We start from the raw sequence: 72,089 nt of genomic DNA on the forward strand, positions 1-72,089 counted from the left end.
CAGCGGCACGATCCCCTGCGGGAGGGGCACAGTGACCCCACTGAATTGATGCTATCCTTCCTCCACCTCAACTCCAGCTTCAAAAGGGCCAACAAGGAGCTCTCCAGCAGCAACTCGTCCCTGAGCTCCACTTCTGAGACCCCTAATGATTCACCTCTGCTCAGCACACCAGACGTGGCCCCGCGTACGCGCAGGAGGGTGAGGCATTTCTGAAAACACGCTGTCGCAGAGCGACAGGAAATCTGTCTGATTACACTTGCACACGAGATCTCTCTGGGAATTTGTGACATTTTTTTGTGGCTGTTCACTCAGTGGGCGGATGATGCAGCCACATTTTATCACTCACTGTACGGTTGTCACCCATCTGCTTGACAGGGCGGAGTATCTGTGGACTGCATCACTGACCTTGATGATAACCAGTCTCGGCTCTTGGAGGCCCTCCAGCTGTCTCTGCCAGTAGAGGCAGCTGGCAACAGGGAGAAGCGTCATGACAAAAAGCTCAGTCTCAACCCAATTTACAGACAGGTGCCCAGGGTGGTGGGTCTCTGCTGCCAGCACCTTGAAAAACACGGTACACATTATTAAAGTAACACTAAATGAGAATGGTGTAAATCGTTTACATTACATGCCATAGTCCAGCATATCACTGTGGAAGCTTGTGTTTGAGGCTGATAATGAGCCACAATGTCGGCACTAAGAGAGCACCTTCGTCTTTGCTCAGGCCTACAGACGGTTGGAATTTTCCGTGTTGGGAGTTCCAAGAAGAGAGTGCGACAGGTACGATGATTTCAGCTAGGTTAGCTTTCAAGGATAAGTGCATCCAAAAATGAAAATGCAGTCTCTATCTACTCAACCCCATGCTGATGAAGAGTCGGGTAAAGTTTGGTAGTCCACAAAACATTTCTGGAGCTTCACAGCAAGACAGCGTTGCAGCATTCTCTGTGGTTGAGTAAATAATGACTGAAATTTGATTTTTGAGGAGAACTTATCCTTTAACACGCCTCTGCACTTGAATATATTGTATTAACCATGAGAATCATTTTTATTCATGTCATTGTCACGATATTTCATTCAGCTACGCAAGGAGTTCGACCAGGGATGGGAGGTACATTTGGATGAGGAGCACAGTGTCCATGATGTAGCTGCCTTGCTGAAAGAGTTCCTCAGAGACATGCCTGACTCTCTGCTGACAAGAGAGCTCTACACAGCCTTCATCAACACAATATGTGAGTACACATACATACGCAGGAGCCAAAAATAACAAGTCACCATACTTTTGGTTAGTTGTGTGGTGTTTTTTTATTGACGTCATGTCATGGCCTTTTTTTGTCTGCAGTGCTGGATTATTCAGACCAAGAGAGCGCCCTGCAGCTCCTGATATTTTTGCTTCCTCCCTGTAACAGCGACACGCTGCAGCGCCTCCTCTGCTTGCTGTCCACAGTGGCTGCACATGCGGAAGACAGCCTGGACAATGAGGGACAGGAGGTAAAGAAACTGTGCATGCCCTGTTTTCATAGCAGCGTTATCGAGGCCACCTGTTTCATCTCTCCTGTTTTCTGTACACATTTTGACACTTGTTGACTCCACCATCACGTGCAAAGAAATATTAAAGAAACGAGCAACTCTCACAGAATAATCCTGAAAAACGTAAATGAACTGTTTACAAGTTTAATGTGATTGTGATGAATTCCAGCAGCCATCAGAGGGCAGTAAGACAGATGTTTGGTACATCTGCAGCCTCTAATTTGAAGAAAGCGCTTTGCCAAAGCACAGCAAATTATGCATAATGATCCATTGTGGGTATCATGATTAAATGATGCACAGTCAACATGAATCACCCTGCTGCACATAAACTGCACAAACGGTTTGCTTCTACATGCATCATACAGTTTGGTCCTAATTTACTCCCCCAGTTTATGTGTTGCAGAGAATAAGAGGAATAAGGAAGTGTTCAAGGTTAGAAACAGTTTTTCTCAACACCTACATATTTGTGCCGACAGACAACAGTATTTTTTTTCTACTCCATGAAGCCAGTGTCAGTAAACATCATGTCATTCACCATTGTGATTGCAATACCTGGTTAAATGGGCAAAATGGAAGGAGTTTCAGTTGAAAACATGAGAATTTTTTTAAAAACGATCAACAGAATGTGAAGAAATAACAATTTTGACATTATGATGTCTATTGTGTGCAGAGATATCTACTGAAGTTAGCGTGCTAACCAGCTCCTGTGCTAGTTTTTTAAACACCAACACTTCCCTGGTGCTTCCATGAGCCCAGAGTTGGTCTTTGATGATCTTTTTTTTTTTTACATTAATCTTACTTTTTGACTCCTAATTGTTACATTAGAGATTGTTTCCCACGGATATAAAACAAGTTTCTTCTTGGCATTGTTCCTAGCGCATACATACTGTTAAGGTGAAGAGGTCTTCGTGGTCCCTTTGAACAAAGAAGGCAGAGCCGGCCTTATTGATGGTGGCAGGCATGTGTTGGGTGCACATTCCCAACATTTTCTGGGTGCCCACGAGGGTCTGTCCTCAACAAAAGACTCTTACTCTTAATATGATAATTACTCTATGCGTGTAATAGTTTTCATTCCTGTGAGTGAGCGCATGGGGAGATGAAAAGAAAATCAGAGGAATTTGGCTGCGTAGTTAACTTTAATATAAATCATTTCAGTATAGAAAACATTTCTTGTAATTGGTGGGGTCAAATTTGGGTTATCCAAGGTAATAATTTGGGTGTGATGTAAGAGGTTTACAAGGTTGTTTTGACTTGAGGGTTATTGCTCAAAAATAAAATATATGTTAAAGGAGACATGCTGATTTTCAGGCTTATAGTTTTATTTTGGGTTACTACTAGAATAGTTTTAGTTGTTCTAAGGCTAAAAAAAACTCAATTTTTATCGTACTTTTCAGTGCTGCAGCATTGTACTGAAGGGCTTGCATTACTGTGGCTGAAGAAATGATTGATTTCTGTCTTCTGTTTCCTGTAGATCACAGGAAACAAGATGACATCACTCAATTTAGCCACCATCTTTGGACCGAACCTCTTACACAAGCAGAAAAACTCAGACAAAGAGTTTGCTGTCCAGAGTTTCGCCCGTGCAGAGGAGAGCTCAGCCATCATCAGCGTGGTCGAAAGGATGATCAATACTTGTGGTACACTATTTATGGTAAGCCTTCCTCACTGCAAACCAAAGGTCTGCACAGTTGAACAATCTTAAGGTCTTTGTCAGATCTTCCTTTAGCCAAAAAAGTGTTTACTTCTTGAGCTTAATCGAGTGGAGCAGCCTAATAAAATATTAACATTATCTTTATAGCTTTTTAGAAGGACTGAGCTTGTACACACACTGATAAAACAAAGTAGCATCCCAGTAAAACAGTGAAATCCATGCAGTTTGTTTGTCTCTCCTGAACCCTGTGAAATTCAGTTTAGTGAACACTCATTTTAAAATGAGAGGCCTCACTGGAGAGGTTAATAAGTGTCGTTGGCGCCTCTGTTTTGTTTATAGACAATGATTGGGAGTAAGGGCAAGATCCTCATCTCCATTATGTTTCTCCGCTTTCCGCCACAAACTTAAGTGCAGATGCAGTTAATTGGAGTATCTGAAAATGATCTGTTCAAGAAGCCGGAGGGCAGAAAAAAAGCCCAGCAGACATTTGCTCTGCATCATTAGCTCTGCTTTTCTAAACTGCTGTTAATTATTTTCGACTCATAGCATAGAAACAACATGCTACAGTATATTGCATCATAGGCACTGTGAAAATACAGGCAACATGAAACTGTTTGTAGAAAGGAGCAATTGAGTATTAAAGATGCAGAGAAATTAAAGGGCAGCTCCACTAATTTTACACATTAAAGTGTATTCACAGGTCTTGGGGAGCAATTTATCAGATTACATGTAGCTTCGTCTAGAGCCACAAAAGGCTTTCTATTACTTTCTTCACATATGCAGTAGTACTCCCAAACTTTCATGTCTAAAATTGGTGGAGTTGCCCTTTAAGGTAACACAGAGTACAGTTTTTTATTATGTTCTGATTCCATTAGGTTCCTGCTGACCTGCAGAATGAGGTGCTGATGAGTTTGCTGGAAACTGATCCTGATGTCGTAGATTACTTACTGCGGAGGAAGGCTTCTCAGCACTCGTGAGTTTCCACCTCTTGTCTCATTGTGTGTGTGTGTGTGTGTGTGTGTGTGTGTGTGTGTGTGTGTGTGTGTGTGTGTGTGTATGAGAGAGAGAGCTGTCTCTCTGCCTCCAAATGATCAAGAATACATCATGTCTGATTACCCCTTTGGGATATTTATTGTATACATCATAATTAACGTGTCTTCTTTGTGTCTACAGAGACCTAGGCCCTCTCAGAGCGGGGGAGTCCTTCTCTCCTTCTGACAGACGCTTATCCAACGACTCCATCAAAGCATCTAGTGGAGAGGTGTCTCCTTATGACAACAACTCCCCAGTCCTGTCAGATGGACTGCTGTATAAATACCCAGAGGACAGCAGTCCGATGTCAGACAGGATCCCCAGACTTTCTAAGCAGCACAAACTCAGTGGCCATTCTAAAGACAGATCAGGCAGCACCTCTCCTACGCTTTCCACAGACAAAGGTGAACTAAAAAAATTGCAACATAAACTTTAGCATTATAAGTTGAAAATTAAATAAATAGTTTGACACTTTGGGAATCACACTTATTTGCTTTTTAGATGAGGAGTTTGATACCACACTCACATCTGTAGGGTGAGTATGTAAGTGGAACGAGCCGCTAGTTAGCTTAGCTTTGCACAAAGACTGGAAACAAAGGGAAGCCTGGCTCTGTCCAAAGGTACCTTTGGACAAAGGCTAACTGCTTCCTCTTGTTTCCAGTGTTTATGCTAACCATCTGCTGGCTATAGCCTCATATTTACCGTATGGACATGAGTGATATCGATTTTCTCATTTAAGTCTCAGCAAGAACACAAGATTCCTAAAATAATTTCATAATTAAGTAATAATAAAATAATTTAACTATTTCTTGAACCTCTTCTTAATAAGAAGAATAATCATCTTAAAGACAAAACAACATCTTATAATTTATGTATGTTGTTTTAATAGATATGACATTTTGATAGTATTTTTTATTGATATAATGATCAATTAAGTCAAATTAAGTAATCGTCTTGTCGCTTTTGTTCCTGTTAGAGGCCTCAAATGATCATTTCTGGGACACCTGGCAGGAACTGCTCAGCAAGGATTTTACTGGCCATCACATCACCGGTAATAGATTCCTCTGTACATGTTGCTGCAGATGGTCTTGAGATATTTAATGATTGCCGGATGTTAATGAGCATTTTCTCCCAGGCTCCCTCGGAGACGTGTCGGAATGTGAGTCGTACGGATCATCAGAGGGGCTGAGCAGTCACCAAGGTAACAACAAGCTGCCTGTCAGGCCAACACAAACCTCATTGGACGTGCTGGAAGTCAGGCCACACCTCCCGGTGACTCGCAGCAGCAGTGGCCCTCATGACCAGAGAGGACAGACACAACCGCAATCATCATTACATCAGCGACTGAGCGACCAATCAGGAGCTGTCAGCTCGGACAACTTAGCAGGAAGGACAGGACACCCTGTATGTCCATTAATTAAGGTCAGGACGCGTGGTTTGATTCCTCCTTATTACTCCGGACAGCTGAGGGACACCCATATTTCTCACTCCACACCCTCCCTCTTCTCGTATCAGCCTGACCCTCAAACCCCACAGCAGGCCCAGACTGTAGATACAGCAGATGGGCCCGGAGAAGCAAAGGTCCCTGATGCACCAGAGTGGCAGACAGAGAGGTGGCATATATGGCGGATACTGTCAAAAGACAATGGAGACGCACTGCCTGAAACCCTGGTGTGATGCACTATTTACCTATATGAACTATACTGATCACTTAAAGAGAACAGGGTCATTCTCTCATCACGCACTGTTTCTTGAATGTGTTATTATTTTGCTAGCATGTTCAACTGTACATATATGAATTTTGTTGTACATGTTAACATGATATAAACTGATTGTTTTATGTAATTTTGTACTATTTTGTAGTTTATTTTATCATTTAATAAGTTATAGCCTTGAGATAATTTGCAACACAAACATCTAAAACTGTATTTAGACTTGAATGGTATAATTGGACTTGAATGATATATTAATGCTTAATTTGAAGCCATGAATGTTTTTTAATGCTGAATGTAAAACTATAAACATTGTTTATGTTGTGATTTGGCTTAAATTTGCGACACTTTGTTACGTACTGAGGGTGCTTTAATGTTGAGTTTTGTTACAGGCTCATATTACAATCTACTTAGCTATGGAAATATTGCAGATATGTCATTATTACTACCCATGTCTTTATGTTCTCCAGAAAACAAAACTGGAGGATATGTTCTGTATAAGGCTTATTCCTCTATATTAAGTAAAGGTAGATTTTACTGAATTTCTGCACTCATTTTCTGTTTATACACACCCCTACTTTTGGAGAAAGGATTGTTAAGCACCATTATTTACAGACATTTACTATATATTATTTGTAAATTTACATTCTTTGTAATTTACTGTAAAGGAAATGTCAATGCCTTTTCTAGTAGGCACTTACTAAACTGCGATTAGATCGATCCAGAAAAATGATAAAAACAAATCTCATCCTGTCCTGTCTGATACATGTTTGAGATTAGTAAACAAATTGTAAGTGGAGGAGAGTTGCAGTATGAATTTGAATCAGGTTCGTGGTGAGACGTGAGAGAAGCTAATCAAAGCTCAAAATGTAAGAAAAGTAAAATAACATGCAGTTATTGGTATTTATTTGGCTTTGGGATTCCCCGGCTCAAGTAGGTGCTATGGACAAAGATTACCGCATCCATGGGTGCTATGTGATAATGGCAGGATGTGGCACTTGCGAAACTTTACTCAATCTAACAATAATATACAGTAGTATTGCAAAAATATACAGTATAAATGTAACCTAAAACAAAAAATCACTACACAAGTTAATTCTGTATGACTGAGTCCATCTTTGGGGGGGAGGGTGTTGCATAAATAAACATCAAGACTAATTTCTACATGATTTGTTGTTGCAATTACTTGTAGCTTTTTGCACACTTTATACTTCCACTACTACATTTTTAAGTTCATTTATTTAATTGGCAATTGGATAAAAATGATTCGGCTAATATGATACACGCTGAATACAGGATCCAATGATTAACTTGGCTGAAAATTGGTCAACACAGCAGATACACAGATAATGAAAATGTATACTTTACTTTTTTTTGTACTTTTTATACTTAAATACACTTACTGCCAGAAAATTACTTTTGATATTTAAGTGCATTTAATATCAGATATTTTAAGACTATTTGCGTGGGTGACTTTCACTTTCACCAAAGTTATATTTTAACATGATATCTTTACTTTTACTCAATTTTGACTTGTGGCTGTGGCCACATCCTTTAACACACCTCACAGTGAAATATGTTAGCACCGTTGTAGAAAAATGAATATAAAAGTCAGCAGGGTGCATATTAAACTCTTGTAAGGAGCACTGTTTTCTGGTGCCAGGTGGCAATCTAACTTGACACTTTCCCCTCGGAGTTCCATCAGGAATCAGCATGGAGTTAAAAACCAATGGCTACTTTATTTTCTATACTGCAGTTCAGAGGCCAGTGAAACAGTTACCTGATGTGGCCACAAGGGGGAAGTATAAGACCAGGAAATGATTGTTTGTCTCCTCAAGCTCTAAAAACATCTATTGATTAAATGTCATTCCTATTGAACTCATTTTTTTCACTATGTTTAAGATGGTGATTTCATATGTTATGGATGATGGCTCTATTTTATGTTTTTACATTTTAAATTTTACACTGTTTTGCTGGCCTGGAGAGTACATTTTCTTTTATCAACAGTAATCTTGCTATATGTGATGAAAATAAAGAGATCTGAGCTGACATATTTTGCCATAAGATAAACTATTAAGGTACTGGAATTGCAAGAACTTCTCAAAATAAGTGTGCAGTTCTGCAGGAAATGGAAACCACTGAAATCTGGTACAGATTACACATAGTTGATAAAAATCTGGAAACACATATTTGAGGATACAGCTGTATGATTAGTTGCTAAGTGATGGATCTTATTGAGATAACTGAGATTGTGTAATTCAATAGACTGCATTATGAATGTGTGTTTTAAAGTGAGCAATCTGATTATGCTTTGACAATAAATGTCCTCGCCCTGATAATAAACTCCTCCAAGGGGGATTTCCTCAACACAAAGATTTGCGGTTAAGCTTTCTTGGCCATATCCATCTCCACGGCTGTGTGAGCCGAGCTGTATTTGGCCACCGCACAGTCCCACTCTGACTGTGTCCAAAGAGACAGAACAGGATGTCTGGATGTGTTTTACACAGAATCCCTACAATGTGCCTAAGCTTTTGTATCTGCACCACAAATGTAGCAGTCTGCATTAAGACTATCCTGTTTAATGTCCTGGCTTTTGGACAACAAATAGCCTTCTTTTTCCTTCATCTGTGACCTACCTCCTGAAAGCGAACAATCAAGATCCAATATTTAATTTCACATCTTATCTTTGCAGCACTGATGGATGTAAGTTGATCCTCTGGCAGAGAGCTGCAACTGTTCCCAACAGGGGGTCCATCCTGTCTGAGTCCGCTGACTGGCATCAGGAGCAGCTGCAGGGAGGACGGAGGAAGGTCACAACCGAAATGAGGCTGAATGTCCAGAAACAAGAGAGCCCCAGCCCTGGTGCTTCAAGGGCGAGACTGATACACAAATCTCCACAGAAGAGAAATAGAGCTCAGTGGAGCTCATTAAGGTGTCGGTTTTTGCACGAAAACACTTTGAAATCAAAAGCTACAAAGCCTCAGTCCATATTTTGTCATTTTAGATACAAACCCTGGACTGCTTAACATACTGCTGTACACTGACTGCTTGTCAATAACATCTTAAAGGATTACTTACCCTCAGGGTTCACCCTCCGTGCTGATGATTGATTTTTTTATTATTATTATTTTTTTATTTAAAGGGAGAGTTCATCCAAAAATCAAAAAGAAGTATCCCTGCTCCTTGCTGCAGTGCTATTTATCCACCAAGATTGGTTTGGTGTGAATTTCTGAGTTTTGCAGATATCGACCGTAGAGGTGTCTGCCTCGCCTCTCTCGCCTAATGAAACTAGATGGCCTGCGATGCTCACAGCACCCAAAACATAAATTTGAAAAAAGCAACAGCAATGGCTCTGTCCAGAAATCATGACCCAGTAACTCAAGATAACAGCCTTGTTGTGAGCAGTTTTTTGTAGGAGCTAAGGAAACGTCCATCTGCTCATGGACAAGAGGCTAGCTAACGTAGCTAAATAAGCTAGGATGACGCCAGTAATGCTGATCATAGCTTTCGTGAGCATTAACCTCTCATCCATGAGAAGATGCAGTTTCCTTCAGCACAGTGATAGGGAGGAAAGAAAATGGTCAATGGTGTCCTTCTTTAGCACTGGCTAGCTTAGTTAGCTTAGTTAGCGAACCTGCTCATGACAAGGCCTGTTATCTTAAGTAACCAGGTCGTGATTTCTGGAGAGAGACACTGCTGTTGAGTTTTCTTTTCTATACTTTTCTTTTCTTTTCTTTTCTTTTCTTTTCTTTGAGCACCACAAGCTGTGTGTGAGCACAATCTAGTTCCATTATATTCGAGAGAAGTCAGACATCTCTCCAGCCGATATCTCCAAAATTCAACAAGTCACACCAAAAAAATCTAGTGGGATAAATAGCACTACATAGAAGAGGAAAAATGTGTCTTTTTTATTTTGGGATGAACTCTCCCTTTAATTTTGTAGAAAATCAGCGAGTGTACCTTTAGGATAATTCCTGCCATAAATCACTGTTAATGTGCTGCATTAACATTTTCAAAAAGTTGAGACAAGAAGCCATTTTGTGCTGATTTATGCTTCCACTTGTCCCCCATTGTGTCTGAAAATGTATTTTCCGATGCCTTTGGTGAGGAGGGACAGTATACAGCAATGAACACAATGCCTGTCATTTCACTGATGGAAAAATGTGCAATACAATAATCAGCAAACTATTAATGAATGCAAGAGCGACAAAAGTCCATAATAGAGCCTTGTAGGAGTCCCGGTCATGACTGGGTAATGAAGTTTGTTTTGAGAGAAACAAAAGTTAAAGATTAAAGGATTAGTGGTAATTAAGCCACTCAGCTCAGTCCAGTTCAACACTTGATGGACAGAAATGGGAAGTTTTAGATATCAAGTGTCTCACTGGTTAGAAAACTTGAAGTTATTTTAGACCAGATCTGAATTTTGAGCAGCACTCCCCTCTCTTCTTACGAGTGGGTTGTTTGAAGTAGCGCTTTCTAGTTAGATTTCTTTAATTTTGAATTTAATTTCAAGGCTTCCCAAATTGATTTATTTATGTTTGGAGATTATCAGACCAGTGTACTGAGAAGCATCTTCTCCTCTCGCCTGTTTTCTACAATCTCTGTGAAGCAACACCAGAGCTGTGTTTGTACAGCCCACAAAAATATAATTTCATTCGTCCCATCTGCTCTGCTTCATATGCTCCATTTGGGATAAATTTGATAAATATTTCTCATTTTGAAACAAGGCCGTGTTGAATTTGTTCTTTTTGATGTTTGCGTTCGAATGATCGGTGCACACGCAGGCTATAAAATACACTACGTTAGTGGGTGCACATGTGGTGTCCCGAATGCACCATGGCTTTTTTAGCGAGCATATCGCCAAATGTGTTTTCCCCCTTCTCTCCTCGAGTCCTCATGCAGTTCAGTTGGGATGCAGGCTGTGTATCGGGTGGGACGGGAGATCAAGTTGGGTCAACCTCAATATGTCAGTTCTTTGGCAGGCAGGGGAGTGAATGATTCACTGTTTAAATTGTGTTAGCAGCACACTTCGGGACAGCCACCAAAAGGCCGTTTTCAACAGTCAGCCTTCAAACTTGTGCAACAAACAGAGAATTATGTAGCTGACTCCTATGCAACATCAGATTTTAGAGCATCCAGATGTGTGTTTTATGGGACAGCTATGAACACATCCTTATCTGAATTCATATTATTATTATCATCTTTATTTACTCTTTTATTGCTGACTGTCTAGTTGAGCCTGTCAGTAAGTCATTTAGGAGTCACTTAGCATTACTTCTGAGACGTCTGTGAAAGATGTGTCTTATTTCCCTTTGGGATAAGGCTGTCGAGTTTAAATCTGTCTATTTTGCAACTGATAACACACAGCACTATCATGTGAAATGAGACAAAAGGGTGGAGGCTAATATTGTAACATCAACGCCTGTGCAAGTCTCTGCTGATTTATACATTTTGTTGCACAACACAGGCGATCATTACCAGCAAATGTTCGAGTTGTTCGTTTCTTGGAGAGAAGCTGGCAGTTCTCAGCACGCTGTAGGCTACGTTTGTGCACTGATTGCAACAGAAGCTGCTGCTTGGAGACTGAAGTCGACACGTAGCATTAAATCAAGCCTCAAACATATAATCACACTTTTTTCATGCATCAAAGAAAGTGCCAGCGGTTAATAAGTAAGCAGAGGATCGACCTAGGTAATTATCATAGAGTGACTCAAAAAATGGATCAACTCTAAGAGTTGCAATGCAAACACGCAAACACCTCTGTAACACGGCTGTGTTCCGGTGATAGAAGAAAGGCTTTAATCAGCACCTTCAAGATTTCACACCATTGTCCTGAAAAAGACACTGAGCAGCGTTAGATGTTCTCTGAACTCTCTCCCCACTGTGTCCTCCAGTTTCCTGCTGGCAGATTTCTCCTTCTAGCTGTCTTGGTTTATTCTTTATTCCCTTTGCTCCAATAATCAGATATGTTTTCAGAAACATACTGAGTTCCCTAATGTGCTGTCTCATACTTACCCCCCCAGTTTCCACGCTATCAACACATGATACAGATTACAGTTCTCTGATATGCAGGTCATAGTGGAGATGTGTTATTAATTTTTGCTGCTGTAGTCAGCCTGAGCAAAAACCAACAGTGCTGCAGCAACCGCTGGGAAAGCCTTCCAACACTAGAAACCACATGATTTCAACTTTGTAGGCCCAGATATGCAAGTTTAAAGCCTTTTTTTATCTCTGATATTGAAGCACTTCTGGTTTCTCAGATGTTTGTATTCCACTCTGTCCCTCTCTCTAGTTCAAGTATCAGAGAACACACTGAAAATACAAAAAATACAGACATACATACACACATATGGAGGTAAAACTAATCCGAAAACTACAAATAGTTAATTTTTTTTAGTTATCTAGGTCTGTAACAATCAGTCAGACGTAATGTAGGTGCTAACTACAAACGAAACTCATTACGTCATAACAATGTTATGCATTGAAAACTTGTATGTTGAAGTAAACATGTATGTAACGCTGTGATCCTACCCTCTCACTGAAGCTACACAGTGCAGAAACAAGTGATAGGGGGGCGGAGTGGCTGAGACAGAGACACCATTCACACTATTACAAGACACTGTACCATCAACATGATTTTGAGGGTGTTATTGTAAGGTAAAAAGGTACATAATATTGCTTTAAATAAAAATGTTACCTACTTTAGAAACTAGAATGGCACTCAGTAGAGCACATACATCCACCAAGACCCAACAGTCCTGTTTAATTCAATCAAGCCTTATCCATTATCAAACAAAACATGCTAAAAATCTGCTATAGCCAGATTTCTATTTGGATCCACATCAAGCCTTTCCATTTTTTCCTGAGAAATTTTGGAAAATGTTGAAAAACGCCCTATCTTTCAATATGAGAAAAGGTTCCTAGATCTGATCCTAGATCCGGATCTGCAGCAAAAGTTAATGGGGTCTATTCTGAGCAGAGACCCATCCTCCATCCAAAATTGCCCTCTTGGATGCCCCTACGGTAGATAAAATATGAAACATTGCCCTCTGGGGTGCCCCTCCAGTAGACAAAAAGTGCTGAAGTGCCCGTTTTTCACTATAAATATATAAAGAATTTCTGCATGCTGGTGCGCCCGCAAATACCGAAACTAATAACTTCATCAAAACAATTTTTTTACCAATAAAAACTAAACTTTAACGAGCTAACCCACTTAGGAAACTGAAACTAAAGTGAATTGAAAGAACTTATTCTGAAGCTGAAGTACACTGGTTTCTCAGATGTTTGTTTCTCTTTAAAGTGAGACTCGCAATGAAAAAAAACAGTCAAAACACAGTGTTTAAAAAATTCCTCTGTAATAACACTCCAATTTTAAGATCTTTACAAGTTTAGTTTCAGGTTTAAGGTTTTGAAAGCTGTCTTTCTTTGTTCTGAGTGAACATTTAGGCTGCTACTGAGTAGCTGATAAAGAGTATTGACTTTCTGACAGAGAGTTCAGTTATGAAGTTGACCTAATACAAACTGGTTCGGCCTGTTTTACACAAAGACAGAACACAGCCGCAAGTGTTTTGATTTATCAATTTCGTTATTATTTGAATTCAACTGAATATCATTATTTGCATTTCTGGCACCAAACGCATGAAATTAGTTTCCATAAGAAGTGAGCGCACGCTTCAGATTTCTAAGTGACTTTTGAGTGGCTCTGTGGCCTTCTGGGGGTTTTGCTGAAGCTTTCCTTGTGTTCCCATAAGACCAAAGCACCAACAATCTCCTCTGTAGTCCCCGCAGCACATTTGTTGTGATCTTCAAAGCTAATGATCTGAAAATGTTCCACAGTTTCGTCACTCTCAGCAGTGACGGCCTCAATTCTGAGTGAGATCTGGATAAAACAAAATGTCACGCACAAAGTAGTGCTGTTTGTGAAGCTTATATCATTCTGTCAGTCTGTTTTAGCCAAGAAAATCAATATTAATATTCTCCTGAACACATATATGAGACTCTTTGCCCCCTGTGGCACATGATTTGATGCCGCAGTAAATGTGGCTGATCAGATTTCTGCTGAGGTTGATTTTGGTGTTTGGCTTTACTGGAAATTTGCTGAAGTCATCAAACTCCATATACTCAAATGAATCATACTGTAAAGGTGTAATCATCCCACCTAAACAGGTGTGTAAAAAGTCCCTCTAATCCCTGGAGTTTTTCCCCTTCCTGGCAGAGCCCGGCATCTTGAAAGCTGCTGCAAACTCTCTGAACATAAAAGCAGTCAGGCTGCATGTAGGCGCCACCTTTTCCCTTAAATAATTTAGACTGTATGAAGGCTCGAAATACAATCCAAACTACTCCTAAATTAGAATAAATGAACTCAATCCATGCTGATCTGTCCTAATAGGCAAGTTAACAGTTGGCAGTCCCAGTTTTCCAACAGTCTTTCAAGCCAGATCAGATCAATCCAATGGAAAGACTCGGCTCAATTTCCAACATTTCCCTTAAGTTCCAATTACCCCTCAACCTTCAGAGTTTCAGCAAGATGGAGTAAGACTCAAACTCGTTCTACTCTAGCCAAAATGAGTTTTAGTACAAGCCCAGCAACCTCTTATAAAGTCCTTACAGAATGGGTAAGTAAGGGGTAATTCAGGAGATGACAAAGGCAGAATTGAAACAGCTGATATATCTACTTCATTCAGTTCAGCTCGCTTATCAGCTTTGTTAAATCAAGACCTTCATCATTTAGATTAACAGTCATCATTATGACTCTTAATTATGATCCTAATGTGGCAGTTTGGTGCAGAATATCAACACCCAATGACCAAACAAAAAGCTACCTGGGGGATTGCTCCCCAGCAAATACTGTCTCAAGAACCTTAGGTTTTGTTTTGTTTTTTCAATTAGGCACACAGACTCGTTACTGACCCAAGACAGATGAGTCTTCACAAGAATGTGTTTGAAATAATTAAAAGAAATCAAACAGGCAGTGTCTGAAGCTGTGTGGGAGGAAATATTCACAGCCAAATTAATGGATGAATGTACAGTTAGTAGAACCAATAAGGAGAATAAAAACAGTGCGTTATTACAATTAGTGATGCATGATACATTTTGGGAATATCAGATAAAATATGAGTAACATTTTAGCCTGTCTTACCCTCAGATGTGCATAAACTACAGGTTAGAAACTTTTTTTTTGAAGGTACAATGTGTTAGAATTGGCTAATTCAAACTCAAAACAAATAGGGGGCAGCATTTTACCAGAGTAACAGCTGACTGCTGCTAACTGTAGCTGCCGTTAGCTAGTTAGCTCAGTTAGCCATTCAGTTAGCGGTTCAAGTAGGGCTCAGGGACTAGAGGACTGTTAGCATTTACAAACAGGGGCTAGCTGGTTAGCATGCTAACTTCTGTAGATATCGCTGCAACCCAATACATAGACATCATAATGCCAAAACTGCTATTTCTTCACATTCTGTTGATAGTTTTAGTTGATTTTTGGAAGTTTTCAACTTTAAGTTTTACATATTGCCCCTTTAAAATTCGAAAATGTGAAATTATCAGTTATCTTATCAGTATCGGTCATGAGAAGCAGGTAATTATTAATAAATATTTGATGACAGAAATCCATATCCTGCATACCTAGTTACAATTATCACTAAAAAAAGGCCTTAATAGAGTATTTAAAACTGTCTGTCCAACATAAACTAAGCAAAACTGGGTAAACTGAGCTGAGGCCGTAAAGGATGAAACCCCTTACTCACCTCAGGGGCAACACAGCAACCTGCACGGCAAAAATGGTTGTAATAACATACATTTAAGTGAAGAGCCACTCCTCATGGGTGCCTAACCTCCCAACAATATGGCAATCTGCTTTGCCAAAAGAGAGCTAATACAAAAAGAATCTCAAACAAGTAAACACCACAGTTGGTTGAATAACGCAGGTAAAAATAATGACAAGTAAAACAAATCATCATGCCAAACCAAACGATAAGGAGCAAAACAACGGCAGGTGAACACACAAAAGGGAAAACAGGAATTATCAAAGCTCGCCACGCTGCGTATTAAATGATAGGTTTTGATGTTGTGGCTCACCACCTCTGGTATGGCCATTAGACAGGATCACTCAAAAAGGTGGGCAGGAAAACAGTGGGGTTCCAACACAAAATATGTTAGCCAACACATCAGATCAAAGCTTAAACAGAAGGCAGTTGGCTATACTGTGCAAAAAGGCTCATTTGAACTACATTCCTGTAGCACCAAACACAACCAGCTCCAACAGAGAGAGAGGACACGAGCCAAAGAGTGAGCTAAGGCCAGCAGGTGTCTCATATAATCTGGCCCTGATTAAGGAATTGATTGAGGGAGTAGTCAGGCCTGGAGCTGCACTCACGAACACAAATACCATATATACCTGCACTTGGAGAGCATTCCCCACCACATTAAAGGTACGAGCGAAGCGTCTTTTTTGCTGATGCAGGTTCCTCCCTGAGTGAAGTGACCTGGAAGTATCTAAGTGGCAGCCATGATAAGAGCTGGTTGAATTCTCTTCTGCTTCATTCCAGACAGTTGGAGGTCGGAAGCTCCCAGTTGAAATGTCAAAATTCCGACCTCCAAACATTTCAGGTACATGACGCCTAATATAAACAAATACGTAGCTGACCGTGACAAACTGAGGTTTCCTTGGCAATGTACTCGCAATTGAACTCTCAGCAATGTACCGTCCTTGCATATATAAATGAAACAGCGGAGAAAGAATGACTCATGAGGTAACAGATGTCTTTATACATTTTATTTTACAGCACATAACTAAATGTTTGTTTTCCGAGTTGTCTGGACCACAGCATAAATGTTAAGGAATGGTACTTCAGTCCTTCTTGTCTGATATCTTTTAGCATAGGATACATTGGACCAATCTTTATGAAAGGAAATTAGATAATGCCATGCTGCAGCTTGTTGCAGCCCTACAGCGATCAACCACAACATTAAAACCACTGACAGGTGATGTGAGTAACATTGATCATCTTGCTACAATGCATGACCTGCTGGGAAACCTTGGGTCCTGGCATTCATGTGGATGCCACTTGACATGCACTCCCCAATGGCAGCGGCACCCTCAGCAGGACAATGCACCCTGACACACCACAAAAACTGCTCAGGAACGGCTCGAGGGATGTGACAAAGAGCTCGAGGTGTCGACCTGGCCAAACTCCCCAGATCCCAATCTGGTCAAGTGTCTGTAGTATGTGCTGGACCTATGTTTTTCAAATTCTCCATCACATCTTTCATTGACTTCATGATTTCCATCGAGGTCAAGAGAGAGTGTTAAATAGGACATCATTTTTTTTTTTGACTATTCCACTGCCATCCAAGTCGGAGAACTCCGACCAGTTCCTGTTCCAGAGTCAGCACCATCTTCAACCTTTGCCACATCGGCCCAGTCATCTCTGTGTACTCCACCCCTGCCTCTGCCCACACAACACTCTCAAAAGCCCAAAGTCAGCAGTGGTGCTTTGATCTAATTTCCCAAGTATAGCCTCACAGAGCTGCAAACATGTCTGCCAAGTGTTTGTCTTGTTAAAGACTTTTTGACGGGGCCTTTTTGCCTTTGTTTGATAGTGGACAGTACAGATGTATCCATCAAACAAAAAATAGGAGGTGATGACATGCAACAAAGGCCCCTAGTTGGAATGCAGTTATGTGGTATACGTCTTAACCATTCAGCCATCATGGCCCCCTTAACCCTGAGGTAATATGGAACGAAACTATAGTGATGAACAGTCCTCAGCCAGGGATTTAGGTGCACTGTGTAGCTACCTTGGCCATAATTGCTTCCAGCATGGTTCACTCTGCTCTGTCATCCAGCAATGTATCGGTAAGAACAACTTTACTTGAGCTCCTGTGTGGTTTTTACTTTCTGTCCTGTTGAGTCCTAGCTTTCTGATTTCTCCCCAAGTGGCCTTTTTCAATTTCCACATCTTTCCAATCCATTTTGCAGTTTTGTTTTCAGTGCAAGGCCCGGCTATTGCTTGGCCAGATGCCGACACACTGTTTTTCTCCTCGCGGTTTTTTGATGCAGTGACCATTACAGCCTGACAGCATCTTTTTTTGTATGTATGCAGTCTGAATGTTAATATTGAGTCATTGTCTTTAATTCCAAGTTGAAAGGGGGAAATTCCTCAAGGCAAGGTTAGATCTCACTGAAATTCTTGGTAACCTTGACTTTTTTTCTTTCCCACTTGAGGGATGTACTCCCAATTCCTCAAATATGATCTCATTATTGCAAGTATGGAATTGTGTTTTCAGACTGACTCATCTATCTCGCAGGATGAATTCTCATTAGGGTGGAGAAAACCAATTCTCTCTTGCTTAATAGCAAGGATTTTTTCTTTGCTGCTCTCTGCCTGCTGGCTGCTGTGGATCCTTGAACTTGAGCCTTATTTTTCTCTGCTTGGTAACTCCACGAAGCTGCCTGTAGTGACAAAGAAAAGCCCTTTATCCCTATCATCTGATGCTGTCTTACAAAATATCAGTACTAGGTCCAACCTTTGACATTTTTTCACCCATTTTTTTTTTCTTTCTCCCAACACGAAATGTGAAAAGCTACTCATTAACAGTGACAGCGCTGGTGATACTGCTACAAGAAATGATTTTTATGGTAATGCATGGGGATAATGAATGTCTTCCCCTATTAGTGCCATCTTGCGTAAGGGTTAAGTACTCTTCTCAGGAGCTTTCCATGCTCCTGTGTGAACCTGTAGAGCAGCTGAGAGGCAGTATGTCAGTGAAATATGTGTGTGTGCACACACCCCAACGAAGGGGAGTGTACATGTAGACAGAAACACCTTCAACCTCCTGTCTCCAGTCTGTTTCACCTCAGGGGAAGTACCAGCTGCCTAACAGTCACACTCTGTGTTGCCTAGTGTTTATTCACCAGGGGAGAGACACATACCATGGCAGCCATGGGGAAGCAGGTAAGATCTGATAAAGAAACGTTTAGTGGCAATCGGGTTAAGGGAGTTTAATTGGCGCCAGGTCTTACATTTTGTTGCAGGGTAGCAGTGCTGATTGTCTCAGACTGAGCAGTGGGGGAGCAGTTGAGGCAACCACTGGCACTTTGTGTTGAGTCAGAAAAAGTGACAGTATAAGTATATATTAAAGATATATTATGTAGTAATTCTGACGACCACACCTTTGTTATATATTTTGTTGAGTTGTGTATTTGTGTTTCTAACAATGTGTAAACGCAGAGTAATCCACAAGTTTACTCAAGGAAACGATGCGTTTCATGTTGTCGCCTGTTGTCACTTCTGGTACGGGGAAATGAGGTTGGTTAGATTCATATCAGATTGTTTATTGGTGTATACATCAACAGTGAAGCGATTTTGTACATTAGCAGTAAGCTAACATTAGGAAGCGACGGCACACGCAGAGGGTGTGTGTGTCTGTGTGGTTAAATTCAGGACAACTCTCAGTGAATTCAGCACTAACAGGAGACTCTGGTACTCTCTTCTTTCCCCCTCTCCTCTCTGTAATGTTACGTTCAAGTAAAATACATTTCCCCTCCAGCTCCAGTTGGCAGTCAACATTACAGAACATAGACACCAGAAAACGGAGGTCAGCTCCACAGATCTCTGCTGCAGTCAGGTTGATTAACAGGAGTGAAGATAAATCAACTTTTTAATACCAAAAGTTAAAAAGTAATCTCTGAGCTCTCCTCCCATCGGTAAATGGTTCCAGATCAGAGCAGAACCTGAAGTGCCTCCAGGCGTTTATTCTCCAGAAGGTCTGGACCTGATCCTGAATCTCTAAGCAGCTGAGCAACTGCTCTTGTCTTGTCTCTCAACACTCTGCAAACATCTTTTGCAAACAACGCCCCCTAGCAGCAGAAGTTACATAATGTACATTTAATCCTATATGCATACATGTCCTGCTAAAGTCTTTTTGATATAGATTTTAATAATATACCAATCACTGCATGTTGATGTCTTTCATGCTGTAGTCTACACAGCAAGGAAAATATTACAGGCACACATGCATGGAGCCCCAGGAAAGTGCAAGAAGAAGCACTATACTTTGAACACATGTGTGTCTCAATACGAATTTCAATTTAAAAAAAAGTAGCCGGAAATCTTCTCTCAACAGCAAGCTCAATCTTGTTTGCACATGCAGCACATCTGCTCTTGAATATCAGCTAAAACAAGTGCTGGCAAATTAGCGAACTTGCAAGAATGTAACATTTCCTGTGTACGGGGAACAGTTTGTTGTCATACTTGCCTTGTCCAAGACTTTTAGTTTTGTGTATTTTTGCAAGAAAGCTTATGATTTTCAATGAGCAGCTCTACTCTCCTCCCAACTTTTGTTTTGGTGAGCGCTAAAGCCATGGCATGTTGTTCTAAGAGCAAACAGAAGTGTGCCAAATAACTGTGGATAGGGAACTCTGGTGAATTCGTTTTTGGGTTGCAGTACTTTCCTCCATGCAGGCATCTGGTTCTGCTCTGAAACGCCCTCCTTCCTTCTCCTTTAGAGACTGAAAGTAAAGTCTTCTTTTTGTGTATCGATCGTGACTTTGGTATTGATTTGTGCTCATCCGACCCTCCTTTTTTATATTTTAAAGTGGACAAGGAAGGCTGTTAATTTGAATGTGCTATTATTTCCTTGAGTGCTTTGAATGTGTGGTGATTTTTCTGTCTATTTCTAAAATCTCACTCTTCTTTCCAAGTGATAAACAAAACTGTCTCCATCAGCAGCTGCGAATTCTCTTCGCCTGCTTGCTAGGGTGAGAGCTGACACTATGTCATTGTCAGAGCCAGTAACTGTGGATGGAAATGAGTGTGCGTGTGGTATCCGATGAAGAGTATGCCTTTATCAGCAGAGGTTTAATAAATTTTAAACTCCAGAGAATGTGCTCCACAGGCCAAAATTGAGGAATGCGTCCTACAGTGTCTTGAAGGAATGCTTTGTTGACATGTCGATGAAGTGAGGATATTTCCTAAGTCCTCTCTGAGCCAAGATTCACAGCAAAAGCAGAAAACTGATCAGTTTGACTGTCTCTTAACCTTTTAATCTGCAATGAAGCTTGAATAAACGTGCTTTTTACACTGGTGGTAATCAGTGGTAGCGCCGACTGTTACAGTGACAACACTGTCAAAGGTGTCTCACCCTGAGCAGAGAGTTTAGAGAACATCCCCTCGGCCCTCAGCTCGGATGCAGCTGACCCAGATCCCACCAGCTGGGCTCCTGCCTCTGGCTCTGACTTTGTCTCCTTGGACACACGAAGGCAGCACACACAACAGATGTTCAGACCTCCTCCAGCAGTTCTTGTTGTAGGAGGTCTGAGTGAACTGTGTAGTGACTCAATTTCTCTCACTGCATGATAAAGGAACAGTACAGGTGTCGAAGTAAAATTTCATACATCCTACTGTACAGGTAAGAGCTGTAGTGCATGTTACACTGTACTTGAAAAAAAGGAAAAAAGACTGGCGTCAGCAGATGAGAGAGTGGTTGAAAGCTCCACCAGCACCATCTCTGATAAGATAAGCTCCGTGTCGCTGAAAGATGTGGAAGATTCTTGATAAAGACGTGGCACTAGTTTACTACAGTACATCTCTCAGAAGCTGGAAGCAATTACAGACCTCTCCGAGCAGCGAAGTATGTAGCAGGCGTTCACCGCACCCTTTCTGAAGGAGGATTTTTTTTTTTCTTTTCAGGAAAAAATAAAAGCCAAGATTTTCAGGCTGTGCGGCTGTGGTGTGGACTGAACATAACACATGACCTTACTTTCTCAAAACTCCTTCATTGTTTCATTTCAGTGAGAAAAGGCCAGACAGCACAGTGTTGCTTTCAAACCACAAAGTTAAACTTGTTTCCTTGGTGAGGGATGTCTGAATGTTTCCTTTGGCCTTCTTTTTTTAACCTTTTGTCAACAATTCTGAAGTGTTATGAAGTGTTAGAGTTTGGCAACAAGGTGAAGACCCCAATGCAGACAGAGGTAGGCAGTTAAGAAAACGAAAAGCTAGCTTTATTTTTACGAAGCTAGGATCCAAAAACTTGCAAAAAAAAAGGCAAGAAAAAGAGAATCCAAGAAAAACAGAGAATACAAAACATAGAACAAATCAGGAAGTGATGCGTGAACAAAAGCTGGAACACAGAGGACAAGCGAGGAGCAAATGCAGATAACCTGACACCAGGAGGAAAAATGAAACACAGGTGAAGGGGAAAAAGGCGGGAAAAGGACAAAGACGGGAAGTGTAAAGCAAAACTTGACACATGAGGAGAGAACCTACAAAAAAATACAGGACATGATTGAATTTAAAAACCCTGAACCACTAACAATGAAGAAAATGTTGATTTCATAATGAAATGGATAGAAAATTGACACTATCAGTGTTTAGATGGGTTTCCTATAAACATTGCTTTCACCATGCTGTTTTTGTCGACTACCAGGCACAAAATCTCCTTTAAAAAATAAAGGCTGACTGGTGATTCAGCTTGGCATGCAGCCTGGCACCATGCTTACCCATCTCCATCAAAGGAGCAATGTGTAAGATGGGGCCAGAATTTATTTTTAAAAATTGAAAAAGATGAACTGTGTTGACATTATGTCAAAGACTTTCTACTGAGGTTTGCATGCTAACCAGCTAGCCCGGTCTGTCCTGTCTCATAATAGCACTTTTTACTGGTAAGAGGCGATCGTCCGATAGCCCCCGTAGTTTCAGTGTCTAATCTCAGTGCTGTGAAAAGGCAGAGTAAAACATGCAGTTCTCAATTAGTAGGCAGAAAGAATTAAAGTATTGAACTGCCTCGAGTCCCAGTGGTAAGAGGAAACACATCGACAAGAGAACAGACTTTGACACAACACATTCACCAGTTTATTCCAGTTGTTCCACCATTATCTGGGGATAGCAACCAGGGAAAACAATGCCTCTTCCCATTTTAGTTGTGTAATGGCAGACACACTTCCTTTTAGTCATAATGTGCCCTTCATTTTTGCAAGACAAAATGAGCCCGGTGGGCAGAACAAAGCCAGGTTTGTAGGCAACCAAACTATACATGGATGGTGTTATTTTTACATTTTTATTTATTTATAAAAAAAAAATTGGCAATCAGTAATTGCTTCAGAATAAGTAGAAGGAACAAATTGCCTTTTGTCAGTTTAAGAGACCTAAACTGAGCAGTTTTTATTTCATCCATGACACCCCTGAAGCATCAGTATTCTGTTTATACTAGTCTTTTATATGAAATTCAATCAGACCATTTAAGATCACAGCTTTTTTTTTATGTTTGCTCCATCATATCAGAGAGGACAACTAGGCTGACAATTGATTCTGTTGTTGGCAAACCCATTAACACAGCACCAACAAAGCTATAGCATACTAAAGAGGAAAAGGATCAATTCCAGGTCAGTGCTCACAACAGTCCTATATGTTCTGCCAGCTAATCATAAAGCCCGTGCATATACATGGAGACACTGGCTAATGTGACATGCATGCAGCAGATATTCTACACTCTTAAGCTTCCACCCAGCATGGCTGATGAATAGCGTAAAGGTTATCTCCTCATTTGCACCAAAATAACACGTCTGAAAGTTAAAGAGAAAGGGGAGGAGGTGTTAATTGGTGTTGGTGTTCATTTATTCGGTTGGTGTTTGGATTGGTGGCGTGTTGCTTAGTTATGGGCAGTATGCCTTGGGGATGAAAGCAATTAAAATCCTGAACCTTTGCCATGATGAGGACAGGATACGCTTTCATCTTATTGTTTATTGGCAAAACGAGGAGTGGCTGTTTTGGACTGTCCTAGTTAGGAGAACAATCATGGCTGCTTAGATCAGTGTTCGCACTCAAAAAGACAATCTCAATGCCAAAGCATGTGCTAACTCAATTAGGCATGTGCTCTCAGACTTTAATTACTGTAGTTTCTGAGGGCTTAATGGCAAACATAACACGATATTCTGCTTTTGTGTCGCCTTGTTTTTGGTCTGTGATGTGATGGGTGCCGTTTAGTGAGCAGCAGAACAACATTTATTGTGAGGATGTATGGAGCTGTGTATTAAATGCAGCCATGCAGCAGAGCCCTGGAGACTGATCCCATCTGTTCGGGGCCTGGTTGTTTAGTCAGAAACTCATCAAAATGGGGTCCCCGAGGTTCATGCCCCCCCCCCTTTGTCTTTCCATTTGCTACATCTTTGTGTTATTGCTGTGAGGGTGGGGAGCCAGGGGGCGAGAGCGCAACCCCAATGGGGAAGGGGTGGGGGTTGATGGGCCACAGCATTAATGGAGACAGTATCCATGAAATGGCCCAGTGGAAGTGACGCTTCCTGGGCATGTTTTACGCTCGCATGAGCATACGGCTGGGGCTGTGGTAGGGTGGGGAGCTTAAGCAATGAGGGAGGGAGTGTGGAAAGAGACAAGCCGGGATGCTACTGTATGTTTTGTTTAGTCTCTCGTCCATGTGCCACTGAAATAGAAGGCTGAGCCATCAATCGGAATTGCATCTTCTTCTTCTCTTCGTTTAGAGGATCGCCCTGGACATAAGCATGTAAGTCAGGCTAACTTTCTTTCTTTTTGGCTTCTGAATCTGATGGAAAAGTTGTGATGATTTGCTTGAGTGAAGTTGACAAGGACAAAGACTCTTGACCAGTATGAAAGACTTCCCTTACACGTTCTTCTCTGCATATATTTGGACACGTTAGATTTCTGGATTTCTTTGTTCAGTGCAAAATGAGTTTGCACTTGTCAGTGAGCACCAAGGTGAAGCATAACCTTGTAACATGATGATGCAACTCAAACAAATGCCTCCTCCTGCAAGATCCCTGAGAGAAATCCTGTGTCTTTTTTTTACCCACCAAACTTTATGTAACATCAGATTTCACAGCCCATTTTGTTCCAACTTTCTTATCTGCTCCTTCAGGAGGGCTTTTCTGGCCCTTTTCAGTTCTTTTTCCAATTAATACAGCTTGATGTGCCAGCCGCCACCAAGAGAACCGCCTCGGGCGGCAAATGGCCTTATTTAGTGGGGATGAATATTCATTTGTTTTGAATAATTATTTTCGACAGTGCTGTTACTTATTGATAAGAGAATATATGTACAGTATAATGCGCCGTGTTTTCTGGAAATAATTTTACAAGGATTACACCGAGAACGTCAGCATCTTGATTGCCACTTATACAAATACATGAACAAAAAAATATATATAATTGTTATTGTCAGCATCCCAACCTCTGGACTGGATTAAATTGTGGCTTTGAGTCCTATTTTATCAAATAGCTATGATGGAACAGTTTCTCTTTTGTTAAAGTTGATTTATTATGACATAATAGATGTCAAATATGTATATTTAAAGGGGCACTATGTAGTTTTGGAAATTCAAACTCAGAATTTTTATATTTCTAATATTAATGAGGTAATAATACAAACAATTTTTTTTTTCTTTTTTACATAAGTGAATAAACAAGCTGTTCTCAGAGGAAAATAAGGTCCCCAGAGCACTGTTTGAAGCTAGAGAGATGGCAGGGTCCGCCACATATAAACAAAGTAAAACAATATTAAACTGTGTTGTTTTTGTCCATTTTTTAGGGCCGAGAGCCACAGAAACTTTATGTGTCAGTCTGGATTGAGGGTCAGGTCGGGGTTTCCAGTGGGTGAGGTGGGAACAGTTGCTCAAACCGCAGCCCAGACAAGTTGTCTTTTTTGGGGATGGTTAAAACAGACGCAGACATTTTTCCACTTGATGTTTACGACAGTTCAAGAAAGGGGAGCGACTTTGGATCGACCCTGGAGTGGCAAACCATTTTCACCTTTAAAAAGCACTGCCCTCAAATGTCAGCATGACTCTGCAGTCCATGTAAATGTCTCCAGTTTTATGGTGTTTCATCGCATTGAAACGAAATGAAGTGGCGATCTCATTACTTTCGCAGACAATTTATGGACATACAGCAGCAATGTGTGGCCTTGGGCTGAGGCAATAACACTGTCTTGTAGATTTTCTTGCTGTTGTAAATTACTGGAGAGGTTGCACACATCTGAGGAGTGATGAGAGAATAATTTAGCGCTGCACAGGAAATGGATGTGTGCTGAGCTGTTTACAAATCCATTAGTGGAATCACAGTGGAAGTCATGCTTAATCTGCCCATTGTCTCTTCTGTCTTGAGTTTAGTCGTGGTCACTGGGAGCAGAGTGACCCATCTCAGGAAGTGTTTCTCCTGCTAACAGTGTCTTTACACACTTCTTTTCCCTTAACAAAATGCAGCAGACTTTAGATTGGCATGGGACGTTGGAGGGAAGTGGAGAGTGACAGACAGCGGTAGGCTTGACTGAGAGACAAACAAGCTGTGAAGAGAGAGCTGAAGGTTTGCCAATGAAAAGATTAGAGTGGCATTTGGCTCAAAGCGCCAAGATGCATCGTTGCTCTTGCCGCACGGCCATGGCAACGGAAGCTTTATGCCTTCCTCCCAGTCCCCCCCACTGGGTGACCAGACTGCACCAAAGACTCACTTAAAGATCTTGTGATTCTTCAACATTCAGCTCGTTTGTCATGTACGTAAATCCATGAATAGACATTTGCTATGTCAACTTTGATTAGTCATTTCCATTCATTTACTCTCCTTTGAATGACATGTAAATGAGCGAGTTGCATAAAAGTCTATTATAAATGTGCACGTAACCTCGGCTGAGCATCTCTCCAGGCCCCATCCATCCCAGTGCTCCCGTTTGTCATGCAGGGCCACCTCTGTTCCCCGGTGACCAATCAGGAGTGCCTCCTTGGCAGCTAAAAAGCAACCCCCCCACCTCCTCCTCGTCTCACCACCTCATCATCAGTTGTGATTGACAGCCTCCCACAGGAAGGGAGGGGGGTTATTTACCTCCTTATGTTCTCATGGGACTAAGTTAATGATCCCAGCCAACAAAATAATACAAAGAGGGAAAAAGCCTGAGAAGTCGGCAGCCTGGTTGAACCATTTGGAGCTGTTTCGGCTTCCTTTAGAGAGGATTAGAGAAGAAGAGGCTGTGTGTGAGGAGAATTTCAGAGATAGCGGTGAGACAGACGAAGCAGCAGAGCCCCAGACAGGAGCTAAAAAAGGAGGCTTCTGAGGAAAGTGTGTGTTTTTTTTAGAAATATCTCTTCATGGGCTTTATTTTTGTATTCATATGTCACCTGGACTATGGACTGTCTGGTCCACTGGTTGACTGACTAACAGGCTGAGAGGTAAGGGATCATCTCTACTTTTAGTGGTCCAAAGTCCCATTTAAGTTACTTTTAGACTTTAAAGTGAGGCTTTGGGAAAGTTTCGCTGTGCTAAAAATACATGCTTTGCAGTATTCTGCATTATTTTTATCCATGTGTTTGAAATGTGGCACATTATTTTTTGATTTACAGAAAAGTGAAGATCACAAGATGACAAATCATTAAAGGTGCACTATGTAGTTTTTGGGAAAGAAATTTTAATCAGAAGAGAAAGATCTTCATTGACTGATTTTATTATGCCTAAACAAACTAAATAAACAAATTCTCTTTGTTTTCATGACTGAATAAACTGAATAAACAAACTGACCTTACCAATTTCATAGTGTTTCACTTTGTTTGTATGTGGCGGACCCTGCCATCTTTCTAGCTTCAAACAGTGATCTGGGGTCCTTATTTGGAAAAATAAAAATTATTATGGAAAAAGAAATTCTGACTTTGCAGTATTACCTCATTAATACTGTAAATATTAAAATTCTGAGTTTGAATTTCTTCTCCAAAACTACATAATGCCCCTTTAATGGTGACGTTGCAGCTTTGTTTTTTTTTGTCTATTAGATTTCTCTGCAACTGAATTAAATTATTTCTATGCTTTCCTTACTGCCATAACCACTGCATATGCATTAGGTCCCATTGCAATTATCAATATATAATAAATTGTTTATATAACTTCATTATCTTCCTGAACACACCTTAAAATCTAACTTGTTTTCATTGCTCTCACATTTCTTTCCATATTTTATTGAACCCTGCAGGCTGAACTGAAACATGAGGAGTCCTGGCAGGGCTTTTTTGGATCACTACTAATCCAAATCAATCCATGCCGTATGTGCTGCGGTTTCACCACATAACACAAACATTTGCTTTAAACAGAGATACCCTATTAGAAAACACCGACTTGATGTCGCTGACAAGGTCGTCCGAGGTAATGGCCTCTCACAAAATACCTCAAAAACCTTGCAGTCAAACAGCGAGGGTGGGCTCGTGTCCAGAGCTAAGAGACTGATCAAACTTTATGTGATCGGCATCACTGTTTGGATGCCAGTCGCCTCAGCCAGCACATGTTTGTGTTGGGAACATTTTCCACGCAGCCAAAAGAGTGGTGCCAAACAATCTGAGACAACTTTCAACACGATCTGTCGCAACCACAGTGCATTCCTGTGTGTTTCCATTTCAGTGTGTTCACTTGGAAAAACAAAAGGGTGTGTGTGATCGCTCTGAGAAAATAAGGTTGCTGAATGTAACGTGGCTTGTTTGATCACCATCTGCGTTAAAGAACATGCTTGTTGTGTGTGAAAAACATAGTCTGTTAATACATTTTTGCTCATCTGTGTGTTTGTATTGGGCCACTGTCTCTGACACAAAGCATCACTGTCATTTCTGGCGAGTATGCACATCATTGATTCCTGTTTACTTATGCACTATTTCATTTGGCTGTATTGAATCTTGCCTTAAGCATGAAACACATTTCCAACTGCGATAATCCAGACTGACTTTGTTGAGGATAAATAAAACAGCGTGCAGTTCACATTTTGCCTGAATGCGGCTGACAATTACTTATAAATATCACCGTACCAATTATGCAAAAATCAAGACGGAACGTGTAATTAATGCACTGGATGTTGCTTTGAGGATGATGTTTATTTGATGATGACAAAAACAAAGCTTTTTGGGAGCTATGGCAACGCCCCATGCTCTGATAGCCCTGAGTGATACACCAAACCAGCTCAAGTCCTGCCCCTTTCACGTGATTGGCCAGGCAAACAATTTGCAGCCCACTGTGTGTAGATGGGATAGGTACAGTCCTCAGTGAGAAGAGAGAAAAGGGTGGAAAAGTTTCGATCCTCCTGCTGCTATTCAGTAGAGAACAGTGTTGGAGGGTCACAACTTAGACGAGTCACTCCACTCAAAGTTCAGACTCAGCACTGGATCAGCTTTGGCACAGCCCAAAACATCAAAACTGACTGACTTTACAGGTGGCTTTTATCCCCTCTCTTGCCTGTTCATGGATGTAATCATGTGGCGGGTAAGTCAGAAGGTCATTCGTATCTCTGAAGTCTGTATTTTATGTTACTGAGTGAGCCTCTGTGTTTTTGCTACCAAAACATTGAGTCATCATATGCTTCCAAGCCTCGGGGCAGGGCTGTGTGTGCGAAAGGCTGAGGCTGTTTGGCCTCGTTGTGTTCACAGATTCCTTCATGTTCAGAACTGTGGATAATACATGAGAGATAAGATGACTAAGTGAGAAGGCCGAGGGGGTTTCTGTGATTAAAAAGCGTCAAAAGAGAGTGGGAGTTGCCAGAGAAGGTTTCCAATGTCAAAAGCAGCTATTCACTGTGAGCTTTCCTGAAATATGTGCATCTGAACTGGCTCTATGTGAAAGAATATAATACTAGTTGTAAGAGTGTAGGCTGTTCTTTTCACCATCTCTGAGTCACCATAAAAGTTTTTCACTCAGCCTTTCATCCACAATCTGGCAACCTCGTGACCTACAAAATACCATTACCAAAACAGTGATAAGATAAAAGAAACAGACTTTTCTCCCCTGGCAGTGCATCTGGACACAGTTTGCGACAGGCCCACGTGCATAACGCGCACAACAGTCACTTTTACATGAGGCTAATGAAGAGTGAAACTGGGACATCGCAGTTGGGTCTGTGGTCTCCCCTATTAATTAGTAACTTAGCTCGTTCCTGGGAGATGGAATGTTAGACATCTTCCCACCAGAGCGCGCCTGCCTTTGATCACCAGTGTGACAAACAGATATCAAGCTGTCACCATGGCAACACATGTGGCGGTCTTTATACAGGGAGACAGCACTGGTTGTCAGTGAGGGGTAAGGTGATAGGGACAGATTTGTGAATGGTATTATTCACCTATTATTATAATCTGGTTTATTTAGAGAATTGCCCTTAAGTCATTAAAGGGACACTATGCAGTTTTGGGGAAGAAACTCAAAATGTTTATATTTTCAATATTAATGAAGTACATACTGGATAAACAAGCTGTTCAGTAGTAAAACAGTATGAAATTGTGTTGTCCTTTAAGATTAGTTTGTTTATTTAGTGTGTGTTAGTCAATGAAGATCTTTCTCTTCTGATTAAAATGTCTTTCTCAAAACTACATAGTGCACCTTTAATGGCAATTTAGGAACTATATTGTGGTGCACCTTCTTCTGTAATGCCAGGGATGGTTAAGATCGGCGGAGTGATATGAACGATTGTGAGGCGTGCATCACCTTGGTCGGTGACGAAGTTACATTGAGGAAGTTGTCCTCGTGTTTTTCTTTCGCACAGCTCGAGAAAAATACAACATCCGTTGAATGACGTGGCTTATCTTTCACGTTAAAGCTGTAAAAATGTCTCCATGTAATTTTGGTGACATTTTTGAGTCGAGAAAGGTCTCCTCTCCCCTGAGTGATAAGGTAAGATACACGTTGTAGTTCATAAATCCGCCGCACGATGTCGCTCTTTGACCGTTTTCCCCAGCAACAAAAAAAACAACACTTTTGCTGTAGGGCGTCCACAAAATGCTAAAAACTCGCACGTTACGACGGATAACTACGTCTAAAAGTGTGCACACGTAGATGTGAACGAGATACTTACTTCCTCTTTAGTCTCGAGCTCAGTGAGACATCTCTTCTTCGAGCAGCCTCGTGCCTGGAAAGTCACATTCCGTAAAGTTCCTGTGGTTGTGGGACGGATATAGTTTTTTTTCTTTTTCCCGCCGATGCCACCTGCCAAGCCGCGGCGAGGAAATGAGACTTGGTACAACTTCAGCATGACCTGAAGCAGCACAGACAGAGACATGTGAGAAATAACTGACCTTTAAACCTCTGTTTCCATTCCTGAGTCTGTAAGAAGCTCATTAGCTCCAAACATTATGTACATTATTGATTCTCAGCGCCATTTCCTCATCTGGTGCTCCATTATAAAACATCCTGCTCACTCATGAAGGAAGCTGGAGCCACTTAATGGAGTCATCTTTTACTTTCATAACAGTTTTGTGTCCATGCAAAGAAAGAAAAAAGCTCATAACAGTCATACTTTTCCTGCATTTGACAGATGAGTTTTTAATTCAGTAGCCTCAGTGTTCAGCTGTGTAATTAAATCGTCCCCCTCAATAAATAACAGTAAGAAAGGGTGTTGGTGAGGGCCAGGCTCCATGCAGCTAATCTCAGTAAAGTGTGTGGCTGCAGAGCAGGTAGATTTGTCAGTCTAATCAGCTGGCTTGTGCTGCTCCAGCTGTAAATCACATTAGGCCTGAGTGGGCCGCTGCTGAGCTGGCTGCTTTAGGGAGCAGCAACAGGCCACACATTGGTCACAGCCACGCTGTGAAGACAGGATTACAGATAAATATGTTAGGTGTCTGCCCCAGGAAAGAAGACAAAGAGCAATCACACTCCCTCAGTGGCTCTGAATACATGGTTAAGAGCCATCATTAAAGGTGATAAAAGACCATAACAAAAAGGATTAGAAAGTGCTTGAGCAGGTAATTGTCGTCCTATCTGAGACATTGTAATTGTTTCATCTCTAAATGATCCATTACTTCATAATCAAATAAACCCTAAATGTTAAGTCAGTGCTCAAGTTCATCATTTGACAAAGCGCCACACAGTTAGGTGTGCATGAGTCACAGCTGTCATATCTGCTACATACGCACCTTAAGGGACAGTTCAACACAAAACGAAAAGGCATATTTTTCCTCTTACCTGTAGTCGGTGTGAGGGGCAGACTTTTGGAGATATTAACAGTACAGACAGCTGCCATCTCTTGAATTTAATAGAACTAGATTTGTGCCCAAAGTGCCAAAAGAATAGGCTACATTTGAGAAATCATTTCAGAAATCATGACCCGGTTACTCAAGATAATCCACAGACCTTATAGTGAGCAGTTTCATGTCAGAACTATTTTCTTTCTGTACCACTGCGCTGAAGAAAGTGTTCATCTACGTCTATCTAATGTAATTACAATGTCATATGGTGCACTGGGGCCCAAAAATACTTTTTTCCCATAAAACATTGTGAAAGAAGCTGCTGTAAAATGGGGGACAGTTTTTTTTTGAGCGTCACAAACCCTGCAAAATGACTTGTTCGACTGTCATAGGTTAAGCCATTTGATCCAATAAAATTGGGAAAGTCTAGAAGAGCCGCAAGATTAAATAGTTTATTTCTATTCGAGTTAGCCGGGCACTAAACTGGAATTTAGCTGGCTGAGTTGGTGGAAGTCGAAGTGTGGAAGTGTGCACGCTCTATGGGCCACACCATGCAGAAGATCTGGGTAATTTTGCCATTTTGGCCTCATGTGCCACTGAGTAGCATTCATAAGAATGAACATGGCTTCGCCTCCAACACTGTATCCAGACTTTAATGCATGCTTCCTTCTGCACAGTGATACAGTTGGCGGGTGTAGTTTGGTAGAAATGAAGTAGTTCCTACGTGACACTGCTCACAACAAGGTATGTAGATTATCTTGTGTAACCTAGTCATGATTTCCGGAAAGAGACAAATGTATTTTTTTGTTGCTTTGAGCACCGCAAGTTCCATTATATTCGAAAGAAGGCAGACATCTCTATGGATAGCACTACTAGCACTACAGGTAAGAGAACAAGTGTGTGTTTTTGAGTTTGGGGTGAACTTTCGCTTTAAGCAAATCTCCTGGGCATCACATAATCAGCAAAACTACAATGAAATATAACTAAATTTTTTACACGAAAGAAGGAAAATTACACAGATTTTTCCTCAAACTATTTGCCCATAACAGATAATATTTAGAGATAACATTGATTTTGTGATAGTTTTATTTAAGATACTAGATTGTGGTTATTTTTACTATGTAATAGCTTTTGTGATTTTCTTGTCTTAAACGCTGCATTACAGTTCAGAGCTTATCCGCAGTAACTCAACTATGATTCTCTTTTTCATCATATCAAATCTTTGGGGGATTTTAACATTTCTTTTGTAGCTTCCCAATGCAAAATGTCACAGCATCACCCAAAATAGCCCTGAAGGTAATAAGTCTTTACCTACACAAAGCCTTGCATGTAAAATGTAGCATTTCATGGACTTACATGCTATTCATGAGGAAAGCAGCCCTACACTGATCATATATGTGTGTAAATGTGGCAGCGCAAACGGAAAGGGGGAGGAATAAGCAGAAGTTTGATCTTGTGGTACTAAATTCCATCCCAGATGGGGGACGCTATGGGAAACCTGGGGAATGCCAGTCACATTCCCCCGTGCATCTCCCAAGCAGTGTAGCTCACACCCACCGCTTTGTCTGAACTTTAGCTCGTCTTTAATATTTACAGTGTGTATCCGTCGCTCATAGAGGATAGTCACTCTGGGGACCCCTTTGAATGACAGGAGAATTCGAATGGAGCACGGCGGGGGTGTGTCTGGAAATAGAGGCACATGGTAAGCAGATGTTACCTCGGTGATTCCCACATAAGGGCCAACTGGGACAGACTTGGATGTGACAGATGATGTTTCGTAGTGTCTGTCTTCATTTGTGGTCTTGTCTGTCAGAGAGAATGCTTAGTGTCTTTTTTATTTTTGCTATCAGGTGGTTGAATGAGGATTTTAGAGGACGGTTTAACTTTATTTTACTGTCTCTGAAGCTATATGGTTTTCTGAATTGTGGCCCTGATGAGGCACTTTACACATCACAAGCCTCTGGGGACACACGCGGTGATGTAATTGTCGTCACCTTGTTTTTTCGGATGCTGTGGGAATCGCAGACCTCGGTCCCTTGTTACAGATGAGTCCTGCTGCCTCTCAGGCGGCCTTTCAGCTGTGTTTGTGTCTTCAGCTTCTCTCTTTGAATCCCCAATGGCATAGCCAAGAAAAAGTCCCAATCCTCAGCATTGTGCTGCTAGAAAGCAGAAGGGACGGTCACACAAGAAGGAAACCTGAAACTCATCCTGATGCTTTGAATTTGTGAATGGGCAGCAGTGCTGAGAGGACACTGACTTGCCTGTGAGGACGTGGTCTGTGGCTGTACACAATCCTGTGCCTCAGTCTCTCTCTCTCTCTCCACCCCCCCCTCTCTCACACACACACACACACACTCATGAACACACACACTCTCTCTCTCTCTTGCGCTGTTGTCTGCTCTCTCTCTCTTCTTCCAGTACTGGCCAGCGCTCCAGCTGTAGGTGGAGCTGGCTTTCCTGGAATTGTCGGGCAACTTTTCCTGTTGTGCTTGCTACCTCTTGCTCAATCTCTTTGCTTAATGACAGCTCCATTGCAGGATTACTAGGGCTGCGAAGACTTGTGCCATCTGGATGCCACATCTCGACAGCATGCTTGGGTTTTATGGCTGGTGCACTTGTTGTCATAAATATGTTTTCATGATTTAGGTCAGAAGTTTTCCTTCAGCAGAAATGTCTCGGCAGTGCAAAGTGGGGCGAAATCCATCGGTGGGTAAAGTAAAACTGTGTATGAATGGGAGAGCTTTCAGGAGTGCATAATGTACTCGGGGCTGTGATGCAGTTTGCGGTGGCTCTTTGCCACAGTGTTGTTTTACAAGGTTTCTGTAACTTCGGGGTATTTTATACCAAAGGCGATGACATCAGAGGATTAGCGTCTTTGCATTGTGTTTTGTCATACAAGGCTCTTTTATTCATTTTGTATTTAGGACAGCCCGGTCGAAGTAATGACTCGACCTATTTGGCAAGACCTGTGCGAGTACAGTGGTTTGGCTAGATTGGCTAAAAGTGATGTGTGTTAAGATAAAAACATGACAAACAACTGGATACAATACTGGACAATTTAGTAGTTTCATGTGCCACAGGTTGGTTACTCTTGTGAGATGAGTTGAGTTTTTGGCTACTTATATATGCATGAATTAGTTAATAATAAGTTTAGACACTTTGAGAAAGTCAGAAATTTTAAAGAGAATATGTCAATGAATGATAAAACACAATCTTAAAACAATGTCTGCGCAAAAAGCCTTGATGTTTCTGTTTAAGACTGCGGGTTTGCATAGCGAAGAGGTTGTCTTTGATAACTTTTAGACACCTGCTTTCGTCGCTTTGTCTGTAAAGAACAAAATAGCAAAGAAACAAAGGCCCACAGATGCATCACAGCCGTCACCAGAGACAAGTGCAACAATCGCCTCTTGTCTTATACAGTACAGTGGGATGGCTCAATGTCTGTGAAGATTTGAATAGAATGGAAAGAACAAACCCAGGTCTGTAGCTCCGAGGTAATTGCTGTATCCTCACAACTTCAAAAGGCTACTTGTGTGCCCGACTGTCCTGATAATGAGCTTTTGCCTTCTTCACACATAATGAGTGGAGGTAGGGAGTTCACATAAGAGCGACGCTGTGAGCACAGTGTGTCCACTCGCAGCTGGGGTGTCTGACTGGCCGGGAACAAAGGCTTAGTGTCTGTGATAGTGTGGAGCCCCAGCCATCAGCAAGCAGGCCAATAGACTTCTGCTTGGCTGAGCTGTCAGTCCTTGCTGGCCTGCTGGCCGGCGGACTACAGTAAAGAGAGGAACACATGGGGACAGGCTAGACTATTCCTGAGCCAAATTAAAATGAGACCTTTCTGCATTCTCTGAGTTGTAAGTTCAGCCAAATGGACCAAACAGAAGTCCGATATGTGTGAAATATGCAGACATGTTGGTTTATGTACATATATGAAAGTAATATTTATATTCATGTTTTGAGATTCAGTTTGAAATGGAAATCAAATGAAACTCAAGATAGGATATATATTTTAGTTTTTATTATCATAAACACTTTATTTACTTTTTCCCACGTAAACTTCATGTCCAAACCTGGAAAGGGGGATGCAACTAACAATTATTTCATTATTTTTCCATAATTAATCGATTAATCGTTCGTTTAATTGAAAATAAAGCTTCAACTAATGATTATTTTCACTGTTGATTTAATTGCTGATTATTTCCTTGATTAATCACTGCATTATTTGGTCCTGAAAATTGTGAAAAATCAGCGTTTCCCAAAGCTCGAGATGACATCCTAAAATCTCTTGTTTTGTCCACAACCCAAAGATATTCGGTTTACTGTCATAAAGGAGTAAAGAAACCACAAAATATTCACATTTAATGAGCTGTAATCAGAAATAATTTGACTTTTTTTCCTTAAAAATTAAACAACTGATTAATCCATGATTAAAATAGTTGGCTGATAATTTAACAGTTGATAACTAATCAATTATTCATTGCAGCTCTGTATTAAATGTCAGGGGGAAAAAAAGACGCCTGTTACAATTTCCTAAAGCCAAAAGTGATGTCTTTAAATACCTTATTCTGTGTATTATCACGTAAAGCTGAAGTAAAGCTGAAAATCCTCACAACTGCCAAGCTGAAGCTGGAATGTTTGGTATTTTTTGCACTAAAAATAACTTCAGAGAATATCCTATCATTCTGAGTTGCAGATACAGCCCTCTCCTTTTTCAAAGCCGTCACCAATTTCTAACTCATTTCTGTCTCTTTGCAGATAGCTGATCAGCTTCCCTGGATTTCGCTGACGACCCCACTTTGTTTTGCCTGAAGATGGAAACACTGGAGTCGGAGCTGACCTGCCCAATCTGTCTGGAGCTCTTTGAGGACCCGCTGCTCTTGCCCTGCGCTCACAGCCTTTGTTTCAACTGTGCCCATCGTATTCTGGTGTCACACTGCACACCCAGCGAGCCAATTCAGTCCATCAGCGCCTTTCAGTGCCCCACCTGTCGCTATGTCATCACCCTCAACCAGAGGGGCTTAGAGGGACTCAAACGCAACGTTACATTACAGAACATCATTGACCGCTACCAGAAGGCTTCTCTAAGTGGACCTAACTCTCCTAACGAGACCCGGCGTGAGCGAGCCGTGTCCGACAGCGCAGCCATGACTTCTCCTGGCGACCGGGTGCAGTGTCAGTTCTGTGAGCAGGACCCTCCACAGGACGCTGTGAAGACCTGCGTCACCTGCGAGGTGTCATACTGCGACGAATGTCTCAAGGCCACCCACCCCAACAAGAAGCCTTTCACGGGCCACCGTCTAATCGAGCCCTTGCTGGATTCCCATCTGCGTGGGCTCATGTGTCTGGAGCATGAGGATGAGAAGGTCAACATGTACTGTGTGACAGATGAACAGTTGATCTGTGCATTGTGTAAGCTTGTTGGCCGACACCGGGACCACCAAGTAGCAGCCCTCAGTGACCGATATGACAAACTCAAGGTAAGAAATGATGTATAGTTAGAGGAATGCTTGGAGAGTTATGATGCACCAAAGAAAAACTGTCACTTCTGATTTTAGCCTACAGAATTTAAAGCTTATTTCTACTTTTGTTCAAAACCTCTTTTCAGCCTGTACAGCATCAAAGTATCATAGTACACAAGCTTTTGATACAGATTAGATTTCAATTTTGTACAAAAACAAAAATGAGCTTGTGAGCCGCTTGATTTCAGTGATATAAAATCATCAGCATATTTTAAAACTTTGTGATCGATTATGTTAAAGAAATTTCAATTTATTGGAAACCGATAGCCTCTTGGTTGGTAAAATACACAGATCAAATGTTTTATTTTTCCAAGTTAGCAAAGACCAATGTTGAAAACATGCAGATAATGTTAGCAGGCTTCTAGATTATGGCGGTTAAAATGACCAACAATGGTCAACAGTGAACTAGGTGACTTCGGCGCTCTAAACATTTTATGCATTTCAAATCACTCATTAACCTCATAGTTTTGAACCAGAACCTACAGTATTGAATCAAGTAGTACTGTAGATACCCCTGTTAACTATAGTATGTCTAGCTTCTTGCCCCAGCAGCTGGTGATCACAGATTTAAACTCAATCTTTGAGTTGTGCTTATCTATTACTTTCGCTGCTTGTAAATGCCGAAAGCTAAACTTAATGAGATTTGTAACTAATAGCGTTGAACAGTTAATTGTAATGGCAACAAAATGGCAATATAGCTGTTGCAATATCGTAATAGCAGGAGCTGCGGATTTTAAAAGAATTTTTTTATTGAAAGTAAAGTGTGTCACAACATACTTTTATAAATGAAGCATATTCTCATAGACTCAAGGGAACAGGTTAGAGATTCTTCAATAAAATGTTTTCCCTCACAATACCAATTTAGATACCTGAACTTTGATGGCTGATATGAGTACCATTCTTATACCAGTACATAAAAAATGAATATATATTAGGCTATGTTTTTTAACAGATGTATACTACTAACCCTGTGTTAATGTTATATTAGGGATGTGCTTAAAGCTACCCATGTTACACAAGTATGAACCACAAAACATTTCTGGAGCTTCACAACAAAACAGTGTTGCAGCATTCTCCTAAACTACTGAAGTAGATGGGAAGATGTGGAAAGCTCATCGAGTGTAATCCAAGTCTCTGGAAGCCCCAAGATCCCAAATTGATTTGAAAAGATGTTATTTACACCCTTTTTTATGCCGAAATCTTCACTGTAGCTGCAGAGTTGAAAGTGTTAGCACACACCCTGTCTGAAGTGGTTTCACAAGCTCGACTGCACATTTAGGGTGTAAATATTGTACTTTTTAAAAATCATATTGGGAGACTATTGGGACTTCCGGAGACTTGGATTACATCTGATGAGCTGTATGGAGCCATTTTATGTTTTTTTCCGTTGTTTTTGTAGTCTCCATCTCAGTTGTTTAGGAGCTGCAACGCTGCTTTACTGTGAAGCTCCAGAAATGTCTGGTGGACTACTTCACCTCACTTTCCATCGGCATGGGTAGTTAGTATGGGTAGTTAATGACTTCCTTAAAGGAAATCTAGAGTGACACTTCACACACACTATACTGTAAACTCTCTTAAATAAACAATATAAAACACTTACCTATACTCTGCTACCTCTAAAATGACTTCCTTTTACAATAATGTGTGTGTCTGCTGATATTCTATATATTTCTTATTGTCAGCAAATCCCACGAAAAGACCTGTGAGTCTGTGAAGCCAAATCTCGATATAGCGTATTCCTCCTTGCCATAGACCTTCATTGTTTTCCAAAAACACATCAATGAGACGCACCGTTGCACTTGGCGACATGTTCCCTCATTGCTATGAACACGGGCACTGTTATGTATTTTGAGTCAGTCCCACATAAACTGTAAATACTCGCTGAAAAGTCCCAGACTAAGACACCATTTACATCTGTTTGAGAAACAACACAGTGCCCAGTTGTTTAAAGAAGGTATCTTGAAAGTATATTTATCATGACTTGTTGTTAAGGATGTTCAGTATGGGCTCGGTGCTTGATTTTGGTCTCAATACTGGATTTGTTTACAATGAAAAATGTAGAAAACTGACAGCTGTATCCTTGAAACCAAATGAATCATAAGCTTTACACAAATAATCTAAATGGATTGAGGAAGAGGCTGTCTCCCTCTCCCGCTTAAATAGAATGACACCCAATGCAAGAGACTGCTTTCACTATTTTAGGTTAAGTGGAACTGCTCACTTTTAGCAGATGGGCTCTTATCAATAAGGCATGAGAGGAAGCTGTTAGCTGGAGCATCTAAAAAGGTGGCTCTGTATTCTTTCCTTTTATAAACATGAATCAGCTTCTATCATCAGAGTGAGATTTTGGCTTAGCGAGGTCACAGTGTCGGTTTCTATCTCGTCTCAGGCAACCTCACGGGATCATTTTATAGTCCACGTCAAGACAATTGTGGAGCTTTATTGTGAAGCCTCTGACGCGGAAATAGCAAGTTAGCTTTGACCTACTGTGTGAAACTACATTTAGGAAAAGTAAGTTATCTCAAATCATCACTATTTAAGCTTAGGAACATGTCTTTATTGTTTGAGCTTGAGTTCACCCTCGAGTGTATCCTGAGAATAGCCTTGCATCCACTGCATGAAATAGAAATGAAGCCCTGCTTTGTTGTTCACCAACACTGACAGTGTCCATGCATGACTCACAAAGGGAGGGTTTACTGTATCACAGGTAACACTGGAAACCCTTTTGTGCCCAATCCACTCTTTCACAATGCTTAGTCACAGCAAACGTGGATGCAAGCAGTTTTGCAAAGATGGCTCCGAGGACCAGTCTTAACTTGTCTCCTTTGTTTGATCATGCTGTCATTGTGCAGAAACCTTCTGGCCGCTTTCTCTGTGTGGGGCGTGATCGTTCACACCAGGAGGCCGACCAGGTGATCAGCATCATTTCTTTGATTCCACATTAAGGGAGAGATTTAGTTATGGAAAAAAACCTAAACCTCTCTAGGGTTCCAGGGATTTATCCTTTGAAAAACAACAGACAGAGAGTGAAATATTTTCAGCAACAGGTCAGCCACATGGTAATGAGACATGTAGTAAATTATAGTATTCAGTTTTGTCTGTGCAGTAGTATTGTACTGTTCTTTCTCTTTTAATAAGCACAATCTCAGAATCGACAGCAGAGTGTTGGGCTTGAGATGAAGCGAGTCCTTTATCTTCTTAAAGACTTACTCACTATGATCTGTTTTCTCTTTTGATATCATTTTACAATGGGAAACATCCTACCAATACATGTTTTTGTTGACCTCATATTGCATACACGTAGATGCATTGTTAGAACTGACATAGGAAACAGCAATTCCCATCTTAGAGAGAAGATTGTTTTTTTTCTCCTGGCACGCAGGAAAGGACCCAGGTGGCGTGCAGCTGAGCTTGTTCATAGTTGCCGTTTTTTCCAAACACATGTTTACAGTCATAGTGCCTCCCATTTCTCAGAAATTCCCACACAAAGGGATATTGTGACATTGTAATGGCTGAGTGTGTGTGGATGTGTGCACAAACATGTATAATGCAGTAATTTCTTCAGTCTGGCATTGTGTGACCTGATCCTGCTCTGGCATTGTATCTGTTAGTATCTATCCATCATTTATCTCAATTTATTCTCTTTTATGGTCAGAGGAGTGGCCGGAGCATATCCCAACATGCAGTGGAGGCAAGGGAGAATAACTATTTGCCCATTGCATGCTCAGGAAAAACCTCAGGTTGCCAGTCTGTTGCAGGGCTTATATGTAAACAGACAAAAACACTCACAGGCCATTTCAAGTTTGAACTGAATTTGAGTCAAATGGCTCAAAGCTGTGGGAAGAAACTCGTGTAAACACAGAAAGAACATGCACATTTCCCAACAAAAGACACCAGGAGTGAGTAAAAAAAAGTAAAAAATAGATAGTCATGTCAAATAAAAAACATCCTTGCTTGAAAACAATTTAAAAAATACTGTATTGATGTACTGTATCATGTGTAGGTAGACATGGGCTCCAGGGTGCTACTATTTTGGTGTGACTTAACTTTTTTATTAGGTGCTCCTTTGAACAAACCTTGCTTATCTTCTTCCTGGAGACTTCACTACATTTAAATATGATTAAATTAGTGTGGCGGTGCAGTGGTTAGTGCTGTTGCCCCACAGCAAGAACGACCATGTTTCAAGACCTGGCTGGGGCAGGGCCTTTCTGTGTAGAGTTTGCATGTTCTCCCCATGTCTGCTTGGGTTCTCTCCAGGTATTCTGGCTTCCTCCCACAATCCAAAGACATGCAAAAAAGTAATGTTAATTGGTTACTAAATTGTCCGTAGGCGTGAATGGTTGTTTGTCCCTATATGTCAGCCCTGTCATTAATTGGCGACTTATCCAGGGTGTCGCCCAATGTTAGCTGGGATCGGCCCGAGCCCTCCCATGACCCTGAAAAGGATAAGCGGTTTCAGATAATGGATAAATTAAATATCTGCCAAACCTCCATATTTTACGTTGAGTTTGATTTATTCATTTGAGTTTGTCATACACTTTGAAACTTTATTTGTAAACAATTGAGGTCATCACAATTTCTTAAGTGCGCTGTGATGTAAATAATTTAAATAATGTGGTAAGAAATTAAATCAAATCGATTATTGGGTGCAGCTAAATGATGTGCTAGTGCACCTAAATGAAAAGGTTAGCATGCACCAGTACAATCACTGTAAAAAGTTAGTCTGAAACCCTGTGGACTTAATAGTGGCACCTCTAAGAGCCCAAATTTTCAAAGCAGTAAAGTGTTCAACAGTAATAACCAGGCACCAGTTAATAGTTGGTAGATCCAAGTAATATCAGACTATAATTTACATCACAGTGTAATAATGGGTAAACACATTTAAAGATAGCAACAAGGTAAAAATATTTAATAATTGTCTATATTTTGGAAACAATATGGTAATCTGCTACTAACTATAATATGGTTATACCAGTGCAGTATTAGAGTCTACCACCAGAGTAATACCTTCAAAATCACATGGAAATTCTTGTCAAAACAAAATTGGTAATTACCATATTATAATGCTCAAACCAGGTTCATGGGTAATACTGGACAGATTATATGTTGAATGCCGTGACTTAACACCTTGAAACACTTAATTATAATAATCCTGAGTCAGAGCTGCAACATGGTATTGCTAAATTATTACCTCTTTATTATTCACTATTACCATGTTATTATCAAACTGTAATGTAAAGTGCTACCAGAAGTCCAGAAGTGCTAACAGGCGCCTGGTGTACAGTACATCATGTTTGAAATGCAGCAAACACCCTTGGACCTGCACCTTTGTCCTGCAGGATCAGCACATCCTCAACTATGAAGGTTCCTCTTCATCTGCTATAATTTACCTATTATGAAAATGTACTAGTCAGTAGACCTGCTGTACAGTGTATGGCTAACCTGTTTAACAGAATCCAGCCTCTGCATTGTTTCCTTGGAAGGCTAAATTTGTAAAACAGGTTTGAAACCTGCGTTCACTCCCACACTGACTGATGAGTCTTTTAATAGATCTTTTCACAGCCGACATTTTGACTTGTCATAGCAGGTAGCTACTGTATTACGGTATAATTTAAACTACATACTATATTTTGTGAGACTGGTCAAGGTTTGTTTCAGTTAGTTAAACAAACCTTATTTGAAATTATGATCAGATGAGAGTACACAGTAGGGCTGCAGCTAGTGATTATTTTCATTGGTCGATTTTGTTTTCCAGTTAATTGATTGGTTCTTTGGTCTCTAAAATGTCAGAAAATGGCAAAAAAAACAGATAGTAGATAACAGAGTATATTTGCACAGTAGAAAAGCCCTCCGACAAAGTAAAAAATCCCAGACCTGTAATAGGGCCGGTGGTTCACAGGATGAAGTGACAAACTCTGACAATGGATCCGATTTCTAATGTTGACACAGGATAAAACTCCGAGACCTGACAGTGACCTGTCAGGACTGCGAGAGGAAGGAAGGCAGACTGGCCAAAGCAAAGGTGTGGGACCAGAAGCATTCACGTACAAAAGGAAGCTGCTATTCTTTCCTCTCATCAAGTTTAAATGATTCTGGGAAAGAGATTTCCATTAGAGAGAGCTGCCTGAACACATGAGGGGTATTAATGCTACAGGAGAAGCCACATTTTAGGCTGATTTAGAAGTACAGCACACAGAAAGGTCAGCAGATATATTTGGCTATATCAGTTTGATTAATGTGTTAATGTTTCATGCATCCATTTTAAAAGTTTTGTACTCACCTTTGCCGTACCTGCAGCCCAGAATCTGAAACGGCTTTCATCACTTTCCTTCTTCATATAAATAAATAATACCTGTGAGAGTGGTGAAATAAAGCCTTGGCTATTTTAGTACACAGTGACGCACCTACCTTATGAAATCATAATGTGAAACATCCAACCTGAAAGAGGTCTACCGACAATTTGCTAAAAGCCTTGCATCTTACAGGCCTTTTGTTTTCCGTTTGTTCTCTTCTTCTGACTATTTTCAGTAGTTTATTTTTGATCAGGTGAATTCAGGCATGATGCTCACAGTTATATTTCTGGTATTTGTGAAACTCTTTTTGAAGGGGCGAATTTGTGCTTTCAATGTATGGAGAAGAATTGAATATTAGATCCGCCTTGGATTATTTACCATTCAACTCCAGCTTCCACTTCTCTGTCCACAGTCTCTGTCCAACAAACATGATAAACAACATGATGTAAAATATAGAAGAAAACACAAATAAAAACATGTAAAAGTACACACATTCACAATGTTGACCTCTCAAACATTATTTATATCTATTTTTCTGAAACCAAATGTTATAATTCAAGGGTTTCAAGGCTGTGTCAGTATTGTTTTTTTACCATAATAGTACAGATCCATCGTACGAAGGCGTATTAGGTCCGTTGCAGGTAAAAACAATAGCAGGGGGTGCTATGCAGAGAAAAAACTCAGACTTTCCGAGATTTAGGTTGTACAAATTTATGAGAAAAATTCTTTGAAATTGAAGTGGTAAATTTCTGAGAAAAAAAACGATTATATTCTCAGAGATTATAAAGTCACAAATTAGTGAGAAAAAAAGTTTTGTCGTTATCAACGAACCACATCACTTCACTTTGCAAGATTGGATCAACCGCCTCACACCATAGACCCTGCCGCTTGCCATGTACTATACCTGCAGTGGATGACCTAATTAAATCATGTTTTGCAATCGGATTTAGCAATAAGGAAATAAGAGTGATTTTCCATTCACATAATGTCCATTGTTAAGCATTTTTTCGTTTTTATCTGATTCAGTGAAAAACATAGGCTTCCTATAGCGTCATACAAGACGAATAATTAAGAATTTGTCATAGCTGGGTGCAAGCGTACAATCAATTTACACCTCTGTTTTCAATTTTATCACCACAATACTTTTGTTTGAATTTAAGTAATGGATAGCATGCTTAAATCTAATTACACATTAATCTTTTATTTAAGGAGAGTTAACACTTACTATCAGAAGATATTTTGTACTACCACAGTACACCGTCATCATGCTATCCAATTACAGTAAGAGATTAAGTTTGAAACATAAGCCTTTGATCTGAGTCAGTGATTAACACAGCCGGGGTTTACTTGTCCAAATCACTGGCAGATGCTCTGCTAAGCTCCGTGGCCTCAGCAGGCAGTATGATGGGATCTCTGGCACACTGGGAGACTCGAGGCTCCACACTCATCAGAGCCCAAAAATGTGGCCAGTCATATCCAGAGGCAGCCTTGTGTGTCCTCTCGTGTGCCCATTACACCCGGGCCAGATATGCTCCTTAGGTTCCCATTCAACTCACTCCCCTCCAAGATTTATTCAGCTGTTTACAGTGGGATGCGGGGGGTCAGTGTGCAACGAAATAACTCATTTTCAATTTCGCTTTGCAGCAAGCCTTGGATTCCAACCTAGGCAGTCTAATCAAGAGGACCAGTGATTTGGAAAGTCTGATGGGCAAACTTATCCAAACCTGCCAACATGTGGAGGTGAGGTTGTTTATCTGTTCCCTTTCAGGTGCGGGCTCCTCGCATCTCTGGCATTTCATGGGCAACAACTCATTAAATTATTAACACAGTGATGAATTACTGTATCTGTGAGTTGCTTTTCATCATGTCAACAAGATTAAGTGCTCATTAGTCTATAGATCAATCATGTCTGTAATATGCATACAGTTTGCTGTAAAATCTAGTAGTGTAGACCAGATATGAATGCATGGACTTGGAAATAAACCTATAAAGTAGAATGTAATAAAGCATGTTCATGGTATTTTGTTGCATTTATAATATATAGCAGGGGTTTTTTAAGACTATGGGCTTCGCATCAGTCAAAGCTTGGGAAAAGGCGCCCTCTCACCCCCCCTTTGTTTTCATTACTAGTTTTGCTCAATTCCCACGATTCCTATAGGATCATAATTATGTCATTGATCCTATAGACACTTAACTGTTCAGCCAAAACTGTCTAATAGAGCTGTTTTAAATAACCAGACTATACCAAATACATAAAAAAAAATGTCCTTGAGCAGGGTGACATGGTCTAACAATAATACTGCAGTATTTTTAGGCTATCCACCTATTCCTAGCCCCCAATTTAAATCACTTAACTGGAAGCAGCATTTTCCATGGTAACAGGACGCTAATCTTCATTCTAAGAGAGAGTATCAGTATCAGGTACTATTCATTCATTCATGAAGATCTAGGTCAGACACTTTATCGAGTGAATACTTCTAACATTAAAGGAATAGTTCACTCTAGAACGAAATTCAGTCATTATCGACTCACCCTCATGCTGATGAGAAGTCCGGTGTAGTTTCTTATTCCTCAAAGTGCAGCTGGAGACCCGCGGGGGTACCCTCCGGCAGCAAAAATCCGTATAACGAGCGTCAATGTGACCGAGACGAAAAGGTCCATAAAACTACACAAAAACTTTGTAATATTCCTCCATACTGCTTGTCCGCTGCAATCCAAGTGTCCTGAAGTGGCGACATCCAGAGTTTACTCGAAACGACGTCATTTAGTACATTTTTCTAGCCTAAACAGTCACTATGCTATATCTGCCTGGAGGCACGCTCCCATGTACACGCGAGTCTCCTTCACAGCGGTTTGCACTACGGAAGCCGCGCCAGACAAGATCAACGAGACTCGCGATAGATACACACCGGTATTTACATCCTGCACGTGGGAGCGTGCCTCCAGGTAAACATAGTATAGTGACTGTTTAGGCTGTAAAAATGTACTAAATGACGTCGTTTCGAGTAAACTCTGGATGTCGCCACTTCAGGACACTTGGATTGCAGCGGACGAGCAGTATGGAGGAATATTACAAAGTTTTTGTGTAGTTTTATGGACCTTTTCGTCTCGGGCACATTGACGCTCGTTATGTGGATTATTGCTGCCGGAGGGTACCCCTGCGGGTCTCCAGCTGCACTTTGAGGAATAAGAAACTACACCGGACTTCTCATCAGCATGAGGGTGAGTCGATAATGACTGAATTTCATTCTAGAGTGGACTATTCCTTTAACATTGCTTAGCCCACTTAACTAACACTTCTAAAGCCTTGAATGTGTTACAGGTGCATCAGTTATTATCATACTGTGTTACTTACGCTAGATCCACCAAGCATCAGAAATATCACCAATTATCATTTCCCCAGTAACCTCCCCTGTGACATATCCAGTGACCTCCGCTCATGGACATAAACACCAGGACTGGTTGATAAAATCAGACATTACAATATTTTTTACCAAATACCTCAGTATTGATCTCCTGAAAATATTGTATGGATAAATACAATACAATGTTTTGTATTTGGTTCATTATCTCATTTCATTATGCATTTATAAATGGTCCTTGCTTGACATTTTAAAAAAGTCAGCAAGCAGTCTTGTTTTGGTACATTTGAGAGTTACTGTCTTAAAGATGACTCATGACTGTGTGCCACAGGTTTATTAGATTTGTCGTGATCATGCATGTGTTTGGGATGAGAAGACAAACTGTAAACAAGGTCAACTGTCTGCCGAACATGAGAAGGCAGAATTATCCTCTAATGTGGTTTTCCTGTCACATGGGGTTTATATCAAATTAACTGTGCTCACAGTAATGTATTTAAAAAAATATAATTCAATCAAATGTGCCTGCAGTTGTGCAGCAAAAAAAAAAAAAAAAAAAGCAGATGAATTACAAAACACTGTTATCGGCTTTCTCTTATCTATATTTCTGTCCTGTCTAGGTAAATGCGTCGCGACAGGAAAACAAGCTGCTCGAGGAGTGTGACCTGCTGATTAATATCATACAGCAGCGGAGGCAAATCATAGCGACCAAGATAAAGGAGGGAAAGGTACTGTTTGTCACCTTTTGTTACCTTGATAACCTTTGTTTGTTTGTTTATCACCTTGTGCGTGTTGATAACCTTCCCACCCCACACAGCCGACAAGCCAGCTTACAACTCAACAAAGCATGCTGCTCTTATGAGAATACAGTGGCAACAAATCTTTGTTGTTGTTAAGTAAAAGCCTTATGTCTTCAAAATGTTACTCTAAAAGGTGAAGCTTTCTAACTTCTTACAGAATTGATAATACATTTTTCTTCCTCCAGATAAAAAGTTTCATCCATAAGCAATAAATCATAAGCTTACTCAGTCAGGGTTTCTCTGTTACAGCCTCCCTCCCTGGGTACCTGCCATTACTGAAGTCATGTCACTAACTTGATTTCTCTTCTCCACTTGTTCTTCTGTTACACAACATTTTAGCATGCCCCAGATCAGACCCGGTTTGTGCCTCTCATGTATTAATGTTACATTTGAGTCACTGAGCTCAGCATTCGATTTCCTAAAAATAAAAGCTCAGTGATCTCTGAAAAACCTTGTTCATTCAACATCACTTATTGCTGCTCTGAAGGTATTTCCAGAATCCTCAAAGATGCTTCTGATGATTAGGATGAAGAAATAAGGATAAAAAAATATGTTTAACCCATTTCCGAACTTGCGATTCTTTTCATTGTTCTAAAACTTCCCTTTACCCACTCAATTATTATATCCACATCACTGTTGATTATTTATCAAGAATCTAATTGAGTTAATATTTTATAAAAGTACCAACAATCTTCCCTACAATATTGTCCCAATATCAATATTAAGGTATTTGGTCAAAAATATTGTGATTTTTGATTTTGTCACCTAATCCTAACATTTATCAAGTGCTTTTGAGGAGATTTCAATATCATATAGCCTAACGATAGCCTAAAATATATATTATTTTAAGGCCATATAGCCTAGCCCTATTAGAAAACATTACAAAACATTATCTTGTGTAAAATGTAGATCTGTTGGATTGCATCATAATTGCATCATGAGACATGTTTGCTGTTTCTTATTCGGTTCACTCTCAGTCTGGTCACCTAAATGATGATGTCTTTGGAGCTACTGACTAATCTTGGAACACGTATCCATAATTACCATCAAAGCCACATAGTCTGGCTTTAAGAACTCAACTACAAAACCTTTTTCTTTTAAACTTTATAAATGTTTGAGTTTTTCTGACAGATTGTTTCGTTTCTTAAACCCCAATGGCTGTCATTTTTAGTTGACACACAGAGGGGAGCGTGTCATTCTTTGAACTCACATAAAATATCCCAAATTAAGGCTTGCAAAGTCTTAGTTGACAGTGATGAATTTCTAAATCTACTGCATTCTAATCAGAAATGTTTACTCATTTAATCTATCTTTAATAGTAAACACGTTGCTTAGCCTAGAAGCTGTTTGCACCAAAATCCTCACCAGCCTGCAGAGTTTATTGTTACTGTGCTTGTTTTTAGTATTTTTGGCCCTGTGTCCATACATTTGATGTGCATATGCTGTGCCCCTTGAATCGTTTCCCTTCCTTTTCCCCTGTTAGGTGCCATTAGAGAGGCAATGGCATGCCGTGTCAGAGTAAGATCAGCCTTGCTTCCTGTGATAGCCTCTCTGGAGGAGCACTCTTTCCTTCCTCGCCCTGTGCCTCCTGTCAGGTTCTGAGGTTGCTTCCAGCCACTAAGCCAACGAGGCACATAGGAGGGTCTGGTTACTATGGCAGTGTTATGAGGGATGTTTCATAAATACACCCTCAATGCCAGTATAGCTCTTAGAACAGGTTGAAGCTGGCAGTCTTGTGGGTATTAGACAACTAAAAAATCCAATTGTCAAAGGTTTAAATCAGATTTTCTTCAGCAGGATTTTGTAATTGGCAAGATCACATCAAATCTAGCATCTGGCAGGTTGGTGCTTTGTACAGTAGGTAGTGCATTTGTGGGTTATTTATCAAGCTTTTCATTTATGAACATGCATTTTCTTTCTCGTGCCCAGGCTATACGGCTAAGGAAACTAGCCCAGCAGATAGCCAGCTGCAAACAGTGCATCGAGCGGTCCTCCTCCCTCATCACTCAGGCCGACATAGCTCTCAAAGAGACAGACCAGACTCGTTTCCTTCAAACAGCTAAAAACATCTGTGAGAGGTGAGGGAGAAACTGTGAACAAACAACTGATATGGTGTATAAAACTGTCACCATCTAATCATGCACTTCTTCATTACAGAGTGTCAATGGCGACAGCATCCTCTCAAATCCTGTTACCAGAAATTAACTTGAACGACACCTTTGATACTTTTGCTCTGGATTTCACAAGAGAGAAGAAAATGTTAGAAAGCTTGGATTACCTCACAGGTGAGTGGTGGTCTTACAAGTTAAGCACACCATATTGCATTGTGTTAATCTCTCTGTGTATACTGCCAGATGCAGGCCAGTAGCCAGAATAAAATGTTGGCATTGTACGTTTCTGCAAACCACAGATAGATTAAATTTGTATGTTTTAGTGGTTTTATATCAACATTTCTAGAATATTTATCATATTACGTTCAGATTACATGTATATGAGCTGACTTCCTCATTAGCAGGAGAACAGGATGGTGGTAGCCTGACAGCTAGACGAGACAGCTGGTTGAGACCACTGTTTGCTTCCTGTTTCAACTGAAAAACCTGCATATTTTTAGCAAGACGTTGAGACATTTTCCAGTCTTCTTTGTGGCAACCAATCCTGGTATTTTGAGGGTGCAGTGTGTAGGATTTAGGGGGATTTAGGAGGATCTAGAGTGGGTCCTTTTGTAGTCCACTATGTTGCTTCACCAGCCAGAATGGACAAACCAAACAATGGCTCTAGAGACGTCCTTCAGCATTTTTCGTGTTTTTATTACCTCCACCAAGGAGGTTATGTTTTCGCACGTGTCGGTTTGTTTGTTTCTCGGTTGTTTTGTGAGCAGGATTACACAAAAACTACTGGATGGATTTCCAAGAAACTTGGATGGAGGATGGGTCTCGGCCCAGAATAGACCCCCTCAACTTCTGGTGTGGATCTGGATAAAGGGATGGATCAAGGATTTTTTTTGTTATTTATTTTTTAACTAAAAACATAGGGTGTATTTAAGAGGCTGGTATCTATGAGTGAGTACAATTTGATGGGCATTCAAATAAAAATCCAGATCTAGTGGATTTAAATATGTTTTATTTGAAATTGAAGTAGGCTTGCTTGAATTAAAGGGGACTGTTGGGCCTTGGTGGATGTATGCTGAGAGTATTCTAGTTGGCCAGTGTGGGGGAGGGTGAGGTGAGGGGTATTTCATTGGTTGCAATCTGCAGCCTCACTGTTAGATGCCACTAAATCCCACACACACCTTTAAGCCAAAATAGTATATTTCCCTAATCCCAACCAATTCCTTTTATGGCCTAAACCTAACCAGACGTCAAGCAAAGCGTTGCAAGAAGTTTCAACCTGTCAGCAGTTTGCAGAAATGTACAAGGTCAACATTTTATTCTGGGGGTTAGGTTCGCCAGATGACATTTGATCATTTTTTTACATGCACTCTTTAATTCTTTTCAAGCAAACAACGCATTTGAAATTGTCCTCACCTTATCCTTCGATAATACATTCATATAATTTAAAGGCTTCGGCATTGATATAATATATTTCAACTATGTGCTTGTCAGCAAGTGGCGGAAAACACAAAAGCTCACAAACAGTTGAGCTTTATTTTCCACTAAATGAAACAGGTTTGATTGTTTATGCTCAGGCGCCCGTTGTGCAGCGTGAGTTTATCTCGGCATGGGGGCTGTAGCTGTAATAGCAGGAGGAATTGTAACCCTGCTTAATTACACTCTTCAGGATAAAAACAACACAAATGGATGGGGCTTTATACCACCACTGGTCTGAGCAACACATTGTGTTTTTTGTTGTTTAGTTTGTTATTTAATGTTGTTTGCTTTCATTACTGTCTGAGAACCGCATCTGTCTTTTGTTTTGGGATTGCAGCACCAAATCCACCAGCAATCCGTGAGGAATTATGCACAGCTTCATACGACACGATCACAGTTCACTGGACATCAGACGACGAATTCTCTGTTGTATCATATGAACTTCAGTACGCTATCTTCACCAGCCAATCTAACGTTGTCAGTAAGTCTATACGCAGCTCTCTAGTGGGAGTACGGCATTATGTTTGGGGTGGGGAAACATGACAATGATGCAGGGATTTGAAAGGGTTTTCAATGGAGGACTTTAAATTGCTTTGGGGCTATGTTACAATATCCAAACATAATAGCTGCAGCAGAGGGGAGCTCTGTCCTGGCTCTTATGGGTAATGAGATGTTAGCAAAATACACTGCAGTGTCTAGGAAGGGATATGGGGAAAAAATAACATCTCAGTCGGAGCGGATTTACATCCAGATGCACATCATAAGCTCGATATTATCTTGGGGTTGGAATGAGCAGCAGGCTGTTTGAATTGATTGCTCTAACAAGGTCACAACATGCTCGATCAAGCAATTTATTCTCATCTGCCTCAGTGCTCAAGCACACTTGTGCAGACTTATTAAATGAGTCAAAATAGCAGCTATAGATTGAAACACTGCATACAATTATGCTGTATTGTGTCTCTTCTTGGCTTCAAATGCTAAGTGAGCATTTGTGACTCAACATGATGTTCTTTGTCGGTGATACTCTGTCTGTCTGGGCTGCAGGTTTGTGTAACTCTGCTGACAGCTGGATGATTGTACCAAACATCAAGCAGAATCACTACACTGTGCACGGGCTCCAATGTGGCACCAAGTACATTTTCATTGTGAAGGCCATAAACCAGGCAGGAAATCGCAGCAGTGAACCAGGGAAACTCAAGACTAACAGTATGTCAACTTTAGCAACTGCACAGAATTTATTCTAAAAATATAATCCAAGAATATTGTCATGCATATTAGAAAACAGCGATATTCTTTTATATTTCTCTTTCTTTAAGGTCAGCCATTCAAGTTGGACCCAAAGTCAGCTCACCGGAAGCTCAGGGTGTCCCATGACAATCTGACAGTAGAGAGGGACGAGACGTCTTCCAAGAAGAGCCACAGTCAGGACCGCTTCTCTAGCCACAGCAGCTACGGTGTCACAGGGAACGTCTACATCGACAGCGGCCGCCATTACTGGGAAGCTCTTATAGGCGGAAGCACATGGTAAATATAAGTTTTCAGCATGGCCCTTAGGATGGCAGTATATGTTTAGTGTTCGGTCTGTTACTTTGGTCCAGAGTGAAATATCTCAATGGATGTGGTATTATTATAGTGTTGGATAGATTGCCATGAAATTGTGTACATGGCAAGAATCTGCACACTGTATTTTGCTCCCACAATGTTTTTGTTTATTTTTATTTATTTATTTAGTTTTTACTGTTGGTGTGCAACATTTTGATCAGTTAGATCTTCTTCAGTCAACTAAAGAAGAACAGTACTCAGTGTTTTGGTGTTTTTTTTTTTTTGTTTTTGTGCATTATTTATGCCTAGTTGCTTGTTTGGCTCGTAAGAATCAACACCATTGAATATGAGAGTTACAATGCTAGAGATCTGTTGGTATTTATGAAATCTAATTGTTTTTATTCTTCATTGGGCTTGCAGGTTTGCAGTGGGCATTGCATACAAGTCAGCACCAAAACATGAGTGGGTCGGCAAAAACTCTGGGTCCTGGGTGCTATCTCGATGCAACAACTCGTGGGTGGTGCGTCACAACAGTAAGGAGATGCCCATTGAGCCATCACCCCACCTGCGCCGTCTCGGAATACTGTTGGACTACGACTCTGGATATCTGTCTTTCTACGATGCTGTCGGCTCTCAGCACTTGTATACGTTTGACATTGCCTTTGCTCAGCCAGTCTGCCCTGTGTTTAACGTGTGGAACAGGTGTTTAACAGTCCTCACTGGGCTGCCCATCCCTGATCACTTAGAGGGAACGGACTACCACAACTGACCAGACCTGGATCAATGGACTTTCTTTGTTGACCCAAAAAGAGACCAGACTGCACCTTTACTGTGATGCACACATACTGTTGTCAAAATGAAACAGTAACTGAACAACATGCAATAAATGGCCCAGGTGGTATTTCTGATCAGGCTTAGGATGAAATTAATTGGATTTATTGAAGAAATTATTTACAAGCATCTGTTGATGTTTTTCTTTGCTTTGCACATTTATGTACATTACACTGCTGGATGGTTTTAAGGGTTTGCTTTCAGTTTGAGATATTTTCATATAGGCTTCATATTTTGTTTTTACTTCTAAATTCATATTTCAGGCTTTGCCAGTCATGCTAGGGTCATGGTAAAACTTTAAGTGACAAGCGGACTCTCTGACTTTAATGTTTCTGGAAGGTTGTATTAAAAGGTTATTTTAAATGTTTTGGAAGATTTTTTAAAATCATAGCACTTTGAGACATTGTCACTATAAATGTACTTTTAAGCCACTTGTACCATAATGCAAATGTTTCCTGGACATTGTTTTGTAAAGGAAAAGCACTTGAATAGATCCAATAACAATAGTTAACAACAGTTTCACTTCAGTCAGTTCAGCAATGTTCAAATATTTATTATCTGTAAATGCTTGAGTATAGTTCAGCATTATGGGATTATTCATCTCCTCATTGTAGCAAGAGCTCAGCACAATTTTCACATTTAAGTTTAACTCTGACAAGATGTAATAAAAATGACATCTTTTGATTATCTGTGTGACTCGTCTTTTTTTAGATGCACTGCTGGTTAAAAATGTGTCTCAGTGAGATAATAATTTAATACACTGCACACTTGTTTACACTAATTTATTCTTGATCTCTAATTAAAGCTTGAACACACTCTCACAACACCACAGTGAAAAGAAAACACCACCAGCACAGAAGAAAGTGTTGCTTTACAGGACTCGCTCTGACCCACGCTGAGCCAAAATACAACCTCTGACAAGATCCGTTCTGACATCCCTTTTTGTTCTGGAGTAACGTGGCTTGAATTCTGCAGCATCTCCTTTCAACTAAAGTAGACAAGAGCAAAAAGAGAAAAAAAAAATCTGAACTCTGTGTGACCTCCCCGTGAGACACCCTGCAGACAGAGCTGTAATACGTGAACAAGACCTCCACCATGTAATGCCACCAGGACTTCAGTGGATTTTGAGATGTGTACTTTCTTGTGTGTGAAGAAATAGTGGGAGCCATGTGTGTAATATTTAATTGCTACATAATTCTGGTTCTGCCTTTAAGTTCTTTTTTGAAGGGAATACAACAAAAAATAGAAACGCACTCAGGAATTACCTCCGCAGTCGAACAGTCCCCTTTAATTCAATCAAGCCTAATCTAATATCAAAGTCGACAGTCCCGTATCACTAAATTTTAAACCACCCATAACTGCTTAATTATAAGCTCATCAGAACAACAGCCAACAACAACAACCAAGACAACAAAACAATGCAGATGAAATCATAATCTCCATTGTGTGAAGAATAATAGATTTTCATTAGGCTCTGCATCAAAGTGTACTCACTCACAGATATGCCTGATTTTCTTCAGCAAGATTCATGCACCAAGCACCTCATGTTTTCTTCCGTGTCCGTTTGTCAGCAGGATTACACAAAAACTACTGAATGGATTTCCACGAAATTTGGCCGGAGGATAGGCCTCGGCCCAGAATAGATAGATAGATAGATAGACAGATAGATAGATAGATAGATAAAATAACAATAAAATACTATATACAATATTAAACACAATAAAATATTATATACAATATAAAACACAATAAAATACTATATACAATAAAATGCTTAAGCTATAAAATAAAATAAAAGAAGATAAGAGGTAGTAAAGTAAAATAGAATAAAATGAAATAAAATACTGAGGTAGAAGAGAAAAGGTAAGAGGAACATAAGGCGCGAGAGAATAAGGTGCAGTATTTACAGTGATAATATTGACTTTTGTTGCAGATCCGGATAAAGGGACTGATCCAGGAATTTTTTCTCACTTTCTTTAACATTACGAGATAGTCATAAAAAATATAGTGCAAAACAAAATGACATTTCTGTTTTGTACCATCACACAGGATTTTGAAGAAAAGATGTAAATATAAATGTTTTTCAATGACAAAGGACATGTAATCGTAAGGTGTTTATAATGATTTCATCACTTACAGTTTATTGAAACAAAAAACTGAGAACATTCTCTGCAAGGCTGACCTAGTTCCTGTTCTTTGTGCTGTATCTTCAGCCTGCCTTAAAAGAGACAAGACATAATAGAGTTGGCAGACAAGACATATAAGGCTCTGTATGTCGGGGGATAAGAAACATTGTCTTTGTGTGACTGCAACACTAAAAAAGTCTAATCAAATGCTTCACTCTGAGTGAGTACATAGAGCAAAGAAACTCATTTGCAGGCATAATGAAAAAAAAGTGAAAATCTCTGTTTGAAGGATTAAAACAGTGCCCCAGGGCTCCACCTGCTGGATCTGTACCTTCTGTGATGAATGATTATGGTGCCAGAGGCCATATCTGTCCCACCCAGAAATCCAATGTATCACGTTGGTCTATTAGTCATGTGGTGTTAGCTTTGCAATAATGATATTGTGGGATTTAGCTGTCATCCAGGTGATGTGTGAGGCGAATTGAGTTCAAGGAAAATAGAGAATAAAAAGCACTTTGCGAGGAATAATCAAAATGAGACTTATGTGAAGTAACTCAAGACACATGGATGTTATAAAGCATTATGACACAGGTTTGTTCCTGCACATCTATCTTTAATTCATGTACTTATTTGGTAGCATTTAAACCGATGGTGAAAATATAAATCTATGCATGCATGAAAAGTTAATTAGGAAGTGACTGATTTGATTTGAATGTGTCATCACATACACAAGATACACTTTTCGCAGGAAAGTAAAGAACAGATACAACGAAAACCACAAATTCAATCCAACAATACAACGACACTTGGACATATCTAAATAAATATAACAGAAGATAAAAAATAAAATATAATGAGCACGAAAATCAAACAAGGTGCTGAAGACAGGACAAAAATATTATAGGACTAAAGGCAGTTTGTATGTTAAAATGATCAGATTCACGACAGAATAACTGTGAAAAGTAGTGTGATTAAACTATCTTTGAGTTTAATGAACTTTGTGTGAAATGTTTCTGAAACTGGATCAGCCGCCTCACTAAGCCCCGCCCACACTCCCGGAACAGGAAGTACCTGCGCGTCGCTGCTACTGCTGCTGACGTTGGTGCTAATACACAGTGGCGATGGCGTTCACAGACCAGTCCCTTCAGGACCCGACAGATAAAGAAACCTGGGAGAAACTGTCGTTATGGGACCGCCGCACCGACGCCTTGGCTCCGCTCACGGAGAAACAAATGGACTCTGTCCTGGAGCTGCGAGCCGCCGCCGAAACGCTCTCTGTCCCGTCAGAGGTGAGATGTCACTCAATAGCCAGACCGCTAGTTAGCTAGCTAGCTAACAGGGATGCTAACTTACTTTTTTAACGTCAAGTGAGGTTACGGGAACCACGTAGCTTTCTCTATATGAGCTCAGTTTACCTCCCTGTAATGTAAACTGTACATTAAAGTCAATATAGCACGTAATGTTAGCTTATAGGCTAACTAGCACTAGCACTCCGCCACGTCAACCCGTCCAACTAGCTTCACATGAAGGCTTGTTTGTTATTTTTAAAACAGTGAGCCCTGCTTTCCTTGCAGTTGCCCATTGAGGACTTGTGCAGCCTTTCGTCGCGGTCCTTGCAGTCCCCCTTCACAGCGACTGTGCCCGCCTCAACAGAGGACGTCCTGCTCAAGGGTTTCCAGACGCTTGACATGGAGAATGACAGGATAGAAACAGCACAACAGGTAACTTGTCTCTGACAGCAGTAAACAGTACTGTAGCCAGGCAGACGTACTATATCACAGTAAAATGCATGTTTTTAATACAATGCCAATTTGTGTTGCAGTTTTTTGCCTGGTTTGCCAAGTTGCAGGCAAACATGGACCAGGATGACAGCGTAAAGCACAGGTGCATACATTTTAAATGACTTTACCCTACACCTTCACCATGCTGTCTTACTGATGTATGTACTTGGTAACACCAGTGGTCTTCAAAGTTTTGTGCCCATGTTACACCAAAGTCAAGCCCAAATCTCAAGGCACGCCTGTATTCAAATCCTTACAATATATCCCTATGAAATGTTATCTGATCACTTTGTAGCGTAGATGTTCATTTTTGGTTACCTGGAAGGATTTTTCGGGGGAAAAAAATTTCCCTTTGTAGTATCAAATGAATGTGTGCAAAGGTCTGTTAAAGTAAATTGAAAGTTGTTTATTATTTGTTATATAGTTGTATATAGCAATAATAATCTATGGTTGTACCAAAATCCTAAGGCTCACCTGGACTTGCAACATTTGCGAACCACTGGTTTAGACTGAGGAAGTATACTTTATTGAAAGGATTTATCAAAAACAACCAACCACACAAAGCAAAGCAGTGTTATTTACAGGTGACTGTAGCATTTTAATGACAAGCAAACTTGGTGTGCTCTACATTAAAATGCTTGTTTATCTCACACACCATGTCCACGCAGTGGGAAGACTGTAAAAGCCCACCTCCACTCCACACATCATATACTAGCCTGGTTTCAGTGGGACATCTGAATTGCTGCCCATAAGTTGAATGAAATAGTTTATTCAGTGTGATTATGAGGCTCTTTAAATAGAAACCACAGACAAAATCATGTACATACCTTAAATAGATAGATTTCTAATCAGAATTCATTTCAAGAAATATATAACTTCAGAATGAATATCTGCAATTAAAATATGACTGTTCCTTATACCAATTAAAGATATCTCAGCATCAGTATCAGAATTCAGAATCATAATTCCTTTATTAGTCCCAGAAATAAAAGTTTTGTAGTAGTCAATTATTCAATATTTTGAATTAGAGGTTTGGCGAGGCACATTTACATTGCAGATATCAGTATTGAATATCCATTCTAGCTAATAAATGTTAAAACAGCTTGCCATACATACACAAGCATATGAAAGCAAATCATAAGCCAATGGAGAACTTTCAAGTTTGTTTTTAAAAGTGGCCACAGTTGTGACAGATCTCAGGTCATCAGGCTGTGTGCGCCGCAGAGGAGGACCAAAGTTACAACAAGCAAGGCAGAAATCTGCTGCGTCTCTGCTAAGCTGAAATTATTGATGTCACAGCTGCTCTTTTGCTTTTGAAAGCTGGTGCAGCACATCTGCTGTTACATCCCTGTTCAATGTTTGGTCAGCAGTGTGACATGCTTCAAAATTTAACTCATAAAGAACATTGCATCAAGTTGTCTGCTCAGCGTCAATCAAGCAATCAATCAGTCAATCAGCCTTTACTTATACACAAGAGATCATTGAGGGGTGATTGAGCGTCTTTTACAATAACATTGAGTCAAAGCAAAGAAAAGGCAGCCTAATAAAAAAACATAAAAAACGATTGTTTTACATTGGTTAATTAGATAAAAAGTAAAATAATTAATATTTAAAATAACATTCAGACCCATAAAAGCCCTTAAACATAATTTAATAGATATAATTAAATAATTGAATGTAAAAAAGATGTTATAGTCGCAATTAAATTAAATGAATGTTAATAAAATACAGTTATTTAAAACAATTACAAGTAGAACACTGTCAAATATCTGTGCAAACCAATTGGTAGCTTCACTGCATCATCCTGTCTTTGGGTAAACAAACAATATGTCTACTTTCCCATCAGGAAAACCAGAGATGATCTGAACTGCTACCAGGAACAGTGTGATGCTATTCTGAAAGATGTCAGTGCTGCTCTTGAACACTTGGACTCTCTTCAGAAACAGTATCTGTTTGTGTCCAATAAGACCGGCACCCTGCATGATTCCTGTGAACGGCTCTTGAAAGAGCAGGTAAGCTGCACGCTGCGTCATCCATCTATCAAGTAACATGATAAGCAGATCACTGAGACTTGATCAGTCGAGAATGTTTAAATTGTTATTTCATTGAATGTATTTTTCTCACATGGACGTCACTCCTACACTAAGAAATCTCAGAATTAGCTTTAATGTCTGTGTGGTGTAATCTCTGGAGCTGTTCCGAATTAGGAAACTGTGTATAAACAACTTTGGTAACACCCAAAGCAGTCACTGGAGATTGGAGAGTGGAAATACTATCTGGTTCAGGACAGCATGACACAGATAAAAGCTTGTCTGATTATAAAATCACTAGCAAGCATTCTGCCGGCCAAAAAAAGTATTCTGCTGCTCATTCTTTTTGTGGCATATTTAAAATCTTATAGACGGTGCAGTTTTCGTTCTTTTTTATGCAGATAGCTGCTTATGTTCACAAATATATGTAGATTGGATCATCTGAGGAACATTTTGGAACTGAAGTGAAATGAAAATGTCTTGTCATATTGTGTCAGCTGTGGTTTGTTGTTTCTCTCTTTTGCAGTCAGAGCTTGTTGACCTGGCAGAGAGCATACAGCAGAAACTGTCATATTTTAACGAGCTAGAAAACATAAACACGGTAGGATGGGTTTTATTGTTGTCTCCATCTTGAAATATGCATTGTTATTCATGAGCTTATTAGATATTAACCAAATTATTATGATTAAAGATCAGCAATTATTGTGAAGAATTTTTAATATGAGTTACATTTCCTACGTAGTTATTTCTAAAAAGTTTCATAAAACAAACTTGAGTTTCACCTTCTAAACCTTTCAAATGTGAAAGTAAAATCTGTGAAAGTGGGTAAATAGATTTTTACTTTGGATTGGTTTCAAAGTCAAAGCAACACATTTCTGGCAATGATGACTTTGCCAACTGAAAGAAATGTTTTGATTACAAAAACCAAGAGGAGGATTATAATTGTTTATGTTTGGAATCATTTCAAACCAAGCTTTTCTCTTTGTCTTTGCAGAAACTGAACTCACCGACCTTGTCTGTAAATAGCGAAGGCTTTATACCGATGCTGTCGAAATTGGATGACTGTATCGAATATGTTTCTTCACATGTAAGTAGTTTGCACTCTTTACACAGTTTCAGTTCTGTATGTGCTGATCTCATTTTAGCACCAGCGATGGAATAATTTAACACGTAATCATGTTTTTCAGCGGTTAATGTGTTTGGATGCCTTGGGTGTAATTAATGCATATTTATGCCATGCAAGATCTAGATAAAATACTGTTGACTTGTGCTACCCTTGTACTATGATCTATGCTGTGATCACAATTAAAGCTGTCTAACACTTGCTTCTTTTGATTGATTGCAGCCCAATTTCAAGGACTATCCAGTTTATTTGGCCAAGTTTAAACAGTGTCTTTCAAAAGCTATGCACTTCATGAAGATCCACATCGTAAACACTATGCAGAATCTAACAAGCCAGTTAACAAAAAGGGTAAGGAAAATCACATTCCCTCCCTTCATACAGTCAATGAGGACAGATAGAGGCATTGATACTGTATGTGCAGTCCATGATCAACTATTTATTTATGTTTCTCCCCCAGGATCCGATGGGCTTGACCAATGCAGACAATGCCTTTACACTTTACTACGTAAAGTTTAGAGCGGTTGCACCCAAAGTTAGAGTGAGTATATCATTTTTAATTACCCACTGAAGTTATGCAAAGACTATTTTCTGTAATACATTTTTTTTCTTTCAGTCTTTGATTGAACAGATAGAGCAACGAGCAGAGAAGATTCCAGAGTGAGTATCAGTACTTCTCCTTCTTTAGCACAGATAAATTATCAGCCTGACACTGTGAAAATTTTGATCGGTTATTTATCGGTATTGGGGAATTATAGGGAATTAATAAAGCTGATAATAAGAAGCTTTCATTGACTTTACAAGTGCATCTACACACTCTAATACAGTAGGTGGTGTATGCACCTTTTTAAAAGTTGGGCTGCGATTTGCCAATAAACAATAATAAGAAAAAAACATTCTTCCCCTTCTTATGCATAAACTACAAGTTATGAAATTCTTTTTAAAATGCTATAATGTAAAATAATCTGTATCTGCCTTGAGAAGCAGGCAATTATTGGTTATAGGTACCGGCTGAAATAAAATCGTGCATCCCAAATTTTTTATTGTGCTTAAAGGGTCTTACAGGTCTTGGGAAGTACTACTACATATGTGAAAAAAGTGGTATAAACCCTTTTGTGGCTCTGGAGGAAGCTGCATGTAATTTGATAAATTGTCTCCAGTGATGTCACTCAGTGGCTAAGTTGCACTGTGGGTAATGTAGGCACCAGGTTTTCAAAAGGAAGAAGAATGCTTGGATTAAAAATAGCCAATATTTCTGGTTTTGCTGTAGTTTTTCTGATCATTTCTTTTTAAACTGTACATAATGAATCTAAGAATGTTATATGAGTGCGATGCTAGACAAGTGGACTGCTTTTCAAAACCTGTTACCTACATTACCCACAATGCAGCTAAGTCACTGAGTGACATCACTGGAGGCAGTTTATCAGATTACATGCAGCTTCCTCCAGAGCCACAAAAGGGTTTATACCACTTTTTTTCACATATGTAGTAGAACTCCTGTAGAAGATCTTTAAACATACTAGCAAATGTAGTGTATAAAATAACTTGGTTAGTGTCAAATTGGTGACGTTACTTTTAATGAACTCATCACTCCGATGTGAGCAGATACCATCAACTCCTAGATGAAGTCCATCAGTGCTACCTTGACCAGAGGGAGCAGCTCCTCAGTCCCAGCATTACATCCACCATTACTGACCTGACCAACCAAAACAGCAAAGACCACTGCGCTCTGGTAAGACACAACCTGTTCTAAGCAGAACTGCCCTTAGAATACAGTGAGGTGACATTTGAGCTTGCAGAGAACGGACATCGTGCTCCCTCTGGGATATTTTCTGGAGTGGTTGGTGCAGACATAAAGCTGTGCACATGATAAATGAGTGTAATCTGAGATTGTGTACAGCGGGCATCCAAAGCTTACTCCTGTTTTGTTCACAAGTGAATTGCAGCTCAGAGTGCTGTTTTTATGCTCTGTCATACCTCATCTATAAAGCAGTGACTTCTGTGCTGTTCTCCTCCAGCGCTCAAAATTGTATCTGACCTAAAGGTTGGCACAATAATTCACGGTAAAATATTTTATTCTAGTTTGATATTTCAGAAATAACTGATCCAATTTTGCCACCTGGACAGCGTGTGTATTCTGACGCTGTGTTGGCATTTAATAACACTTCACTAATTGGCTTGATGGGGATCCTATAATTAAAGGTCAGAAATTCATGCAACAAACGTCGTCACAGCGGCACCATCTATCTGAGATTTTTTCTTTTAATGAAACTGCATCTCGTTAATGATTGCTGTAATGGGTGCCTCTATGCTTTATGTGGGAGGATGTGTTTGCTCGTTTGAAGTGGGGCCAAAGCAAAGTATTGGAAGGCACTGCAGCGGGTGATCATTATGTGTATTTGTACAGGTTCGTAGTGGCTGTGCCTTCATGGTTCACGTGTGCCAGGATGAACACCAACTGTACAATGAGTTCTTCTCTAAACCCACGCTTAAACTAGAGTGAGTATCACCTGCTTCACTCATAAAATAAGCACTGAACACACAGAGAGACACACACACAGACAGAATGTTTGCTTAAGGCATGACACTTCAATATGCATTTCAAGTTTCACTTAATATGTTAAGTGTTTGAATTACCAGCTTAAACAGCTTGGGTAGACAACTTGTATCATGATTTAAGAGCAATTCTTTTGCATAATTATTTTTAGGCTTTACTTTATCCCTTAACTTGAAGCTTGAAATGAGCATAAAGTGTAATTTTAGACTCCCTTCAGTTGTACAAAGCAATTTAATGGTGTTTAATCTCTGACAGCGAGCTGCTCGAGAAGTTATGTTTGTCCCTGTATGATGTCCTCCGGCCTCTCATCATCCACATCATCCACCTGGAGACCCTGTCGGAGCTCTGCAGTATCCTCAAGAATGAGATGCTGGAAGACCATGTTCATAACAACGGTAAATTGGAGCCTTTGTTCTCATCAAAGCTTCTCACTTGTCACATGGTTTGTTAGATTTTCAGTTACTGAATATCACTTGTGCTGGAATTTGGGGATTAAACTTTCTACCTGGAGTTCTTTTCTCTTAATTTGAAATGCCCTCTATACTATAGCCTGACTTGAAATAGCCTCTGAATCTCTCCAGTTGCATGGGAGTTTACTGTGTGTACAGGAATACTTATTGGTCTGTTTCTCCCTCTTACCAGTCTTAGTGCTAAGCTAAGGTCAGTGGTTGCTGGGTTGTTAATCCAAAATTTAAGGGAGGATTGTTTTGAGGATGGTACAGTACCTTGCTTTTTGGTTCTTATTCACTTCTCACCCCGCTGTTGAGATTTCTCTTTAATATACATTAACTTTATACTGAATAGCCTGAAGGGACTTGTATCAGATGTATCTATTAAAAACAAAGTGTTGGACCAGAGGGCAAAGTTTGTCGTGATTTTGCTTTTGGTTCGACTGTAAATCGGCCTCTTGTGTGCTTTTATGTAGTCGCTCAGTTGGGGGCCTTTGATGCAGTGGTGAAGCAGATGCTGGAGGATGTCCAGGAGAGGCTGGTCTACAGGACTCACATTTACATCCAGACTGATATCACGGGCTACAACCCAGCTCCCGGGGATTTGGCCTATCCCGAGAAGCTGGAGATGATGGAGGCAAGTTTTGTTGCTCCACTTTGCACAATATGGATGTTTTGTCTGCTGCAACTAACGGATATTTTCATTATTTTTTTCATGTAAGTAATGAATGTTTTCATCAGTTGTTAATGAATTGATCATTTTCATTAATAGTTTAGTCTATAAAAAGCCCAAAACAGGGAAGAATGCCCATCAGCAGGTCCCAGAGTGTAAGATAATGTTTTTTAAAATGTCTGTCTGACCAAACAAGCATCTGCAGGTTTGTGAATACTGTTCATGTTTTAACTTGAATTATATGTTGATTGAAGCCTTGTAAGGTCATTTGGCTTGTGAATATCTGCACTTGAAGTTAAAGGTGCAGTATGTAGAAATTTTAGTTTAAAACATTACAAACACATCATAAACCAAATAAACAAAAATGATCACCAGAATGTGAAGCAGTAAGAGTTTTGATGATATATCAAAGACATTAGTGTGTTTAGTTGCAGATAGCTACAGAAATTAACATTTAACCAGCTAGCCCCGGCCCGTTTTCTTTCAAAATACCACTCTGAGTTCCCAGTTCGTACAGCTAGCTGCATGGCTAATTGAGCTAAGTTACCAGCAGTTAGCAGTTACTCTTGTGATATACTGCCCCCTACTTGTTTGGAGTATGATTTTGAGAGGTGGCCAATTCTTACATACTTCACCTTTAAGTGTGCCTTCCACTCTGGACTGTTTTAAAGCTCTCATATGTGTTGCGTGTTACACCCATTTTATCAACATCAAATCTTCTCGATTTTGCTCTTGTTTCTCTTTAGATATTTATTTTATCTGTTTTCTTTCTGCAAAATTAACTAAATTTTATGATAAGCTTTTACAAATATTTAGACTTTCTATTGAAGCAAAGGAAAAGAAAGTGACTTTGCAACTTTTTTTTCTAGAGGTCTTTGAAAAGTCTAAGTTAAATTATGCAAATTTTAAGCTTTGGAGTCTTTGGTCTTGTAATATCTGAAATGTTGTGAAACAGTGATGAGCCTTAACTTATATTTAACAACTTTGAAATGTTTTACATCTTCCTACATTTGTTGGTCTGCCTGATGTTCTTCCTCCATGTATTATTTAGATGATTTTTTTTTTGGCTTTACGTTCATCCTAAGACTTTGCAAGTTAACTTTTATTTTCTATTAATTTATCCTTAAATAACCTGTTGTTGGATTAAATAGAAAAAAGTGACCCTCCAGAATCTCAAGGTTTCTGTCTACTTTTCTTTTTATTGTCACCCATAGAGAATTGCTCAGAGCTTGAAGGAAGAGCAGAAAAAGCAGATGTCACAGGAGTCAGTGTTTTCCGATGTTCAGCTTGAGGATCCTGATGGTAGAAGAAACAGTAATGCTGGTCCGTATTTCCAGATTGTGACACTTGTCTTTTCTCTACTTTTGATGTTATTGTCATTTGCCTGATGGCTCTTCCTCCTTTTCGTTCAATGAATACAGGGAATGTGGAAGCATCAAGCCTACAGGCGTCGATCTCTCCTGCTGATCTGCATGGCATGTGGTACCCTACTGTCAGACGAACGCTGGTCTGTCTGTCCAAGCTCTACAGATGTATAGACGTGAGTCTTCAATTTCTGTTTCTCTAGTTTATGTTTTTTTACCCTAAAATATGGCAGGATGTGTAGTAGATAGTTCTTTCCACTTTTGTATCTCTTATTCTTGTGTGTCTTACTGTGACTTGGTCTTTTTCCAGAGAGCAGTCTTCCAGGGTTTATCTCAAGAGGCCTTATCTGCCTGCATCCAGTCCCTGCTTAAAGCTTCAGATATCATCCTTAAAAACAAGGTTGGCACACATTGTTAAAAATAGCGTATGGTTTTGTATTTGTTGCAAATTTTTTCAGCTTTTTCATTATTATCAAAATAGCAGGAAATGGGCCTTTTTTTGACCTGGTAAAAAAGATCAGTTTCCTCGAAGATAAAATGTGCTCTGTAACTCAAAGTCATTCCTGCTACAGGATAGTTAACTAAAGCAGCTGGGATGTCATTTAAGGTTTATTTTAATGGCTGCTTTATTATGCTCTACAGAGTGTTCAGCAGACCATCCTTTATTTATGGGCCTCGCTCACCTTCAGATTTGCTGTCTATCTGTGCTAACTGGCCCGTTTCAACCTAACACTTCAAATTAAAGCAGCAGCATCAATCCTCGGAGGACGTGTTCCCACCCAGTTTTGATGATGTCTTTTTCCAATGTTTTAGTCGCTCGCTGAGCAATAAATGGTTTCAGCTGCCTTTTTTGTCACAGTAATACGTCCCTCTCCAGCTATGGTTAATCAGCAGTTATTAATTAGACATATTCCCTTATCGTCTTGGAGCCTGTGCTTTCTATGTTCTCTGTAGCTTGGCTAGTCAGCAGATGCCCTTTTTGTATTGGCAGCCTGCAGTGTGGATTTAACAGTGTGCTATCACTTTCTGTAGACACAAATAGATGGGCAACTATTCCTGATCAAGCACCTGCTGATAATGCGTGAACAGATTGCCCCGTTTCACACCGACTTCGCCATCAAGGAAATCTCACTGGACCTGAAGAAAACGCGAGGTAACATAATTAAAGGTGGTGGGAGCATTGGTGTTCAGCTCCATAAAGCCAGTCATTACATTCTCATGCTCATTAAGCAACTTGTGCCTATCACATGCACCAGTGGCAACAATTAATGTGGAAATTACAGTGTAATCCAACACCATAATGTACATTAACTGATGGCTCATAGGGCAGATTTGCCCCTCCTATCACCCTCATCTCAGTCAAGGTCATATTAAATTTGTAGCACTAGAGGGCACTCTAATTCTACACAGCTCAGATTTAATCTCTTTGTGCTCAGATGCTGCCTTCAAAATCCTGAACCCTAAGGCTGTTCCCAAATTCTTCCGATTTAACAGTCACAACGCCATACTTGAATTCCTGTTGGAGGTAGTGTTTTTATTTTTTTTTTGCCTGTTTTATTAAACATACCATACACGTTATATACTTTGATAGCACCCTGCCTTAAGGGAAATGTCACTTCAGCACTAAACCCTTTGTCTTGTGGCCCCCAGGGAACACCGGAGATAAAGGAGCACTACATTGACTCTAAGAAGGACGTGGACCGACACCTGAAGTTCAGCTGTGAGCAGTTCATTCAGCAGCAGACTCAGATCTTTGTGGGGAACCTTGAGGAGTTTCTCAACAAGGTAAGTGTTGGAGCAAAGGCAGTCTTAGCCCCAGGCAGCGACAGCTCATCCTGACCTTCATTTGTTTTGTTTTGTTTTGTTTTTTCAGCTTTCACCTTTTTAAAAACCTTTTAAAGATCATTTGCTTTTCACTGATCGCTGAAGGTCTCAGTAGTTTACTGGCAACTACAGATAAAATGTCTGTTTTTCATCTCGGACATGTAATTATGTTGTTAGGTGTTAGTGTGAGTATGCGTGTGTTTTGATGTTTTATTGTGTTCTGAATGCTTTAAATGCTGTAATTGTGCTGCAATAATTAGTTGCTGTTGTCTCTCTACTCACTTCACTCAGTGTTTTATTATCATTCAAGTAAATATTATTCTTTGTCTAATTAAAGACTCCGTTGAATGGCTTTTATTCTTCTGCTTGTTTTGCACTGCATACAGTAACACCATCACAATTAAGTCTTTTCAAATTATAATGTTTTGTTTTGACTGTGTGCACTCAGGTTGCAGCTCTAAAAACAATGGCTATCCAAGGTGGTCCCACATACAGTCTGTCTCAGCAACCTTGGGCACAGCCAGGTAAGATTTGTCTCAGGAAACGCCACTGGCATCATACTGTAATTCATCAAATCTTGTATAGCGAATGCTAGAGGGCATGTCAGTGTGTTTTTTTCTCTTTTTCCTCAGTACTTTCTTTTCCTCTTTTCAGCAAAGATCAACGATATTGTGATGGCTACCTACCGGGTGATGAAGAGCAAGCTGCCAAGCACTTTACAGAGCATGTCCTTGTACTTAGCCAACAGAGACACAGAGTTCATCCTTTTCAAGCCTGTCCGGGTGGGTGGCAGAAACGCTTGTTAGTCGCATGCACTGCATGAGGCAATTTCTTTTCAAGTCATTGTTAAAGCTCACAGAATTCTTCTTACAGTATTTACAAAGCGGGGATGCCACATGTTTGCACTCAAAGGGCCAATTAGTAATTATGATAATAGGTCGCTGGAGTAAATGGCTGTCAATCGATTTCAGGGAGATGTACAGTACAATCCTGCGATTTAATTGTAGTCTTTGGCTTTGAGATTGTGCCTTTAGCTATAAATTATCTGTATGATTGAACTCTAATAGAGAAATCTTTGTGCTGCCTGTGTCCTGTTCATCAATGTGCCAGGTGAAACTGAATGAGAGCGAAACAAAATTCTAGCGGTTGACATGGAAACAAGATAGCAAGGGGACGTAGGCCAAATGGAAATGTAGTATTAATTTCCCCCCAGCACTCAGTAATAGGATGGCTTTTTCCACAGAATAACATCCAGCAGGTATTCCAAAGACTGCATGCCTTGCTTCAGGAGGAGTACAGCGGAGAAGACCTTCAAATCATCGCATGCCCATCTACGGAGCAGGTACAGCACAGCAAGGATTAGCACAGCCCAAAGGCGCCTGACATAGTTTTAATAATGCCGCCGCAACATCCAAAACTGCTGAGAGCCACTTCAGCACGGAAACGTTTGATAACGAACGCCGGCTAAGTCACGGTGAGCACTCATCGTTTTTTTACTCTCTTTCAGATTAACCTGCTGCTGTCTGTGAATAAGTAATGTCTGAGTTCAGCGTTCGGTGATGCTGGTGAGCGCCCTCTGGATAGCAATGAGATGTTGCAACTCCAGCCATGACCAGGAGCTGTGAGGCTGAGTAGGCGAGATGACCAGAGAACCGTACCTGAGCTGTGAGCTGGACCAGGAGCGCTGCACTGGCAGCAAAAAAAATCCTGCACAAGGCCAAAGATTCTCTGACAGAAGCTCCAGTAGCGTCAAGTATGTTGATGTTCAGGTAATAACAAACAGGGAAGTGAAGGGTGTTATATTTGGGTACTGACTTGATCATTTTGTTTGACTCAAATTGAAGGTGGTGTTGTGGTTAGGGTTGTTTCATGTAGGAGAAATCCATTTTGACAAGGGTGGGTTTGTGATCAGAGTTGCATCTCTCATACACCAAATTGTTTTGAATCAAAATAATTTGCGCACTATGTAAGGGTGAGAGGAGGGGGCGAAATGTATTAAGAGTGTTCAGACGACGACACTCCGGGAGGCACTAAATGGTTGTTCATCAGCCAGGTAGCTAATGGCCAGTAAAGAGGCTCGCATTCAGATGCCCAGACCCCCTCGTTGGGTTTGGGAGGATAACAAGAGAAACATGCTGCAAAATATTTTAAGTCATATATTTTAAAATTTAACATTTGATAAAACTCCATGGTGGCCTGATGTGCTACACAACACTCAGGTCCAACAGGTTTCCCCCTCACAGCAAAATCCACACCGCTGCTCTTCATTTGTCAGGTGTTTTCTTAAAGGTCCAGTTTGAAGGATTGGGTGGCATCAAGCAGTGAGGTTGCAACTTCTAGTGCGTTCATGTGGTGTTGGAAAAATCAGAAAAATTTCTGACGGGGAAAATTCATGTGAACGCCCCCTCAAGTTGGAGCAACAACTTGTGAAGTCGGAGAATATTTTGGTACAGGAGATGCCAAGTTGACTTCACATGACACTAAAACATGGAAGATGACAGCAAACATTGGGTTGATGATAAGATGCATATTTGTGAAATATATTACATGGCTTACATGATCTGTTTAATTTGCCTTCCTGGCCTTCAAAAACTGTCAACAGCTTTCAATGTGTTTTTTGTTAAAATGAAACATATCGTCCATTTTGCTCCCACATTCTGACTTGACGAAACATAAACACAGTTAACTTGGAAGAACGATCTCCCGAGTCGGGAAGTGGGACTGTCTGAGGAGCAAACGAATGCAAATATGTAAAAAGAAATACATCTTATGTTTTATACGTTTCCTTTTTATAAATGGGTTGATTAATACTGATATACTTTTGGATTGTTGACCTTGGCAGTTTTGCACTGTATACTGTATGATTTATGGGTGTGTTTCCTAGTAAGAAAAAGTGACAGGACAATGTCAATGTAACCTTTGCTTTGGTGTGTCCCCTGTAAAATGATCTGTACAGTTCTTCTATTTATTAACATTCTGATTAAAACAAAGGTTAATGACGTCCTTTTGGTTTTATTTCTGTAAAGCACTTTGTCGCTGATTTAAATTCTCGGAACGCTACAGTACGAGTCACTTCACACAAATGAGAAACTGCCATTCAAGGACATGGTCGGCTTTAGGGGGTCTTCTTGGCAGACTGTTGCTGCTCCATTGGCAGCCGCCGTCTTTCCATCTGTGAGATGAGGCTTTGCCGGGGCTTGACCTTCCGCGGACTGACAGTCTTTTGATAGGTGATGAGGGACTGGATGTTCTGGAATAGGACATTGATCTCTGCACTCTTCTGCTGCAGATGCCTCTGAAGCATGTCAGGCCCCGACAGCGTTAGACCTTTGCCTTGATTCAGCTATGACAGCGAGGAAATATAAAGTGAAGCAGAATGAGTGATTTTGGCCTGTTGGGTCTACTCTTCACTTGTATTCCTGCTAGCACTACAAATGATTATTAATATCACCAGCCACACTAACTTACTTTCGGTTTTGCCCCGACATGAAGCTGTACGCTGCTTGCACCAGAGGTGAAGTGATGCAGATGTTGAGGTTAGGGCTCAGTGTCAGGCCGAGGGGCTGGTAGAGCTTAGCATGAACATAACGCTTAGTGTCCAGTCAGCTCCAGTGTTTCTTCAAATCCCCTGTGTCACTGCAGTAGGTGCCTCCCCATGGAGTCAGATTCACCCTAATAAAGAGAAGCAGCGTGTGAACAAAAAAAGCCCCTCAGGGGTTTCATTGTATCACCCAGACAGGTTGTTATTTCTGTCTGCTGCCAGTTTTATCAATAATTAAACAAACCTGAAATGCTTCTACAGAGAGAGAGAGAGAGCTGTTGATAATTAAATAGGTTTTAATTACAAAGCAATGTGCTGGTTTTATACTTATATTTAGGAATGATTCAACAACCAATCCTACCAAATACAGCCATTGTTGTGATAGCAGGTGCCCCATCCTTCGTTGGTGAAAAAACTGCCTGACTCTCAGGCTCCTGATGTTTGTCTTCTAGGACCACCATGGAAGACCAGTCAGCTGATTGGACAGCAGACATGAGAATGGCAAGCCCTCCTGATGGATAGCTTTTTAAAATATGATTAAGGTGAACAATCAAACATGCAGTATTTATGATATGTCAGTTAGATTCTCTTTAAAGGATACCACACTTGCCCGGTTCCATCTGGAAAAATAACAATAAATGTTTGACCGTTGTTGTAGTGTTTGACCAGCGGCGTTGTCCTCTGTTCAGCCAAACGGAATGAATAATTAATGTTGGCTTCTATACTCTCAGATGTAGGCATGACGGGGTTTCAACACATGACAGTACCTTCTGCCCACCATGTTTCCCATTTAAAGAGAACGTGTTTTTCAGAATCCATGACCTCTATTTCAGGGAAT

The 72,089-nt window shown here is 40.3% G+C and overlaps 3 protein-coding genes across 6 annotated transcripts in view; all 3 read left to right on the plus strand.

The window, feature by feature from the left end:
• The window catches only part of LOC141002478 (rho GTPase-activating protein 6-like), an 11,618-nt gene extending 5,651 nt beyond the window's left edge, over positions 1-5,967 (plus strand). The window contains exons 4-13 of the mRNA XM_073473815.1: positions 1-198; positions 376-571; positions 722-777; positions 1,076-1,226; positions 1,337-1,485; positions 2,996-3,175; positions 4,051-4,148; positions 4,349-4,611; positions 5,184-5,258; positions 5,343-5,967. The exon at positions 1-198 is cut by the window's left edge and continues 65 nt beyond it. Of these exons, the coding sequence (XP_073329916.1) occupies positions 1-198; positions 376-571; positions 722-777; positions 1,076-1,226; positions 1,337-1,485; positions 2,996-3,175; positions 4,051-4,148; positions 4,349-4,611; positions 5,184-5,258; positions 5,343-5,884 (1,908 nt within the window). The 3' untranslated portion in view covers positions 5,885-5,967. The remainder of the gene's footprint in view (positions 199-375; positions 572-721; positions 778-1,075; positions 1,227-1,336; positions 1,486-2,995; positions 3,176-4,050; positions 4,149-4,348; positions 4,612-5,183; positions 5,259-5,342) is intronic.
• A 23,138-nt stretch (positions 5,968-29,105) lies between these two features.
• On the plus strand, positions 29,106-54,470 carry mid1 (midline 1). 4 transcript variants are annotated; one of them, XM_073473048.1, is made up of 11 exons: positions 30,379-30,563; positions 36,611-37,332; positions 40,227-40,286; positions 45,312-45,407; positions 47,647-47,754; positions 49,756-49,904; positions 49,984-50,111; positions 51,751-51,894; positions 52,458-52,619; positions 52,730-52,937; positions 53,376-54,470. In XM_073473048.1, the coding sequence occupies exons 2-11, from the start codon at positions 36,667-36,669 to the stop codon at positions 53,722-53,724; spliced, it is 2,070 nt and encodes a 689-aa protein (XP_073329149.1). In that variant the 5' UTR covers positions 30,379-30,563; positions 36,611-36,666; the 3' UTR covers positions 53,725-54,470. The 4 variants fall into 4 exon arrangements, with proteins under 4 accessions (XP_073329148.1, XP_073329149.1, XP_073329145.1 ...); XM_073473047.1 differs by lacking the exons at positions 30,379-30,563; positions 40,227-40,286 and adding an exon at positions 29,106-29,165; XM_073473044.1 differs by lacking the exon at positions 40,227-40,286.
• A 2,534-nt stretch (positions 54,471-57,004) lies between these two features.
• Positions 57,005-70,711, plus strand: cog3 (component of oligomeric golgi complex 3). Its single transcript, XM_073473892.1, has 23 exons — positions 57,005-57,201; positions 57,487-57,633; positions 57,735-57,796; positions 59,540-59,705; positions 60,250-60,324; positions 60,718-60,810; positions 61,069-61,194; positions 61,304-61,384; positions 61,460-61,503; positions 62,449-62,575; positions 63,251-63,342; positions 63,656-63,795; positions 64,326-64,486; positions 65,737-65,845; positions 65,944-66,062; positions 66,197-66,286; positions 66,919-67,039; positions 67,323-67,411; positions 67,537-67,671; positions 68,159-68,234; positions 68,365-68,492; positions 68,954-69,052; positions 69,218-70,711. Exons 1-23 carry the CDS (start codon positions 57,034-57,036, stop codon positions 69,245-69,247), a joined length of 2,478 nt encoding a protein of 825 aa, XP_073329993.1. The 5' UTR covers positions 57,005-57,033; the 3' UTR covers positions 69,248-70,711.
• Positions 70,712-72,089: the final 1,378 nt, after the last annotated feature.

This window comes from Pagrus major, chromosome 9 (assembly GCF_040436345.1).
Source record: "Pagrus major chromosome 9, Pma_NU_1.0".
NCBI lineage: Eukaryota > Metazoa > Chordata > Actinopteri > Spariformes > Sparidae > Pagrus > Pagrus major.

Bases quoted from the DNA above. Each gene is read 5' to 3' on its own strand.
- mid1 (XM_073473048.1), top strand. From the start codon at position 36,667: ATGGAAACACTGGAGTCGGAGCTGACCTGCCCAATCTGTCTGGAGCTC. The intron at 47,755-49,755 runs GTACTGTTTGTC...TCTCGTGCCCAG, and splicing joins CCAAGATAAAGGAGGGAAAG to GCTATACGGCTAAGGAAACT. The intron at 52,620-52,729 runs GTATGTCAACTT...TCTTTCTTTAAG, and splicing joins AGGGAAACTCAAGACTAACA to GTCAGCCATTCAAGTTGGAC.
- cog3 (XM_073473892.1), top strand. From the start codon at position 57,034: ATGGCGTTCACAGACCAGTCCCTTCAGGACCCGACAGATAAAGAAACC. The intron at 57,634-57,734 runs GTAACTTGTCTC...TTTGTGTTGCAG, and splicing joins GGATAGAAACAGCACAACAG to TTTTTTGCCTGGTTTGCCAA. The intron at 67,672-68,158 runs GTAAGTGTTGGA...GTGTGCACTCAG, and splicing joins TTGAGGAGTTTCTCAACAAG to GTTGCAGCTCTAAAAACAAT.